This window comes from Gossypium arboreum, chromosome 10, assembly GCF_025698485.1.
Source record: "Gossypium arboreum isolate Shixiya-1 chromosome 10, ASM2569848v2, whole genome shotgun sequence".
NCBI classification, from domain to species: domain Eukaryota; kingdom Viridiplantae; phylum Streptophyta; class Magnoliopsida; order Malvales; family Malvaceae; genus Gossypium; species Gossypium arboreum.
This window is the reverse complement of record NC_069079.1, coordinates 70,586,133-70,658,221: the sequence shown is the minus strand read 5'-3', so window position 1 is coordinate 70,658,221 and position 72,089 is coordinate 70,586,133. Positions and strand designations below refer to the sequence as shown.

General features: G+C 35.1%; 1 protein-coding gene across 8 annotated transcripts; it reads right to left on the bottom strand.

The window, feature by feature from the left end:
- Positions 1 to 37,812: 37,812 nt before the first annotated feature.
- Positions 37,813 to 46,607, bottom strand: LOC108486432 (protein argonaute 10-like). 8 transcript variants are annotated; one of them, XM_053019840.1, is made up of 22 exons: positions 46,519 to 46,607; positions 43,997 to 44,675; positions 43,581 to 43,789; positions 43,196 to 43,345; positions 42,969 to 43,102; positions 42,761 to 42,870; positions 42,571 to 42,677; positions 42,250 to 42,388; positions 42,035 to 42,151; positions 41,410 to 41,517; positions 41,261 to 41,332; positions 40,718 to 40,840; positions 40,457 to 40,616; positions 40,144 to 40,265; positions 39,848 to 39,985; positions 39,607 to 39,749; positions 39,458 to 39,520; positions 39,100 to 39,163; positions 38,865 to 39,000; positions 38,719 to 38,792; positions 38,341 to 38,467; positions 37,813 to 38,242 (listed from the first exon to the last, which is right to left on the bottom strand). In XM_053019840.1, the coding sequence occupies exons 2-22, from the start codon at positions 44,492 to 44,494 to the stop codon at positions 38,052 to 38,054; spliced, it is 2,985 nt and encodes a 994-aa protein (XP_052875800.1). In that variant the 5' UTR covers positions 44,495 to 44,675; positions 46,519 to 46,607; the 3' UTR covers positions 37,813 to 38,051. The 8 variants fall into 8 exon arrangements, with proteins under 8 accessions (XP_052875800.1, XP_017645974.1, XP_052875796.1 ...); XM_017790485.2 differs by lacking the exon at positions 46,519 to 46,607 and adding an exon at positions 45,772 to 46,508; XM_053019836.1 differs by lacking the exon at positions 46,519 to 46,607 and adding an exon at positions 46,161 to 46,508.
- Between the last annotated feature and the right edge of the window lie 25,482 nt (positions 46,608 to 72,089).

Genomic DNA, 72,089 nt, shown 5'->3' with positions numbered 1-72,089 from the left:
GAAATTTTAATGAATAAACTGTACTAATTGGCTAAACCAAAAATTATGAAAATTTTATGGTGGAACGATATGTGAGTCTAATTTCAGGGGAAATTTACGGATCTTAATTTTGAGCTTTGTAGCTCGAATTATAAATAATTAAGTGACTATGACTCGTGTGGATAGTTTGATGTGAACATTTATTAGTAAATTGTGAAATCGTACTTACAAGAATGCTATATACATTAAGGATGTGGAATGGAGAGGAGGAGGAGGAAAATAAATATATGTGGAATACATGGAAACTATGGTATATGAAATATTGATATAATGAAATAAATGATATGTGTTTATAAGAAAACAAAAAGAGAATGTTATGTATCATGACATGTATATATATATATATATTTATATATATATATGACTAGTCTCAATGTAATGCTTGTTGGGTATGAAATTGAATTGAAATGTTTCAGCAAACATGTTATTCTGCATTTGAATCGTGGTATTTTATAAAGATATGATCTAGCTTTAAATATGAATGCTTGATGATTAAGTGGAGATATTTGGTAAGATGATAATGTTGGTATAAATGTATAAGTGGTACTATAATAAACAAGGTAAAATGAGTATGAGGGACACATGTATGATGACATACAAATGCTATGTTTGTGGTTTAATTGAGGATGTTTAATCATTAAATGAATACCATGTTATATGCTTTTGATTTTGTATAAGTGTGTAAGAGATCAAGGTTGACCAAAGCTTGGAAAATAGCCTAGGTATATTCCACAGTGCAGAGACACGACCATGTGTCTCACCTGTATGGAACACGACTTTGGGACACGGCGTGTGGAGCCTTAAAGCATGAAATTTCCAAGATTTTTGTAAGTTCTCGGTTTAGTCCCAAACCCTTTCTAAAGTATGTTTTGGGCTCCGTAGACTCAAATAAGGGACTATGTGTAAGAGAATGAACGCTTTGAAATATGAATAAAATTTTATGGCTCGTATTTTAGTTTAATGTTTGTATGTTTTTCTGGTAACACCTCGTACCTTAGCCCGGCCTCGGATACGGGTAAGGGGTGTTACATCACTTGTAACTGAGACTAGGTCTCATGATCGAGTGGTTGGGGATGATGCATTGTCCCAAGATATGTCAAGAATTCTAGAGAAAGTCGTTGGGCCCAATATTGGTACTGTGGGTCGTGGGTCGGTTACGGAATGACTTCAGTCTAATGGGGCTGAGATTTTTAGGGGTATTGCTGGAGTTGCCCCTAATGTGGTTGAATATTGGATTGAGGCCATAGAGAGGATCATGGATGACCTCGACTGCACCCCCGAGCAAAAACTAAAAGGTGCGGTGTCATTGCTACGAGATGAAGCCTATCTGTGACAGCCCTAATTCGACCCTAGTCAGAATGTGGTTTCGGGACCACAAAATCGAGTCATAAAATTTATTTAAAATTTAGTTGCATATCCTCTATGTGTATTAGTGCATGTGTGAAAATTTGATGTTTTAATTTAGACTTATGAATGTGAATTTTTCTTGAAAGGTCTTAGTTGAGAAACTTAGAAAATATGATAGGCAAATTGTAAGGACCAAATAACTACAAAGTGTGAAAGCTTGGGTTTGCATGTCAAAATACCCAAAATTCAATAAGTGGCCGCCAAGTGGTGATGACCCTCCACTAAATTCAATTAATTATAATATTTGGTTAGAAAATGATTAAAATATTTAAAATAAAATGATTTAATAAGAAAAATAGATGAATAAAGAAGAAATTCAAGGAGAGAGAGTGTGCTCATCTCCTTCTTCCTCCAAAAACCGAAACCAAAGAGAAGAAAAAGGAAAATTCTCATTAAGGCAATTTGGCACTACTTCTTGCTAGTAGGAGGTAAGTTTTGAAGTGTTAGTTAAATCTTCTTATATGTTTAAGTTAATTTGTGAATGTATTTTGACAATATTAAGAAAAATTCAAACTTTTATGATGGTTCGGCACTAAACCGTGTATCAAAGTACTAGAATTAGTAGTTGTTTACATGTATTATTGAATAAATAGACGATAGAATGGGGTTTAAATGGAAGGTTCATTTGATTTATATTTGTCTTTGTATGAAAAGTGGTTCATTGTTAAGGCCGAATAAGTCATGCTAGATTAGTTGAAAAAAATGTTCATGTTATGAGGTAATTGGAATAATTGACCGAAACATGGAAGGAAGGGTGAGATTTATAAATTATGTTTTAGGGTGAAAGGTATAATGAAAGTTGTATTAAGTTTAATGTGCATACTTTAGTCTAACTATTGAGGAGTATTCGGCTAAGATAGTTGAAATGTGGGTGTTGCCGATTTTTAAATTTAGATTATGGGAGTGGCTATAATGGGCATTAAGATGTTGAACTTAAGAAATTAGAAGTATATGAACTTGATAGTATTTAAAAGATAGTACGAATAAATGGGGAGCTTTTGCTAGTTTAGAAGTATACGGTCAAAATGTTTATGAAGTGAAAATATGTGTTGAATGACAAAATGATGACCAAATGTTATTTTGATAATGATAATACATTCGGCTTTGAGATATAATATTAACATTAGTTGAAATTTTGATATTTGGAACAAGGAGGGTTGTAAGAAGAAGTGGAATCATTAAATTTACATATTTATGAATATCTTGCAAGGTAAATTAAACTATTAACTTATTTATTCTAGCTCAAGAATCCAAAGGAGGGGAACCAAGCAAAGGCAAAGCAAAGAATATTGAGTAGTCGATTGGGAATCATTCCATCTGACATAAAGTAAGTGCTTAAGCATTTTTGTAAGGTTGATTAGCTTGTATATGAATAATATTAGTGAATCATAAAAGAATTCCTTTTGTTAGGTATTCTTTTGGAGTGATTTTGTAACACCCCGAACCCGAGACCATCGCCGGTGTCGGACACGAGGGGTTAACAAGCCAAATCCACATATTTCGCCCACCAATTGACATTTCCAGTCAGGCTGGAAAACTGCGTCACTGTCGCCTTAAAAATCATATCTCGAGTTTCAAAACTTGGAAACTGGTTTCATAAATTTTCCCTGAATTTAGACTCTTATATCCATCCATGGATTTATTTCTAGAATTTTTGGTTGGGCCAATTGGTACAGTTTATTAGTTAAAGTCACCCATGTTACAGGGATCGACTGCTCTGACCTCCGCGCGTTACAACTTGAATATCTCTCTGTACAGGGATTTAATACTGGTGCCGTTTGTTTCTAATGAAACTAGACTCAAAATGGAATCTTTACATATAAGGCATGACTCCTAATTCTTTCTGGATAATTTATAGTAAATTTTTAAAGTTGCGACAGGGGACCCAGAAACCGTTCTGGCCCTGTCTCACAATAAGTTTAATATCTCTTAACATGTAACTCCTATGACCGTTTCGTTTCTTCCATATGAAAATAGACTCATCAAGGTTCATTTACATAGCTTATTCACTATTTAATACCATTCCTACAAATTTTGGTGATTTTTCACATTCACGTCACTGCAGCTGGCAGCATCTGTTTTTAAGGTAGGTCTTACCTAGTTTGTAGTCTCCATGAACCAACTAGTCTTGCCATACATAGGTTCACATATGATCATTTTAACCATACCAATGGCTGATCATGTGACCAACATTCCCATTTCCAATCCATAATCACATCATGACACCATATATATATATATACAAACCGCAAATAGTCTAAGTTCAGACTTCACTTTTACGAGCCATTTTAGCATGGCCGTACACATATACATCACAACACAATTGAACCGACAAGGGTAGTCCTATACATGCCATTTCAAAGCTCAACCAAAATTATACCAAAATGGAGGCTTTGATAGTGTAGATGACTTCGACTTTAATGATCCCGAATCCGATTGCTATCGAGCACAATCTATAAAACAGAGAGCCAAAGCAACGGGGTAAGCATTTTTATGCTTAGTAAGTCTCAAGGAATAAAATCAGCTTTAATTAAAGCAATACATTCACATGGCCAAATGCATCATTTCATTAATACACATTCACATAATCATTCTTACTTCACACTTCATCATTATATACTTTCACAAGGTATCAACCAATTCAATAGCTGAAATTCGTTAGTCGATCGAGCGAATGTTGCTCAAACATGTCGACTTTCCAATGCACGTATAAACATACCTTATTCTTTGGGCTTTTCAAGCGTCCGATTGAATTCATTACAGCAACCAACACTCACCTCCAGCCCAAGCTTCTTGAATACAACCGGATATAACCACGCACGAATGCCTTCGGTCTTAGCCCGGATAGAACGACTTCATACGAATGCCTTCGGTCTTAGCCCGGATGTAGCCGCTAGCACAATGGCCTTCGGGTCTTAACCCGGATATAATTTCCAGCAATAACGTCTTCGGGTCTTAGCCCGGATATCATTCAATTGCTCATGCACACATACATCAATAATCATTAGACATTCATATTTCATTTTCGTTACTAAGGCTCAAACGCAAATATAATCACTAGCATAATCGCCTTCGGGACTTAGCCCGGGTATCATTCAAATACTCATACACACATAAATCGATAATCTTTACACATCCATATTTAATTTCACATAATTCAAGTAGGGTCACTTCTTGAGGACTTACCTCGGATGTTGTCGAACGGCTTTTACGGCTATTCGATCACTTTTTCCTTCCCCTTGTCCAATTGTGGCCCTCTAAGCTCTTGAGCTAATTCAAACAAATTTAATTTATTAATACCTCATTATGCTAGCTTATGGCCGAATATGACAAGGAGTTTAAATGGTCATATGGCCACCCTTTAGCTTGAGTACACAATGGTCATGCACATTTTATACTACATCAAGCAATTCATATGGCCGATTATACTTAGTCATACTTGCACCAAATCAACAATAAATTCCAAGATTTCCACATCATAGGTATTCTAGGCCGAATGTACTTGCAATTTCACAAACATTCTTCAACATTTTCTTCTTTAAACAAACATATTCATCACTTACTTCATAACCAAAACATCATGTGCAAACATATATATACATATATGTGCATGGCCGAATTTCAAGGTGTCCATAGCCATCCAAAACACAAATTTTAACTAACATGCAAGAAGCATGAACCATGCTCATGAATGCATCATGGCGAATACATCACAATCATGCCCTTTCAACTTCAATCATGGTTAAACAAAAGAAAACTCAAAGTCTTACTCAAGATGGCTACAAGGAAATTTCAAGAGTAGACAATCCATCATTGCATGCATCATCATCAAGCTTCACACTTAGCATGCAATGGCTTTATCACAATATCAACTTTGACCAAATACCACTTCCATGGCATAACAAGGATTTGAACCATGGCTAACATGAACATCAAGTTGGCAACTAAAACATGCATGAATCTCATGACACAACCTCATACATACCTTAATCTTGGTGCAAGTTTAGCCAAATCTCCTTCTAGATCTCTTCTAAACAAATAAAATGAAGCAAAAATCTCTTCTTCCCCTTAGTTTTGGCTCAAAGAAAGGATGAACAAATTTTTTCTTTCTTCCTTTACAACTCACGGCAATGGGGAGATACCACACTCACACACACATTTTTTTTCATTCTTTTCTTACCCATGCTTATTTGTTTATTATTTCTCCCTAATGCCCAACAAAACATGTTTCATGACATGTTTAGCCCATATTCTTGGTCATGGCCGCCACCACCTATAAAAGGGGAATTTGACATGCAAGTCCATTGTTTTGCATGCATGCTTTAATTAGTCATCACACATTTCCCTATCGTACTTTCAAAGTTCACTACTAAGTCCTTTCTAGTGAAATTCACCTTTATAACACTAAATCAATCATCAAAAAATGTCATACATGAGCATACACATATTATAGGCATCAAAATAAATTTTAAATTATTTTTATGCCTCGGTTTTGTGGTCCCGAAACCACATTCTGACTAGGGTCAATTTTGGGCTGTCACAGATTTTCCTATTTATTAATGTAACCATATGTGCTATTTGAGTTAAGTAAATTGCCTTATCATAATGAGTTGACATATGGCACTATGTGTGCAGAATTAAGTGGCACTAGGTGTGCCGATTTGGATGTTGAAGCATGAGAGAAAATCCAATGCACTATGTGTGCGGTTTACTATGGCACTATGTGTGCGAGTGTAATTAGCACTATGTGTGCAAATACAGTTGATAATATAAAAGGTGCATGAAAGAACTAAGTGATAGAACTATTAACTAAAATATAGAATTTGAGACTTGTGATGTGTATGTATAAATTTACCTAGTGCATCATTGTTCCATGCTGTGAGGAAATAAATCTGAATCAATTGGGTTGTTTTGGTATTTGGTATGATTGTAGGACTTGGCATGAGATGTTTAAATTTTTGTGAAACAGGGCCAGAGCGATTTCTGGATCCCCTGTTCTGACTTTGGAAATTCACCATAAATTTTACAAAGATAATTAAAAGTCATGCTTTATATGTACAGATTCATTATTGAGTCTAGTTTTATTAGAGACAAATGGAATAGGCATTGAAGCCCTGTATAGGGAGATATCTAATTCGTAATGCACAGAGGTCAGAGTAGTCGAACCCTGAAACAGGGGAGACTTTAACTAATAAACTGTACTAATTGGCCCGACCAAAAATTTTACAAAAATTTTACTAGATAGATATATGAGTCTAGTTTCAGGAAAAATTTACAGAATTGGATTTCGAGTTTCAGAACTCAAGATATGATTTTTAAAGCGACTGCGATGTAGTTAGCCAGCTTGTCTAGAAAATTTTAAAACGAATTGTATGAGCCGTTTAAGTAATGAATTAAGCCCGTTAACACCTCGTGTTCGACTCCAACAACGGTCTCAGGTACGGGGTGTTACATTTCATTGGTATCAGAGCTATGGTTTAGTCGGTTCCAGGACTACCATAGCGCGTATGAGTCTAGCTATACATGCCTTAATGTTAGTATTTGATAGTGTGATGACTTCTGACGGTCGAAATTATTGTTTTGATTAGTAAATGGAACCCAATCTAGAGAGAACCTTAGCGGATGACATTGAAAGTGTAACGGCTGCTCCTGTGCAAGGGGCACCGCCTTTGAACCTCAATCATCCGCGAATAATCAAGATGATGGGGCAAAACAAGCCTTCTTTACCATGATGAATGAGTGGGTCGCACAATATGCCCGAACTAACCCGGCTGCTCAACCATTTCCAAATTTAAATAATTCGCCTCAGGTGCCTATAATACCACCAGATACTGATCCTGTAAGGCCGAGTAAACCTCCGTGGATTTGATTAGGAAGCGGGTCGAGGAATTCGAGCCATAGCTACGATGATCTTTGAAAGGGTCGAGTTTTGGCTTGATAACACCATCCGGGTTTTTGATGAGCTGTCTTGCACACCTGATGAGTGTTTAAAGTGTGCCATATCTTTGTTACGAGACTCAACCTACTATTGGTGGAGAACCTTGATTACTATAATCCCGAAGGAACGAGTTACTAGGGATTTCTTCCAGACGGAATTTCAAAAAAAGTATATTAGTCAACGGTTCATCGATCAAAAGCGTAAAGAATTTTTGGAACTTAAGCAAGGCCGTATGACAGTATCTGAATACGAATGTGAGTTTGTAAGACTCAGTCGATATGCTCGGGAGTGTGTAGCTGATGAAATTGCTATGTGTAAAAGATTTGAAGAAGGATTGAATGAAGATTTAAAGCTACTAGTGAGTATTTTAGAGATAAAAGAATTTGTAACACTAGTTGAACGAGCTTGCAAGGCAAAAGAACTTGGAAAGGAGAAAAAGAAGGCTGAATTTGAAGCTAGAGACTTTCGTAAAAGATTGGCGGGTAAAACTTCATTCTCAGCTGTAAAGAAGTTCAGGGAAGATACTAATAAATTGAAGACGACTGCAGGAATTTCTATTAGAGAGCGACCATCAACGGACTCTCGAGCTACTTCGGTTGCTAGTGTGGGTAACAATCGCCAAGAAAAACCTGAATGTCCACAATGTGGAAGACGACACGTAGGTGAATGTTGGGGTAAGTCTACTAACAAGGCCTGTTACAGATACGGTTCGAAGGATCACTTCATTAGAGATTGCACGGAACTTGATGAGAAAAATAAGATGCAAGGTGCAAGACCTAGTTGAACAACGACTAGAGGTAGACCACCGAGAATATCAGGAGGTAGGGGTGGTAGTCAGAGAGGGACTTCTGATACGGCTGTTCGATCTGAGACTCGTGCTCCTGCTAGAGCTTATGCCATCCGCGCACGAGAGGAGGCATCCTCCCCTGATGTTATCACTGGTACTTTCACTCTCTTTGATACTGATGTGATTGCATTGATTGACCCTGGCTCTACTCATTCATATGTATGTGAGACTTTAGCATCCAGAAAGACTCTACCTATTGAGTCTACTGAGTTCGTAATTCGAGTGTCAAATCCCTTGGGTCGATATGTACTTGTTGACAAAGTGTGTAAGAAATGTCCTCTGATAATCCGAGATTCCTGTTTTTCGGCTGATTTGATGCTTTTACCATTTGATGAATTTGATGTTATTCTCGGTATGGATTGGTTGACCGTGCATGATGCAGTGGTGAATTGTAAAAGAAAGACCGTTGATTTGAGGTGTGCAAATAATGAGATAGTCCGAGTTGAGTCTACTGACTTGAACGGAGTGCCAGAAATAATATCCTTGATGATCGCTCAGAGATATATGAGAAAAGGGAGTGAAGCATATCTTGCGTATGTACTTGATCGCAAAGAGTTGGAAAAGAAACTTGAAACGGTACCAGTGGTTCGTGAGTATCCAGATGTTTTTCCTGAGGAGTTACCGGGATTACCACCCGTTCGAGAAGTAGAATTTGGCATCGAACTTGTACCTGGACTATACCAATTTCGATAGCGCCGTACCGTATGGCACCAACCGAATTAAAGGAATTGAAAGCTCAGTTGCAAGAGTTGACAGATAGAGGTTTCGCTCGACCGAGTTTTTTCACCATGGGGTGCACCAGTATTGTTTGTGAAAAAGAAGGATGGAACCATGAGGTTGTGCATCGACTATCGTCAGTTGAATAAAGTGACAATAAAGAATAAATATCCGTTACCGCATATTGATGATTTGTTTGATCAATTGAAGGGAGCCTCAGTGTTTTCAAAGATAGATTTGAGATCGGGTTATTATCAGTTGCGAGTTCGAGACTCAGATATACCTAAAACTGCTTTCAGGACAAGATACGGTCACTACGAGTTTTTAGTGATGCCGTTTGGGCTCACTAATGCCCCTGCGGTATTTATGCATTTGATGAACCGAATTTTCAGGCAGTATTTGGACCGGTTTGTAGTTGTGTTTATAGATGACATCTTGATTTATTCACATGATGAAACTGAACACGCTGAGCACCTGAGATTAGTGTTACAGATTTTACAGGATAAGCAGTTGTATGCTAAGTTCAGTAAATGTGAGTTCTGGTTGAGAGAAGTAAGCTTTTTAGGACATGTAGTATCTGCATCGGGAATTCGAGTTGATCCGAGCAAAATATCAGCCATACTTAATTGGAAACCCCCGAGAAATGTTACTGAAGTTCGAAGCTTTTTGGGGCTTGCTGGTTACTACAGACGGTTTGTACAGGGTTTCTCAATGATAGCCACACCAATAACAAGACTACTTCAGAAAGATGTTAGGTTTGAATGGTCAAAAAAATGTCAGAAAAGTTTCGATCAGTTGAAAACTTATTTGATGAAGCTCGGTGCTTGTGCACTGAATCCGTAAAGAGTTTGTCATTTACAGTGATGCATCTTTGCTTGGGCTGGGTTGCGTGTTGATGCAAGAAGGTCGAGTAGTAGCTTACACGTCGAGACAATTGAAACCACATGAGAAAAACTATCCAACCCATGATCTTGAATTAGCTGCCATTGTTTTCGCTTTGAAAATTTGGCGACACTACTTGTTTGGAGAGAGGTGTCATATATATTCGGATCATAAAAGCCTCAAATACTTGATGACTCAAAGAGATTTGAATCTGCGGCAAAGACGTTCGCTTGAGTTGTTGAAAGATTATGAGCTTGTCATCGACTATCACCCGGGAAAGGCTAACGTGGTTGCCGATGCCTTAAGTCTCAAATCACTGTTTTTTTTGCGAGCAATGAATGTACACCTGTCCGTTTCACCCGATAATGTGTTGGTAGCAGAATTAAAGGCCAAACCATTATTGATTCATCAAATACGTGAATCCCAGAAAGTTGACAATGAATTGGTTGCTAAACGAGTTGAATGTGTTTCAAATGTGGAATCAGAGTTTAAAATCGATGATGACGATTGTTTGAGGTTCAGAAGTCGACTGTGTGTCCCAAGAAATTCAGAACTTATTTCTTTGATTTTAAGCGAGGCTCATAGTAGCCGCATGTCAATCCACGCGGGTAGTACGAAAATGTACAACGATCTGAAACGTCATTTTTGGTGGCCTGGTATGAAATGAGACATTTCTGACTTTGTTTCAAAGTGTTCGATATGTCAACAAGTGAAAGCGGAACATCAAGTGCCTTCAGGGTTACTTCAGCTGATCATGATACCCGGATGGAAATGGGATCGAGTCACGATGGATTTTGTATCTGGGTTGCCATTGTCGTCAAGCAAGAAAGATGCGATCTGGGTTGTTGTTGATAGACTGACAAAATCAGCTCATTTTATTCCTGTACGTACGGATTATTCCCTTGACAAGCTAGCTGAAATGTATGTTTCTCAGATTGTAAGGTTACATGGAGTACCTATTTCTATTGTGTCGAATAGAGATCCGAGATTCACATCGCGATTTTGGTTGAAATTGCAAGAAGCATTGGGTACCAGGTTGCATTTTAGCACCGCTTTTCATCTCTAGACCGATGGTCAATCCGAACGGGTAATTCAGATACTCGAGGATATGTTGAGATGTTGCATCCTTGAGTTTAGTGGTTCATGGGAGCGGTATTTACCTTTGATTGAATTCGCTTACAATAATAGTTTTCAATCAAGCATTAAGATGGCACCTTACGAGGCTTTGTACGATCGTAAATGCCGTACACCGTTGTTTTGGACTGAACTTAGTGAAAGTAAAATCTTCGGGATTGATTTGATTAGGGATGCTGAGTAGAAAGTTCAAGTGATTCGTGAAAGTTTGAAAGCCGCTTCGGATCGTCAGAAGTCGTATGCAGATTTAAAAAGAAAGGACATTGAATATCAAGTTGGAGACAAAGTGTTTCTTAAAGTCTCACCTTGGAAAAAGGTGCTGAGATTTGGCCGTAAGGGCAAATTGAGTCCGAGGTTCATCGGGCCATATGAAATATCTGAACGAATTGGGCCAGTTGCATACCGATTTATTTTACCTCCGGAACTTGAAAAGATTCACAATGTTTTTCATGTCTTGATGCTTCGACGTTATAGATCTGATCCATCGCATATAATTAATTTATCTGAGGTGGAGATTCAATCTGATTTGAGTTATGAAGAAGAACCAGTTTGTATTTTGGCCCGTGAGGTAAAAGAACTACGAAATAAGAAAATCTCATTAGTGAAAATACTGTGGCGTAAACGTGGGGTCGAAGAAGCTACTTGGGAGCTTGAGGATTCGGTGAAAGAACGTTATCCAAATTTATTCGCTGGTAAGATTTTCGGGAACGAAAATTTTTAAGTGAGGGAGAGTTGTGACAGACCTAATTCGACCCTAGTCGGAATGTGGTTTCGGGACCACAAAATCGAGTCATAAAATTTATTTAAAATTTAGTTGCATATCCTCTATGTGTATTAGTGCATGTGTGAAAATTTGATGTTTTAATTTAGACTTATGAATGTGAATTTTTCTTGAAAGGTCTTAGTTGAGAAACTTAGAAAATATGATAGGCAAATTGTAAGGACCAAATAACTACAAAGTGTGAAAGCTTGGGTTTGCATGTCAAAATACCCAAAAACTCAATAAGTGGCCGGCCAAGTGGTGATGACCCTCCACTAAATTCAATTAATTATAATATTTGGTTACAAAATGATTAAAATATTTAAAATAAAATGATTTAATAAGAAAAATAGATGAATAAAGAAGAAATTCAAGGAGAGAGAGTGTGTTCATCTCCTTCTTCCTCCAAAAATCGAAACCAAAGAGAAGAAAAAGGAAAATTCTCATTAAGGCAATTCGGCACTACTTCTTGCTAGTAGGAGGTAAGTTTTGAAGTGTTAGTTAAATCTTCTTATATGTTTAAGTTAATTTGTGAATGTATTTTGACAATATTAAGAAAAATTCAAACTTTTATGATGGTTGGGCACTAAACCGTGTATCAAAGTACTAGAATTAGTAGTTGTTTACATGTATTATTGAATAAATAGACGATAGAATGGGGTTTAAATGGAAGGTTCATTTGATTTATTTTTGTCTCTGTATGAAAAGTGGTTCATTGTTAAGGCCGAATAAGTCATGCTAGATTAGTTGAAAAAAATGTTCATGTTATGAGGTAATTGGAATAATTGACCAAAACATGGAAGGAAGGGTGAGATTTATAAATTATGTTTTAGGGTGAAAGGTATAATGAAAGTTGTATTAAGTTTAATGTGCATACTTTAGTCTAAGTGTTGAGGAGTATTCGGCTAAGATAGTTGAAATGTGGGTGTTGCCGATTTTTAAATTTAGATTATGGGAGTGGCTATAATGGGCATTAAGATGTTGAACTTAAGAAATTAGAAGTATATGAACTTGATAGTATTTAAAAGATAGTACGAATAAATGGGGAGCTTTTGCTAGTTTAGAAGTATACGGTCAAAATGTTTATGAAGTGAAAATATGTGTTGAATGACAAAATGATGACCAAATGTTATTTTGATAATGATAATACATTCGGCTTTGAGATATAATATTAACATTAGTTGAAATTTTGATATTTGGAACAAGGAGGGTTGTAAGAAGAAGTGGAATCATTAAATTTACATATTTATGAATATCTTGCAAGGTAAATTAAACTATTAACTTATTTATTCTAGCTCAAGAATCCAAAGGAGGGGAACCAAGCAAAGGCAAAGCAAAGAATATTGAGTAGTCTATTGGGAATCATTCCATCCGACATAAAGTAAGTCCTTAAGCATTTTTGTAAGGTTGATTAGCTTGTATATGAATAATATTAGTGAATCATAAAAGAATTCCTTCTGTTAGGTATTCTTTTGGAGTGATTTTCCTATTTATTAATGTAACCATATGTGCTATTTGAGTTAAGTAAATTGCCTTATCATAATGAGTTGACATATGGCACTATGTGTGCGGAATTAAGTGGCACTAGGTGTGCCGATTTGGACGTTGAAACATGAGAGAAAATCCAATGCACTATGTGTGCGTTTACTATGGCACTATTTGTGCGAGTGTAATTAGCACTATGTGTGAAAATACGGTTGATAATATAAAAGGTACATGAAAGAACTAAGTGATAGAACTATTAACTAAAATATCGAATTTGAGACTTGTGATGTGTATGTATAAATTTACCTAGTGCATCATTGTTCCCTGCTGTGAGGAAATGAATCTGAATCAATTGGGTTGTTTTGGTATTTGGTATGATTGTAGGACTTGGCATGAGATGTTTAAATTTTTTTGAAACAGGGCCAGAGCGATTTCTGGATCCCCTATTCTGACTTTGGAAATTCACCATAAATTTGACAAAGATAATTAAAAGTCATGCTTTATATGTACAGATTCATTATGGAGTCTAGTTTTAATAGAGACAAACGGCATAGGCATTGAAGCCTGTGCAGGAGATATCTAATTAAGTAAAGCACGAGGGTCGAGTAGTCGAACCCTGAAATAGGGGAGACTTTAACTAATAAACTGTACTAATTGGCCTGACCAAAAACTTTACAAAAATTTTACTAGATAGATATATGAGTCTAGTTTCAGGAAAAATTTACGGAATTGGATTTCGAGTTTCGAAACTCGAGATATGATTTTTAAAGCGATCGCGATGCGCTTAGCCACTTTGTCTAGAAAATTTTAAAACGAATTGTATGAGCCGTTTAAGTAATGAATTAAGCCCGTTAACACCTCGTGTTCGACTCCGGCAATGGTCTCGGGTATGGGGTGTTACACTATCAGTGATGGCTTACAGTTAAAGAGGGTACCCAGCCCGACCGATTGACTTGGGAATTTTTCAAGACTGCATTCCAAGGAAAATATGTGGGTGCCAGTGGATACCCGTTGGGGACAGTTTCTAAAGTTGACTCCAGGGGATAAATTAGTGGTTGAATATGAGGTTGAATTTTTGCATCTTAGTCGCTATGCGCGAGGCATGGTGGCGACTACGTATGAGAGGTGTGTTCGATTCGAGGACGGCCTCAGAAATAGTCTACGGGTCTTGTTATCTCCACAGAGGGAGTGAGATTTTGCTGCATTAGTGGATAAGGCGAAGATTGTCGAGGATATGAAGTGCGCTGTGCGCCAGAACTGTGAAAAGGAAAGAGGTAGGAACAAAAGGGATTCGGAGCCCTTAAGTTTATTTCTGAGGCCTAAGAAAAAGGCCAGAGTTGATGGGCCAGTCAGAGTTGGGGCCCCTGTTGCTGTTACTGGGCCGTAGCCCTGTGCAGAATGTGGAAGACGCCATCAAAGCGAGTGTTGGAAAAGGATTGGGGCATGTTTGATGTGTGGTTCATTTGAGCATCGTATTAGAGATTGTCCATGGAGGCCCGAGCAGATGCAAGCTACAAGTCGGGGTACTGTTCAGCCACCGAGACGTGTTCAGTAGCCATCGAGAGGTCGTGGTCAGGCTAGAGGTGAAAATGGTATGGGCCTGGTCGTGGAGCACCGAGTAGAGGTACTGGTCATACTGAGGCGAGGCAGCCAGCTCTAGTTTATGCCGCACACTGCCGAGAGGACGGAGATGCCCCAGATGTTATTACGGGTACGTTCTTTATCCATAATGTACCTTATATTTGCACTGATTGATGTTAGGTTTACGCTTTTTTATATAGCATGCACTGTGTTTGAGACTTTGGGTATAATGGTTGAAACCACTGTGAGTGAGGTTACTTTGTTGAGTCCATTAAGGCAGTCAGTGAAGGTAAATAAATTGTTCATAGATGTAATTTTGGAGGTTCAAGGAACCATCTTTTTTGCGGATTTAATGGAACTCCCTTTTGGAGAATTCGACTTAATATTGGGTCTGGACTGACTGGTTAAGCATCAAGTGAATTTGGATTGTGCTACTAAGCGAGTGGTACTAAAAACTGTGGAGGGTGATGAGGTAGTGGTAATTGGGGAGCGTCGGAATTATTTGTCAAATGTGATTTCTGCACTAAGGGCTGAGAAGTTGGTTCGTAAGGGTTGTGAGGTGAATCTAGCCTACACCAGTGTTTCTAATTCTGAGGTTTCGTATGTTAAAGATATCAGAACAATTAAGAACTTTCCAGATTTTTTTCCCGATGAACTACATGGGTGACCTCCAAACCGTGAAGTTGAGTTTGGGATTGAGCTCCTGCCGGGTTTAGCTCTAGTGTCCATCGCCCCTTATAAAATGGCACTGAAGGAGCTTTTGGAGTTAAAAGCTCAGATTCAAGAGTTATTGGATTGAGGGTTCATCCACCCTAGTGTGTCTCTATGGGGAGCATCGATTTTATTTGTGAAAAAGAATGATGGATCCATGCTTATGTGCATCGACTACCGGCAACTGAATAAATTGACTATTAAGAATAAGTACCTCCTAATGACGATTGATAATCTATTCGACCAGTTTCGAGGAGCTTATGTAACACCCCGAACCCGAGACCGTCGCCGGAGTCGAACACGAGGTGTTAACAGACTTCAAACCACTTATTGAGAATTTCCTAGACAAGCTGCCAATCTGTGTACTAGTCGCTTCAAAAATCATATCTTGAGTTTTACAACTCGAAAATCAGTTTCGTAATTTTTTCCTGAAACTAGACTCATATGTCCATCTACAGATTTTTTTCTAGAATTTTTGGTCGAGCAAATTAGTACATTTTATTAGTTAAAGTCTCCCCTGTTGCAGGGATCGACTACACTGACCTTTGTGCGTTACGAATTGGATATCTCCCTTTACAGGGCTTCAATACTGATGCTGTTTGTTTCTATAGAAACTAGACTCAGAGAGGAATCTACACATATATGGCATGACTCCTAATTATCTCTGGTTAATTTACAATGATTTTCAAAAGTCAGAACAGGGGATCCAGAAACCGTTCTGGCCCTGTTTCACGAGAACTTTAATATCTCTTAAAATACAGCTCATATGGTCGTTTTGTTTCATCCATATGGAAATAAACCCATCAAGCTTCAAGTACGTAATTTTTTTAGCTATTAATTCCACTTCTACTATTTTTAGTGATTTTTCGATCTCATATCACTGCTGCTGTCCGCAACAGTTACTGCAGTAGACTATGCCAATTTCATGAATCCTTCCTTAGCCTTACTACTCATCCATCATACGTGACACAAATTATGGCCACCTTATCAAAATTAAGGTTTCTAAGACTCGTGGCTATAGATTCTAGCATCCCACTCAAACGACCACATAGGCCATTTTCACATGGCTTAAAGTTTACAACCCAAAATTTAACAAAACAAAATAGCTCATACATGCCAAATGTTCTCCTAAGTCGACTAAGAAGACAATACCAAAGATTGCTCGCGGTGTGATGACTTCGTTGATGATTCTGAACACCCAAAAGGAGACGAGCCCAAGGAACCTAAAATGGGTGACAAGAAAACACCGAGTGAGTTTATAACTCAAGAAGTCATAAGCATTCCACAACCATCCATTAATACAATTATCATAAAATGAAATAATGAAACAAGGCCAAATGTTCCACCATACCGAACTATACCATAGTTCCTTAGATCTTCGGATCAATCTCATACCAAGTCATACATTTACATTTCATATACTGTTCAATAGGATATTAGAAGCAATTTCCATACATCATTTCATTTCCGCAACAATCATGCAATCAAATGAACTTTCATCTATTCCACGATACCTTATTTACGGAATGCAATTGAAATCATCACATAGATTTAAATCTTACCAACTCCACCCGAGCATGAACATAGCATCTATTAGCCATGAACTCAAGGTACTTACTCTTTCCGCTGTCCATACTCATCTCGATAAAGTCACGCCTCCATATAAATGTTCAATCGGAGATATGTGTAGAGTTCGCACACATAGTGCTTAATACTCAATCACGCACACTTAGTGCCATATGATTCAAGCCCGCACACATAGTGCCATATAGTCCAAACTCGCACACTTAGTGCCGTACATTACAAGCTCACACACTCGAGGCCAATCTCAATCACCGTCACAGATCTATTTCTCGCACACTTAGTGCCAAGCAAACTTCCTACACATTTCACTATCGCTTTTACGTTCAACATTATCATCTTTTCATACACATACATTTGTATATATTTCATCTCATTAAACACAATTGCATAGATATTACAATCATTTAAGCAATATCAAATATATACTTAATGACTTACCTTGTGTTGGGTAAAATAGTCCAAGTCGGCTACTCGATGACCTTCGCCTTTCCCTTGCTTGATTCTCCTTCTTTAACTCCTTGAGCTTAATCAATAAATCAACTAGTTTAACCATCTCGCTAAACATTCATAATTCAATTACACATGCATATGTATGTTTGTATATTCGCAACCATCCTCACTTATTACCCATTTAGTCAACAATCTAAGCCAAGATAAGGCTTCAATATGGTTGCCTCTAACCGAATACATGCTCACCAATTTCCCTTCATGTGGCGAATATGCATGTCCATGTTGAGGCCATTTATGCACTTATTACCACACAAAAACAGCATACATTTTACTAACTAATACCTTTCCATATTGTAACTCAATACACATCTATCATTTCCTTCATAACCAAAACATCATCATAAGTAAGTATATACCTTAAGATAGTATATACGTCATACCAATACATCATGCTCAAACATATATACATATATGTATGCTAGAGCCGAATCTCAAGTTGATTGTAACTAAACATGAACATGATTTGAAACACAAATCTTACTCTCCATGCAAAGAGCATAAATCACACTTGGGGTGCACCATGGCGAATACATCACAACACCATAATTTTGGTCATGATTACACAAAGAACTTAGTATATCATTCAAAAATGCTCAAAGAAAATCTAAGAGTCCTCAATCCACCACCACATGTATCATCATCAAGCTTCATATTTAACATGCAATGGCATTAACTCAAAATCCACCTTGGCCAAATACCATCCCCATGATATAACAAAGATTTGAACCATGGGCTAATAAGAACATCAAGTTAACAACCAAAAACATGCATGAATCTCATGGCACAACATCAAACATACCTTAATCTTGATGCAAATATAGCCAAACCTCTTCCTAATCCTCTTCCAACCCAAGCATGAAGCAAAATTCCTCCCTTCCCTCTAGTATTTTCGGTCAAGAGAGAATGAAATGGATGAGCAAAATTTTTTCTTTTCTTTTCTTCCATGTACGGCAATGGGGGTTTCACTCAAACACACACATTTTTTTTTCTTTACTACCCATGCTTATTTGTTTATTGTTTCCCCTAATGCACCAACAAAACATGTTTCATGACATGTTTAGCCCATACTCCTTGTCATGGCCGGCCATCACTTGTAAAAGGGGTATTTGACATGCAAGGCCATTGTTTTGCATGCATGCTTTAATTAGTCATCATACATTTCCCATCATACTTTCAAAGTTTTCTACTAGGTCCTTTCTAGTGAAATTCACATTTATAACTCTAAATTAAAGCATCAAAATGTCACACATGAGTTAACACATATTATAGGCATCAAAATAAATATCAAATTATTTTTATGCCTCGGTTTTGTGGTCCCGAAACCACATTCCGACTAGGGTCATTTTAAGGCTGTCACAGCTTATATCTTCTCTAACATTGATCTCCGATAAGGGTACCATCAACTGAGAGTCAAAGAGGCTGATGTTTACAAGACAGTGTTTAGGACTCGTTATGGTCATTACGAGTTCCTAGTGATGTCGTTTGGACTGACGAATGCACCAGTGGCTTTTACGGATCTAATTAACTGAGTGTTCCAACCCTATCTGGATCGGTTCATAGTGGTTTTTCTAGATGACATATCGGTGTATTTGAGAACTGAGGATGAACACAATGCACAGCTCCGAGTTGTTCCGTAGATTCTAAGGGAGAAATAATTATATTCTAAGTTTAGCAAGTGTGAATTCTAGTTACGAGAGGTAACATTTCTGGGTCATGTGGTATTTGCTGAAGGGATTAGGGTTGATCCTCGAAAAATTGAAGTTGTTCTAGATTGGAAGCCACCTAAGACGGCATTTGAGGTTCGTAGTTTTCTGGGACTGGCAGGATATTATAGACGGTTTGTTGAGGAGTTTTCATGGATTACTGCACTCTGACTAAGTTATTGCGTAAGCGTTTAACTGGACTGATGCTCAGCAAGAAAGTTTTAAGAAACTTAAGAAAGTTCTGACTGAGGCCCCTATCTTGATACAGCCAGAGTCTGGGAAAGAGTTTACTGTCTACAGTAATGCATCACACGTTGGTTTGGGATGTGTGTTGATGAAAAAGGGTAAGGTGGTGGCATATGCGTCTCGCTAACTTAAGACTCACGAGGCGAATTATCTGATGCATGACTTGTAGTTGGCTCCCGTGGTATTTGCACTGAAAATTTGGAAGCATTACCTGTACGGTGAAAATTGTATCATTTATACGGATCACATGAGCCTCAAGTACTTCTTCACTCAGAAGGAGCTATGTCTTAGGCAACGTAGATGGATTAAGCTGCTAAATGACTACGACTATTTGATTGAATATTAACTTGGTAAGACCAATGTGGTGGCTGACGCACTAAGCCGTAAGGCTATGACGGATCTGAGAGCGATGTTTGCTCGTCTCAGCTTATTTGATGATGGTAGTCTGTTGGCCAAACTTCAGGTTAAACCGAAATGGATTAAGCAAATTAAGGGTAAACAGTTGGTGGATAAGCCACTGGGTCCTCGATTCCGACAGATTGAAAGTGGGGAAACTTCAGATTTTGGACTGAATAGCAAAGGGGTACTATGTTTCCGTGGGAGAGTCTGTATACCGAGGGATACTGATTTGAGGCAGTCTATACTGCGAGAGGTGCATAGTAGTCCTTATACTATGCATCCCGGTGGGAATAAAATGTACCGAGACCTTCGTGAGTTATATTGGTGGCCAGGTCTCAAGCGTGAAGTTACTGACTCTGTGAGTAAATGTCTGACTTGCCAGCAGGTTAAGGCTAAACATCAGTTACCTTCAGGGTTGCTTCAGCCAGTTAAAATTCCAATTTGGAAGTGGAAAAGAGTAGCTATGGACTTTGTTAGAGGGTTGCCCCTAACGTCTACTAAGAAGGATTCAGTATGGGTCATCATTGATCGATTGACCAAATCTACCCATTTCATACCAATTCATACTAATTACTTGTAACACCCCGAACCCGAGACCATCGCCGGTGTCGGACACGAGGGGTTAACAAGCCAAATCCACATATTTCGCCCACCAATTGACATTTCCAGTCAGGCTGGAAAACTGCGTCACCGTCGCCTTAAAAATCATATCTCGAGTTTCAAAACTTGGAAACTGGTTTCGTAAATTTTCCCTGAATTTAGACTCATATATCCATCCATGGATTTATTTCTAGAATTTTTGGTCGGGCCAATTGGTACAGTTTATTAGTTAAAGTCACCCATGTTACAGGGATCGACTGCTCTGACCTCCGCGCGTTACAACTTGAATATCTCTCTGTACAGGGCTTTAATACTGGTGCCGTTTGTTTCTAATGAAACTAAACTCAAAATGGAATCTGTAAATATAAGGAATGACTCCTAATTCTTTCTGGATAATTTATAGTAAATTTTTAAAGTTGCGACAGGGGACCCAGAAACCGTTCTGGCCCTGTCTCACGAAAGCTTTAATATCTCTTAACATGTGACTCCTATGACCGTTTTGTTTCTTCCATATGAAAGTAGACTCATCAAGGTTCATTTACATAGCTTATTCACTATTTAATACCATTCCTACAAATTTTGGTGATTTTTCACATTCACGTCACTGCAGCTGGCAGCATCTATTTTTAAGGTAGGTCTTACCTATTTTGTAGTCTCCATGAACCAACTAGTCTTGCCATACATAGGTTCACATATGATCATTTTAACCATACCAATGGCTGATCATGTGACCAACACTCCCATTTCCAATCCATAATCACATCATGACACCATATATATATATACAAACCGCAAATAGTCTAAGTTCAGACTTCACTTTTACGAGCCATTTTCGCATGGCCGTACACATATACATCACAACATATTTAAACCAACAAGGGTAGTCCTATACATGCCATTTCAAAGCTCAACCAAAATTATACCAAAATGGAGGCTTTGATAGTGTAGATGACTTCGACTTTAATGATCCCGAATCCGATTGCTATCGAGCAAAATCTATAAAACAGAGAGCCAAAGCAACAGGTAAGCATTTTTATGCTTAGTAAGTCTCAAGGAATAAAATCAGCTTTAATTAAAGCAATACATTCACATGGCCAAATGCATCATTTCATTAATACACATTCACATAATCATTCTTACTTCACACTTCATCATTATATACTTTCACAAGGTATCAACCAATTCAATAGCTGAAATTAGTTAGTCGATCGAGCGAATGTTGCTCAAACATGTCGAGTTTCCAATGCACGTATAAACATACCTTATTCTTTGGGCTTTTCGAGCGTACCGATTGAATTCATTACAGCAACCAACACTCACCTCCAGCCCAAGCTTCTTCGGAATACAACTGGATATAACCACGTGCACGAATGCCTTCGGGTCTTAGCCCGGATATAATTTCCAGCAATAACGTCTTCGGGTCTTAGCCCGGATATCATTCAATTGCTCATGCACACATACATCAATAATCATTAGACATTCATATTTCATTTTCGTTACTAAGGCTCAAACGCAAATATAATCACTAGCATAATCACCTTCGGGACTTAGCCCGGGTATCATTCAAATACTCATACACACAAAAATCGATAATCATTACACATCCATATTTCATTTCACATAATTCAAGTAGGGTCACTTCTTGAGGACTTACCTCGGATGTTGTCGAACGGCTTTTACGGCTATTCGATCACTTTTTCCTTCCCCTTGTCCAATTGTGGCCCTCTAAGCTCTTGAGCTTCATCTTGGTGCAAGTTTAGCCAAATCTCCTTCTAGATCTCTTCTAAACAAATAAAATGAAGCAAAAATCTCTTCTTCCCCCTTAGTTTTGGCTCAAAGAAAGGATGAACAAATTTTTTTCTTTCTTCCTTTACAACTCACGGCAATGGGGGAGATACCACACTCACACACACATTTTTTTTTTCATTCTTTTCTTACCCATGCTTATTTGTTTATTATTTCTCCCTAATGCCCAACAAAACATGTTTCATGACATGTTTAGCCCATATTCTTGGTCATGGCCGGCCACCACCTATAAAAAGGGGAATTTGACATGCAAGTCCATTGTTTTGCATGCATGCTTTAATTAGTCATCACACATTTCCCTATCGTACTTTCAAAGTTCACTACTAAGTCCTTTCTAGTGAAATTCACCTTTATAACACTAAATCAATCATCAAAAAATGTCATACATGAGCATACACATATTATAGGCATCAAAATAAATTTTAAATTATTTTTATGCCTCGGTTTTGTGGTCCCGAAACCACATTCCGACTAGGGTCAATTTTGGGCTGTCACATTACTCGTTGCAGAAGCTGGCTAAACTATATGTGGCAGATATAATGAGACTGCATGGGGTACCTGTTTCCATAATATCTGATAGGGATCCACGCTCCACATCTCGATTTTGGAAGAAGCTACATCAAGCACTAGGTACAAGGTTGGACTTCAACACTGCGTTCCATCTTCAGACAGATGGTCAGTCTGAGAGGGTGATTCGGATACTGGAGGACATGTTAAGGAGTTGTGTGATAGGTTTTTGAGGCAGTTGGGAGGACTACTTTCCATTAGCAGAGTTTGTGTATAATAATAGCTACTAGTCTAGCATACAGATGGCACCTTATGAGGCATTATATGGTCGTAGGAGTCGTACTCCTTTGTGTTGGACGGAGTTGGGCGAGCGGCGAATTCTGGGCCCTGAATTAGTTTCTGATATTGGGGATAAAGTTAGATTAATTTGGGATCGACTGAAGGCGGCATCAGATAGATAGAATTGATATGTGAATTTGAAGCGGAAGGAGATTCAGTATTCTGTGGAGGACTTCATTTTTCTCAAGATCTCGCCATGGAAGAAGATACTGAGATTTGGACGGAAGGGCAAGTTGAGCCCAAGGTTTACTGGGCCTTACCGCATACTAAAACGTGTGGGACCGGTAGCCTATCAACTTGAGTTACCTCCAGAGTTAGACCAGATTCACAATGTGTTTCATGTCTCCATGCTGAGGCTTTACCGCTCTGATCCAACACATATAATCTTGACTGAGAGGATTGAGGTTAGACCGAATCTACTATCAAGGAAGAGCCAGTTCATATTCTAGAGCGTGATGCAAAAGTGTTAAGGAAGAAGTCTATACAACTAGTTAAGGTACTTCGACATAATCACAACTCAGAGGAGGCCACGTGGGAACCCGAGGAGGTGATGCGACAACAATACCCTAATCTATTTTGAACAGGTAAATTTCAAGGCCAAAATTTTCTTTTAAGGGTAGAGTTGTAACGCCCCAAATTATAAGTAATTATTTTTGTATGTTGTGTTGCGTAAATGCATACTTGCTTCAGTGGTTAAGTGTCCTTAGAAGTGTTGGAGAAGTCCTCAGTTCAAGCCTTGGATTGTGCAAAAATTTTATTTTTACTTGAATAAACCCTGTAGCTAGTCAATAGGCTTCTTAAATAAATATGGATAAAACATGACAAAAAAAAGGGTTTGTTGGTCTAGGGGTAAGTGGCGTGAGGAGTGTTCCTTGGGGTCTGAGGTTCGAGGCTTGGCGATGAAAAAGGAATGTTTTATTTTACGGTGAGTACATGGGAGTGCCCTAGCTTGACCGAAACTCTAAGGAGTTTGAAGAGAGTTCAAATTAGTGGGTGGAGAGATTGGAGGAGAGGTTAAGGAGTGGATCATAGGATTTGGTGGACGGTTGGAGAAAATTTGGCTTTGGGCTTAGAGGGAAAAGAAGTGTTGTGCCGAGTGCGGCTTTGAGCACTCAAGAAAATCAGTTTTGGAGGAAAGAATTTAGCTCTGGGGATGGTATACTCATTCCCTTTTTCGATTTCTACCAAATGGTTCTTTTTGGCTTATTTACATTTCCTTGTTGAGGCCAAATATTGCTTGACCATTCGGGTATTTTTCTATGCTTTGTGATTTTGTGCTCTTTTTTCGACCATTTTCCTCTTATTAACTTACTTCTTTTCCTTTTCTTTCTCAATTGGTCTCCCTCTCTTGACCGATTGCTTCTAACTCCTTTTCCCCGCTCAACACTTTCAGTTTTGACAAGTTCCTCTCTGGGTTTCCTTGTTCTTTTTGCGACCTTCTTGATCGATTATTCCACCTTTTCCCCCTCACAGCCGGTTGTTGTCCTTAGGTTGATTACCTTGTCTCCACTCCCCTTCATTTCTTTTCTCTTCTCTCTCTCAATTCTTTCTCTTTTCACTTGGTGCGTTGGCCGAATATTAATTGGTAAGTCCCTGTTTTACTTCTCCACTTTCGGCTTTTCTCCTCTTTCTGTTATTGCCGATTCTCATCTTCTCATTCTCATTTATGGTGCTCTTTCAGTTTTTAGAACTTCTCGAGGAGTGAAAGAGTTTAAAAGTGTTCAGAAGCGCTCGAAACCTTTCTCTCGTCACTCGATTAAAGGTAGCTTGACCCTTATTTATCACATGTTGAACTTTGGTACATGACTTGTGTTATAGGGTGTTGGCCGATTGCCTTATTTTTCCCTATCTTTGGTTTTGTGTTTACAATAAGCCTGCATATGTTGATTCAAGCCATGTGTATATGCAATTATCATTAATGGACTTTATTGGTAATGTAGCTTTTTGACAAGGAGGGTGTAATCAACCTTCGTCAATGGTTTAAGCGGGCTAAACCACACTATTTCAATCAAGGCAAGTATCAAATCTTATTTTGGGTTAAGTGTGTAAAAGAGGATGATTAACCCTATTATCAAGCAGCTAATGGAAAGCCTTGTATGAATGTAGGTTTTGGTGCTCGTGGACTTTTAGCACTTTTCACAAACAAGATGTGTAAAACACTACCCCTATTCATAAATTAGCAAAAGCTGAAAAACGTGACCATTGAAGCTACACGAACGTGTACTCACTCATGTGGTCACCCGAATACATAGACGTGGGCATTTTATTGTAGAGGACACCATGAGCGATTTTATGGGCTTAGGCCATTTTGGGCCACATTGGGCCGAATGGGCCGTGTGGGCCCTACGAACTTGTGGGCCCACACGGACGTGTGGAGAATATTGGGCCAGGCTGTGCATTCCATACGGCCAAGGCCATTTTTGCGCTTTGTAGGCCACACGGGCATGTGCGCCTATATGGGCCCATTTACACTATTTGACTGTTAAGGTTGCACGGGTCGTCTGAGATGACTGTGGACCTATTATTGGGTCGGTAAGTGTACCTAGACCCCAAAGTGATAAAAGACTATTATGCCCCCATAAGGTAAAATGACTATTATGCCCTTATGAGATGTATGACTGTAATCGAGCATGCCATTTTATATATTTTGTATACATGCATGATATTATGATACAATGCATGACATATTGCATGGGGATGGGTTATATTGATTGGATAAAGTGTACTGTACTAGCAGCTCTGCTGCAAACACTGTTTAGTGCCACAACTAGTGCTAATTTTGGAGTGTAGGGATGGGTGGGTTGATTTTATCCCCACATGGAGTGTAGGGCTGGACGGACTAGAGTGTAGAGGCTGGTTGGGCAGGATTTCTAATTGCATATATGTATGGTTACTGTCACTGAAATGGGCTATGGTCTGCACTGACACTGATACTGTAATGGGCTTAGGCCCTAACTAAAACTGAACTATTACTAAAACGGGCTCAGGCCCAGACTGTATTTGCCTATTGTATGACTGACCGTTTGTTCATTAAGGGATTACACACTGTATTTGCCTATTTTATGTATACATGTGCTGCAAATTTTGTAATGGAGCTTTGGTTAGGCTTGAAATACAGAGTAATTTGCACAAGTTTCATTTTCCAGGCCTAGGGACAAAATCAAAATTTATGGAAAAGTTAGGGGCAACATGGTAATTTTTTTGAGGACGTAAATTGTGTCCATTTAAATATGAAAAGTATGAAATTGATGGTTAAATTCATTTATATAGATCCGTACAACACTAATTCGAGGTCAGATCGAGAAAAAGAAAAGGTTTCGATTAGTAGACTTTTTGCCGAACAAGTGTCGAGGTAAGTTCGTGTAACTTAATCTGGCATGTAATTATGTTAATTGAATGTTGTTTTCGTATGTAATGTGACTTTTATTGATGTACATTACTTGAATGCTATCATGAGAAATTTGATTCATGCTTGAAAATGGTGAATAAGGGTTGAGTCCCGATTGAATGTTGAGTTTCGATGATTATATGCACTTTCCCAAAATTAATAAGGTCCTGCATTTGTTGCTGACGGGATTTAGCCTGAACGGGTAATCCCGATATAATACCTCTCGAACATACGTTATGATTAGTGTTTAGCCTGGACTTGTAACCTAATTGAACACTTTGAGCATACGTTATATAAAGGATATAGTCTGGATTGGTAATCCTGTTGTACGACATGTGGCTTGAGAGTGTGTTCCTTGGTTAAGTACCCTAAGGGGTAACATCGATAAGAATTGATGGATTAATGAATCGTACACCTCGAGTGTACTACTTGAGCATCCATCGGAATTCAATGATTCAACGGACATATAACTCTAGATATGGCACGAAAATCTTAAGATAATATGATAATGTCTTGAAAGAATATTGCTTCATGAACTCATCTATGTTACTTGATTGATATGGATATTTTGGTAATTAACATTTTTTATTGAATGTATGTGATTAGGCAATTTAGTCAAATGGATGGAAACATAACATTGTATGCCTAGATTTTAAATAAACAAGATTGATAAGTTTAGTTTCTGTTATACGAACTTACTAAGCATGTATTGCTTACTCCATTTTATTTTTCCCCTATTTTCTAGTGCTCGAAAGATCCTGAAGGTTGGAAGATCATCGGAGCGTCGTCACACTATCAACTATCATTTTCGGTACATATAGTGAAATCATTTTGGTATAATGGCGTGTATAAGACAACATGACCATTGGTAGCTAGATAATAATTTTTTGTAACCTAGCCAACGGAATGGCTAGTAATGGTTCATTTTGATATTTCTAAGTAGGCTATTATGACATATATACATGTGTTAAGTTGAGTGCATGTGATCAAATGTTGTCATTGCCTAAGTTAATTCAAGGTAAGTTTATAAACACTTGTGCTTGCAATGATATGTCATGTTAAATGGTGAATTTTCCTATTTTGAATGCTTGGAATGGTTGGTACTGGTTGTGTGTTTCATGTGCAGGTCTTGGGTGAAATTTTGCGTACGAAATGAAGCTAGAAATGGCTTTATTTTGTCCACATAGGCAGACACACGGGCATGTGTCTAGACAGTGTGTGACACACGGCCTGGTAACATGGGCATGTGGTTAGGCCGTGTGTCCCCTGCACCTTAATTTTGAGAAAAGAATGCTCAAAAATGGGCACACGGGCAGAGACACGAGCGTGTGTCTCAGCTGTGTGTGCCACACGGGCATGTGTCTTGGCCGTGTGAAATCTGCACCTATTTATGAATTGCATTAATTAACCACACGGCCTAGCACAGGGGCGTATGGCATGGCCGTGTGTCCAAGTCAGAGAGTTGCACGAGGCTGAACACAGCCTTTAACACGGACGTGCCCCAGGGTCACACGAGCGTATCCCTTGGACTACATGGGCGTGTGAGCCCTGCACCTTGGAAAAAAATTTTAAGTTCATGAAAAATTCTTATAAGTCCCGATTAAGTCTCGACTCAATTCTAATGCTTGTATTAGGCCTCGAGGGCCCGATCTAGGGATGTTATGGATAACCTCTGTCAATAAATAGTAATTTTTATGGTTTAATATAAAAAGGTTCTGAATGTTTTGCTAATGTTTTGAAACCTTGTTTCAGCGATGGGTACGGGTTAGAGGTGTTACATTTAGTGGTATCAGAACTACGATTTAGCCGATTCTCGAATTGGATGTAATGAACACGAGTTTAGCTATACATGTCATTATATAAATTGTGATAGTGTGATGACTCCTGATCATTTTTAATGTGTTTTTCATATAGTAATCTCATCCAACCGAGCTAGAACTGAATTCGAGGAAGCTGAGAGCAATGCTTCAACGTCGGTTCAAAGAGTTGCGCTTGTGTCTAATAGTGAAAGGCCCGTGTCTGAGGGCCGAAGTGAGGAGGCAAAACAAGCCTTATTTCAAATGATGAATAAATGGTTTGCCCAGTACTTAGAACAAACCCAATTTTACAACGACCTTCCCCACCTGCTCCCCAACCGATTTCTGAATTACCACTAGGTGCCAAACCTGTTAGAATTGGTAAGCCTCCAATAGATAAAATCCGAAAACACGGGGTGAAAGAATTTAGAGTTACAGCAGATGATGATCCAGAAATGGTTGAGTTTTGGCTAGAGAACACTATCTGGGTTTTTGATGAATTGTCTTGTACACCTGCTGAATGTCTGAAATGTGCAGTATCCTTACTGAAAGATACAGCTTATCATTGCTGGAATACCATAACTTCAGTGGTACCTAGAGAGAATGTCACATGGGAATTTTTCCAAGCTGAATTCAGGAAGAAGTATGTTAGCCGGAGATTTACAGATCAAAAAAATGAAAGAATTTCTCAAGCTTAAACAAGGAAACTTGACCATATCCAAATGTGAACGAGAATTTGTTCGATTCAGTAAGTATGCTAGAGAATGGGTTTTAACCGAGGTAGAAATGTGTAAATGCTTTGAAGAGGGCTTAAATGAAAACATCAAATTGCTGATTAGAATTCTCGAAATAAGGGAATTTGCAGCGCTAGCCGACCGAGCACACAAAGCTGAGGAATTGAGTAAAAAAAAGAAACAAGCCGAAAGTGAGGCTAGTGTTTCTAGAAAAAGAACTATGTGTAACTCACAATCATTTGCTTCTAAAAAACTAAAGAAGTATTATGATCGTGTGACCACCTCTACGGGATATTCTGGAAGAGAGAGGGGCCCTCAACGTTCTAACCCGAGGTCTTTATCTCCATCTGTGACCAGTGTGGGTAGTGTTAGTAATCCCAAACCAAAATGTAAACATTGTAACAAATTCCATCATGGGGAATGTCGGTCTAGAAGTGGAGCTTGTTTTGGAGGTGGTTTACTCGACCATTTTCTCAGAAATTGTCCAGAAATAGTTGAACAAGAAATAGAACCAACCCCAAAGTCAAGTAATCCTGTCTCGAGGGGCAAACCGCCCTGCCATCCTGGCAATGTTGCTGGTAGTCAAGGTACTACTAAGGATATAACAGTTAGATCTATGGCACGAGCACCTGCAAGGACATATGCTATTCGTGCTAGAGATGATGCTTCTGCATCAGACGTCATTATTGGTACATTTTCGCTACTGCATTGATTGATCCTGGTTCCACACATTCATACATATGCACAAACCTAGTGTCTGTTAAAAATTTACCTGTTGAATACACTAAATTTGTGGTTAAAGTTTCAAACCCCATGGGCTAATGTGTTATGGTGGATAAAGTTTGTAGGAACTGTCCGTTGATGGTAAAAGGTTATTGCTTTCCGACTACCTTGATGATGCCTATCTTGCATATATGATGGATATTAAAGTATCTGAGTCAAAGATTCAGTCAGTCCCGGTAGTATGTAAATTTCCTGACGTATTCCTAGAACAATTACCTAGTTTACCACCGGAAAGAGAGGTGTAATTCTCTATAGATCTTGTTCCGGGAACAACACCAATATCAATAGCACCTTATAGAATGGCTTCTACTGAATTGAAAGAACTGAAAAAACAGTTGCAAGAGTTTATTGACAGAGGTTTTGCTTGACCTAGTTTCTCACGTTGGGGTGCCCCGTTTCTATTTTAAAGAAGAAGGATGGATCATTAAGGTTGTGTATTGATTACAGCCAGCTCAACAAACTTACAATAAAGAACAAGTATTCATTGCCTCAAATCAATGACTTGTTTGACCAGTTAAAGTGTGCTACTATATTTTCAAAGATTGATCTCCGTTTTGGTTATTATCAACTACGGGTAAAGGAATCAGATGTGCCAAAGACAGCTTAGAACCAGGTATGGACACTATGAGTTTCTTGTGATGCCATTCAGCTTGACAAATGAACCTGCAGTGTTTATGGATTTGATGAACAGAAATTTTAGCCCATATTTAGACAACTTTGTGGTGATATTTATAGATGATATTTTGGTTTATTCTCGAGATGAAAATGAACATGCTGAACATTTAAGAATAGTGTTGCAAACCCTACGAGAGAAACAACTGTACACCAAATTCAGTAAATGTGAATTTTGGCTGCGGAAAGTTAGTTTCCTTGGGCATATTGTGTCTGCTAAAGGTGTTAGGGTAGACCCGAATAAAATTTTAGCCATTGTAAATTGGAATGTGTCTGAAGTCTGAGGTTTTCTGGGACAAGCTGGTTATTATCGGAGATTTGTAAAAATATTTTCAATGATAGCTTCTCTGATGACTCGTTTGTTACAGGAAGATGTGAAATTTGAATGGACTGAGAAATGCCAGCAGAGCTTTGACAGATTAAAAGCTTTATTGACAAAAGCTCCAGTGTTAGTTCAGCCAAAATAGGGTAAGGAATTTATAGTTTACAGTGATGCATCATTGAATGGTTTAGCTTGTGTATTGATGCAAGATGGTAAGGTAATAGCATATTCTTCTTGACAGCTAAAGCCACATAAAAAGAACTACCCAACACATGATCTTGAATTGGCAACCATAGTGTTTGCATTGAAAATTTGGCGGCATTACTTGTCTGGAGAAAATGTCACATATTCACTAATCATAAAACTCTGAAATATCTGATGTCACAGAAAGATTTGAATTTGAGACAGTGCAGATGGCTTGAGTTATTGAAAGATTATGATCTTGTTATTGACTACCATCAGGGAAAAGCCAATGTAATGGCAGATGCTTTGAGCAAAAAATCCTTGTATACTTTACGAGCAATGAACACTCGATTTTCGATGTCTGATGATGGTTCAATTATAGCCGAGTTAAAAGTTAGACCAATGCTTTTACAGGAAATTTCTGAAGCTCAGAAAAATGATAGGAAGTTGCAAGCAAAACGGGTATAGAGTGAATGATTCTTGACTCAGAATTTCAGATCGGGATTGATGGTTGTTTATTATTCAGATATAGAGTATGTGTACCGAAAGGTTCAGAACTAGTATAGAAGATTTTGAATGAAGCTCATAATAGTAACATGTTTATACATCCTGGTAGTAATAAAATGTATAATGATCTGAAAAAGATGTACTGGTGGCCAGGAATAAAACAAGATATTTTTGAGTTCGTATCTAAGTGTTTGATCTGTCAATAAGTAAAAGCTGAACATCAGTTGCCTTCTGGACTATTACAGTCAGTCATGATACCGAAATGGAAATGGGAAAGAATTACCATGGATTTTGTAATGGGATTACCCCTGTCCCCAAGGAAGAAAGATGTCATTTGTTTAATTGTTGATCGGTTGACAAAGTCGGCACACTTTATTCTGATGCGTATGGATTATTCCTTGGATAGAATGGCTGAATTATATGTTTCTGAGATTGTCAGATTTCATGGAGTTCCTGTCTCCATTATTTCAGATAGAGATCTTCAGTTTATTTCTCGATTCTCAAGCAAATTGGAAGAGGCTCTGGGAACTCAGTTACACTTTAGTACTGCATTTCATCCGCAGACTGATGGTCAATCTGAACGGGTAATACAGATCTTGGAAGATATGCTTCGATGTTGTACACTTAAGGTTGAAGGTAACTGGGAAAGGTATTTACCTTTGGTTGAATTTGCTTATAATAACAGTTATCAATCTAATATTAAAATGGCATCGTATGAAGCCTTGTATGGATGCAAATGTAGAACTTTATTGTATTGGACAAAACTCAGTGAGAAAAAATTACACAGAGTTAACTTGGTCCGAGAGACCGAGGAAAAAGTGAAGGTAATTCGAGACAGCTTGAAAGCAGCCTCTGATCGTCAAAAGTCCTACGCTGATTTGAAACGAAAAGAAATAAAATTTCAAGTCGGTGATAAAGTATTCTTGAAGATGTCGCCTTGGAAGAAATTTTTTCGATTTGGACGCAAAGAAAAACTGAGTCCACGGTTCATTGGACCATATGAGGTTACTGAAAGAATTGGACCGGTTGCATATCGGTTAGCTTTACCACCAGAGCTTGATCGGATTCATAATGTGTTTCATGTGTCTATGCTATGGTGGTATCGATCCGACCCTTCACATGTTATATCTCCGATAAAGGTAGAGATTTAGCCTGATATGACATATGGTGAAGAACTAATCAAAATTTTAGCTCGGGAAACAAAAGAGTTAAGAAATAAAAAGGTAGCTTTAGTAAAAGTTCTTTGGCAATGACACGGTATTGAAGAAGCTACCTGGGAGCCAGAGGATACTATGAAGAAGCAATACCCAAATCTTTTTACTGGTAAGATTTTTGAGGACAAAAATCCCTAAAGGGGAGAGTTGTCACAGCCCATTTTTCAGTGAAATCGGAACAGTGGTTTCGGGACCATAAATCCGACCCAAAAATATAATTTATTTTTATTTCATTATCTGGTCCGTATTATAATAAGCATGTCATGTGAAAATTTTGAAATAAAAATTTTATCTATTAAGTGCTTAATTACGAGGACTAAATAGCATAAAATGCGAAAGTTGAATTCTAGCAGCTATAAGGATCAAATAGTTATGGAATTCAAAACTTAAGGTCCTTATATGGTAATTAGACCATTAAGAAAAGTATGTAGATTTTTCTTGTTGACTCATCCATGGAATTATAGAAAAATGGCAATAACTAAATTGGAAATACCAAAATACTTAATTGATTAAAAGATGAAAAGAAATATATCATCTTATTTTCATCATCCTCAACCTAAAATTTTATGGAAACCCTAGGAGAGAAAAGGGAAACTTTCAAGGCTTAATTGGGTAAGCTCTATTGTCCCGTTTTTAGTAATTTTGGTATTTTTGAAATCGGGATAGCTTAATCTCTCTATTTGAGGGATTAATTTGAAAAGTTATCAAGGTATGAAAATGGGGCATGGATGTATTATACTGGAAATTAGAAATTTATGGTAGAAAATGAAAGATTATTGATAGATAAACAACTTTTAGATTTTTGATAAAAACTTGAATTAGGAACTAAAATGTAAACTTGTGAAATTGAAGGAAAAATTCTGAAATTTTATGTGTACATGTGCTGTAAATTTTGTAATGGAGCTTTGGTTAGGCTTGGAATACAGAGTAATTTGCACAAGTTTCATTTTCCGGGCCTAGGGACAAAATCAAAATTTATGGAAAAGTTAGGGTTAGGGGCAAAACGGTAAATTTTCCTATGACGTAAATTGAGTTCATTTAAATATGAAATGTGTGGAATTGAAGGTTAAATTATTTTATATAGATCCGGACAACACTAATTTGATGTTAGATCGAGGAAAAGAAAAGGTTTCAGATTAGTAGACTTTTTATGCGAACAAGTGTCGAGGTAAGTTCGTGTAACTTAATCCAGCATGTAATTATGTTAATTGAATGTTGTGTTTGTATGTAATGTGACTTATATTGATGTAAATTACTTGAATGCTATCATGAGAAATTTGATTCATGCTTGAAAATGGTGAATAAGGGTTGAGTCCCGTTTGAATGTTGAGTTCCGATGATTATATGTACTTTCCCGAAACTAATAAGGTCCTGCATTTGTTGCAAACGGGATTTAGCCCAGGCGGGTAATCTCGATATAATACCTCTCAAACATACGTTATGATTAGGGTTTAACCTGGACTGGTAACCCTAATTGAACTCTTTGAGCATAAGCTATATAAAGGATTTAGCCTGGACTGGTAATCCTATTATACGACATGTGGCTCAAGAGTGTGTTCCTTGGTTAAGTACCCTAAGGGGTAACATCGATAAGAATTTACGGATTAATGAATCGTACACCTCGAGTGTACTACTTGAGCATCCATCGGAATTCAATGATTCAACGGACATATAACTCTAGATATGGCATGAAAATCTTGAGATAATATGATAATGTCTTGAAAGAATATTGCTTGATGAACTCATATGTTACTTGATTGATATGGATATTTTGGTAACTAAAATGTTTGATTGAATGTATGTGATTAGGCAATTTAGTCAAATGGATGGAAACATAACATTGTATGCCTAGATTTTAAATAAACAAGATTGGTAAGTTTAGTTTTCGTTATACGAACTTACTAAGTATGTAATGCTTACTCCGTTTTATTTTTCCCCTGTTTTCTAGTGCTCGGAAGCTCGTGAAGGTTGGAAGATCATCAGAGCATCATCACACTATTAACTAGCATTTTCGGTACATATAGTGAAATCATTTTGGTATAATGGCATGTATAGGAAAACTTGACCATTGGTAGCTTGATAATGTTATTTTGTAACCTAGCCATTGGAATGGCTAGTAATGGTTCATTTTGGTATTTCTAAGTAGGCTATTATGACATATATACACATGTTAAGTTGAGTACATGTGATCAAATGTTGTCATTGCCTAAGTTAAATCAAGGTAAGTCTATAAACACTTGTGCTTGCAATGATATGTCATGTTAAATGTTGAAATTGCTTATTTTGAATGCTTGGAGTGGTTGGTATTGGTTGTGTGTTTCAAGTGCAGGTCTTGGGTGAAATTTTGAGTGAGAAATGAAGCTAGAAATGGCTTCATTTTGTCTACACGGGCAAACACACGGGCATATGTCTAGGCCGTGTTTCATGTGGTTACGCTGTGTGTTCCCTACACCTTAATTTTGAGAAACAGAATGCTCAGAATTGGGTACACCGGTAGAGACACGGGCGTGTGTCTCAGCCGTGTGTGCCACACTGCCTAAAACACAGACGGGTGTCTTGGCCGTGTGAAACCTGCACCTATTTTTGAATTGAATTAATTAACCACACGGCCTAGCACACGGGCGTGTGGCATAGCCGTGTGTGCAAGTCAGAGAGTTACACGGGGTCGAAAACGGCCTCTAACACGGGCGTGTCCCAGGGTTACACGAGCGTGTCCCTTAGACTATACGAGCTTGTGAACCCTGCACCTTGGAAAAATTTTGTAAGTTCGCGAAAAATTCTTAGAGGTCCTGATTAAGTCCCGACTCGATTCTAATGCTCGTATTGGGCCTCGAGGGCCCAATCTAGGGACGTTATGGATGACCTCGGTAAATGAATAGTAATTTATGTGGTTTAATGGAAAAATGTTTTGAATGTTCTGGTAATGCTCTAAAACCCTGTTCTAGTGACAGGTATAGGTTAAGGGTGTTCCAATTTTCCATTTGATATCAAATCCACGAATATTCTAATCTTGTTTCTCTTCTGATTCAATTGTGTTCTTTTCATGATTTATTCAATTGTGATTGAGATTATGAATAACATGAGTGGCTAAATCCTTTAGTGAAGATTAACGAGTGGATGGGGGATATGATTAACAGAGGATTTAGGGTTTTCTCAATAGGGTTAGTCGGTATAGTTACATGTTCTTAAACCACTAGGCTTGACAACCCTAGGAAGTTATCATAGGCTAGACGAGGTCGAGAGATAAGTGAAACCGAGTAAATCGTCATTTATCCTGGTTGAGAAAGTGAAGTTGAGAGATAAACGAGTATCAATCAATCGTTTAATTAGTTAGAGGCTGAGAGATAATAATTGGTTAATTGATAGCTAATCCACCCTAAAATCCTAATCCAAAGTTAATTACAAACCCTAAAGCGAGTTAATCTTCCTGATTTGTTTATTCATTTTAGTCATTTGCTATTTTCTTTCTTGTTTATTCATTTAGTTATTTAATTTCTCTCAATTATCTATTTTATGGTTTATCATAATATAGGAATTAATTAGTACTATTTAAACTTATTATGGTAAAAAAAAATTCATATATTTATTCCATTCTCCCTTGAGTACGATCCTTGGAATACTTCCAAGTGTTTCGTAGCACTAATTATATTACAATTTGGCTTGTGCACTTGCGGACACCGCCGTTCTAAATTCTTATATATTTTTTGTGTTATATTTTACTATAAACATAACTCGTTTATAGGCGGTTAGTCACACGCCTATGCGTGAAAGTTGGCTATTACCATTCTAGCAATGCGTGAGCTTCACGCGTAGTGTCTCTGGTGGTCAAAACTTGCATATCAACTATGGAGAATGCGGTGCACCTCCTTGTGTTGGTGGTGAACCCCAAAAATCAGGTCAAACAAGTGACCCACAAAAAATCCAAATCGTTCACATGTAAAACAATGAAACGCGAACCCACTAAATTAAGTCGAGAGGCTCTGATACCATGTACAAAATACTAAAAGATAAATAGCAAAGCACAATGAAAAAGAGAATGAAGTTCTATATTTCATACACCATCAAACGATATATATATATTTATGCATATAAGGATCTACTCTATAGGGAAAGTAAAAAAAAGAATAAAATTAAATCCCTAGTAATCAGCTATATCCATAGTAATTAGCTAATTACATATTTGCATATTCCTTAACAATTATCAATTGAACTCAAGCTTTTAATACATTATAAGATACGACTCACGCACACATAGTTTGTCACTTGCTTAGGATTAAAGTAAGTCACATTATAAATGTTACAAGTGAATAAATCTACAAACGAATCTAGGATTTATTTCACTTGGGTCTTATTCCATATACTGTCAATCTAGTTAATGACATGTATGCATCTATCTTTTGGGAGCCATCAGCTCCGTTACCTAAGACAAAATATGTAATTGTTATCCTACGAAGTTATTGTGCAGCAAAGGTTTGTTTGTAAGGTTCACTCAAGTTTGGGATATGGTACTTGATTCCATTTGCCGGTCAATAGGAGGCGGGGCCAAGCTTAGATTTTGGATTGATAATTGGTTACTTCTCTTGGCCCTTTATGTAGATATCGAGATCCTGATTGTAGCAAACCAAGTCGAACACTAAAACAAATTGGATGGTTGAAACCACCTGTGGGTTGGATTAAATTGTATTCAGATGGAGCAGTAGTTTCTGGTGGTTTTTGCACTTCTGCAGGGGGTTTGCCACGCGACTGCAACGTCTGTTGGTTGGTTGGTTTTTATAGAAGCCTGGGATCTTGTGAAGTGGCTAAGGCTGAGGGACTCCAATTAGCTTGGGATAGGGGCTTTAGGAAAATTATTGTGGAGAATGACAATGTTGCAGTTATTTATCAGCATAATTCATCTGATATTCGAATCTCATACTTGAATCATTCTTAAATCAAATTTATTCTGCTTAAATCCAAATACATTCCATTATAAATCAGACTGTTGTTTGTAATAGCATAGTATTAACATTCAGACAAGATTAAATTGAGAATAAGATGATTAAGGATTCTAAATTAACATTTCTTTACATAAAGATAATAACCTAGTTTTAACATTCTGACATCTGTGGATCATTCCTCCCACGTTTCACATTTTTATCTCAAACTAAACTTTGGAAGACTTTGCAATGATTTCATTTAAACTGTACAAGGAAATTTTAATCATCTGAAAAAAGCTAGTCTATTCATGGTTGCAAATCTCCGACTCCACTCATCCATTCTAACAGTAGAACATCACTCTCTTCACATTCTCCTTCAAGGCTGGCAATGGCCGCACCCCCGATTCTCCCACTACCCTCGTACCTTTATTTTGACCATTACTGCAGCTGTTCGACCCATTCTCTTGCATCTCTGGTTCCATGTAGAACCGTGCACGGAATGCAGCTAAATGTGCATAATATGCAGGAGGAACTGCCAAAAGAACCCACAATATCATCAGTTTGAGTTGCTACTGCCAAAACAGGCTTCAGTACGAAGATAAATTAATAACATAAAAAAATGCCACTTACCGACTGAGACTGAGCGCGTACACCTTGCATATGTGTAACAAAGGTTGTTTGTTAGAGACTGTATACCGTCTGCTGTAAAATTGTTTTCATCCCAAAGAACATGGTAGTGCGCTGGCCGGCTTGTTCCCTGCCATCATTAGACAAACACTTACACATACGATACACAAGACAGCTTAAACATGTTTAAATTACAAGCGAATTAAATAACCACAAATTTCTAATGCATTTCTGGTTATTATGTATAAGTACCTATGAGCATCAGTGATGTCGTATCAATCACCATACAGATATAAACAACAATAAGGCAACACTCGTTAAGGATATTTCAGGAAAAAAGGTTCCCAAGATTAAAAGGAACGAAGAATGTTAATGTTCAACCTGAATACCAGCATGACTGCAAAGGTAAAAATCAAATTCCGTTGGATGACAGATTTTCGAATCAACAACAGTGCCTGTGAGAACAAAATGCAATGCCATTAGAACAACTAATGATGCTCATCCATGACTCTTGAATATCCTTTTACCTGGTAAAATGTTTCCACTCTTATCTGTGCTGCTTCGGTCCCTGTGACTGTTAGCAAAGAGGCGAGTGTGGTGTCGTTTTTGTACAACAATGAAAGTCACCGGTGGTTGATAGTTCGGTTCTAGAGAAGCACAAGCCTACAAATAAATTGTTTATCAGAACCATAATTGTCTTAAAATTCGTTTCAATTGATTTAGAAAGACTTATCAACAAATAAAATATATTCTCACACTCACCTTCCGGATTGCATCTAGTTCATAAAGCAGAACTTGATAAAATTGCCCTTCACTGACACCATCCCTGCTCCAAAAATTCACCATTTAATACAGTACATGAAAGGTTCCCGACAGATCAAACACACCCAGATTTTAAATGCAAGACTACAACTGCATGCAAGGCTTTTGTAGTGGTAAGCCAAGAACCAACAGACAAAATTTCCCAGGAAAAAATGCATAAAAACCATGACAACTCTTCTTGTCCCACTAAATCGTTGGGATAAGACACCTATTGCAAGTTGAATTTTAACCAAGGTGTGGTACCTGGAAATGGAAAATAATAGTATAAACTTTTACCAACGAAATCTGCATCACAAACCTGTAAAATATAATCCTCAGTGGCTTCTGCCCTGTTGCCTTCCTAAAGGATACCAGAAGATCCCTTCACAAGAAATCATAATTAGAGATGAAAATACATACAACTTAATGGTTAAATGCACTTGTTTAGAGGAATTGACAACAGTTTACCTGATCATGCCACCACTAACTGTGCCACGTACAGGGTCCTGCCATGTTTTGTACAAGTCCTGTATAAGTTCCTGTCTATGAGCTTGAGCACATACTAGTCCAGCATATTTTGTCACTTCAGGCCAGTCTTGTGAAGCTACTACCTACAGAACCAGTATACTTGAGAAAGCCGAATCTAATTTTCAGAAAGGTCGATGAAAAACCAAGCTCAAAGAACCTAAACTAAGAGATGGAATTATACAGCTGCTATTGAGGGGCTGGAGTCTTCTCCATTTTCGGGGTGAGTCACATCTGCACCAAATATTATCGTTGGTATATCACTAACTAGTGGTATTCTGCAACTAATAGCATCCAAAAGAACTGTGTTTCTGCCACCCGTCTGCATCAATGATGAGGGATAGCCATTGATTAAGGACTTACAAATATATATAGTTAACAAGAATAGAGAAGCATATAGTAACCATAATGGTCTAAAGTTTGAAATCAAGTCATTCAGGAATATAGATTTATATGTATAACTGGGAGAAGTAATTTAACCTTAACATTGATCTTCAGGGCAACATTAGCCAAGTACTGTTTACTGATCTTGAAGACATGTTTTGTGAGACAGCATTGTGATATCAAGCCTAGATCAGTTTCACAAATTCGCTTCAGATCACCTGAAAAGTAGAATGATGTCAGAATTCGGTACTCCAATACCATGTTGAGATAATTCTTCCAGTTTCCGATCCTTCATTTTGGAAGCAAAGGAGGGTAGGATTTTCAGGAATCATCTTAAGCACATATATGAACAAAGGAACAAAGCATAAATCTAAGAATTAGAATGGCAAACCATCATAACATGACATACCATAAAGTGATCCATTGTTGTCAGGTAATATAGCTAATAGAAGCTCTAATTCTTTTCCCTTGGTTTTATTCATGGATGCATTATAAACATGCTTCAAGGCTTTTTCCACTAGCTCAGGCCTGGCACTATAGATTGGAATAACAGGCTCTGGATTGAACTCCTATATAACAGCAATGGCTTATAAAATTTTACTTGAAATTATGGGGGAAAAACAACATTTTGATCTTAAATGCCCAAAGATTATAAGATAAAGAAAATTACCATGCCAGAAACTTGGCACATTTGAGCAAGTTCAATGCAAAACCCACGAGCAACACTCTCTTGCACACTTCGTGAGAAGTTAATACATGCCCATCGGCTAACAGTCATCCCATTGATCATTTTCTATACATCATTAAAACAAGAGGCCAAATTATCAGCAACACAGGCTACAAAAAGAATCTATAAACTTAGGCTTTGCTTGATAAAATGGAAAGAGAAGTGGAAAATTGGAGGGGTAGAATAATGGAAAGATGGGGAAAAAAAATTCCATATTTGTGTGCTTGGTAGGGAAATAAAACATTTGAAAAATGTATAATAGACCCTCTAATTTTATCTACCCTCCCCCCTTTTCCACCCAATCAACCAAGCACAATTTTCCACCCAAATTTTATAATTTGAAAAATGTATAATAGGCCCTTTGAAAATTTAATAACTTCAATATTTTTCTCCCCTTTTCTCTATTAAAAGGGAATGAGGAAGGTAGGAAAAAGGAGAACTTGCCAGAAAAATGAATAATATTGAAAACGTAAGTATGCATCTTACCTTGTTCATCATATTCCACTGCCCAACTTGAGGCAGACAATCCTTTTCTTTTCCAGTTTCATGATATTTCAGCTGCAAGAAGCCAATGAAATGGTAAAAATGAATAAGAAATCCTTTTTCCTTAGGTTAGCAGTTTGAAGATATATTACCCAAGGGGCAGGAAGGATTCGTGCCTCGACTGAAGCAAGCTTTTCACTGATTTTGACCCCAAACTCCTTTGCGTAAGGATCTTGGTCGTAAGCATTATGTTGAACCGTCTGCTTGTGTTCAACATGCAGCCAATACATTTAGTTATTACAAAACCAAAATAATACTAAATTACTTCCAACATCAAAAACCAAAATATTTGCTCTGCATGCTAGTATCTTATCCATTTCAAGAGATTCCTTTCTCTAAAAGTCTGCAACTTTATGTATAAAGTTCAGTATTTGCATCAATTTCACCCTCATATGAACTTGATTTTCAAACTATAAATGGAATTTTTGACATGTATAGAATATTATAGCAACTTTGTACACTGTCCCACAAGTTATGTGCTATAGGAAATCTGCAGATCCTTTTATTCATCAATCATCTGAAAGATGTAGGTATGATAGTAGTCACGCTTCAATTCTTAATTGCAATAGAGCAGTAGCCATGTATTTTAAAGTTTCTTTCATTCCTTCCGTGGGTTATGAATAAACAAAGGTCATAAATCCGATAATGTAAAGTTTGCCCAAATACTGGATGGGGGTACTTTTTATATAACATGCAGGACTGCAGTATCATACGTACCTGCAAAATGTCATGCTCCCGATCCCTTGGTCTTTGGCATGTGACTTTCAAGAGAGCAGTAATTTGCCTTTCATTCAATCTTTTTGTGTATCGCTGTCCCTCAACAATTTTGCAAGCCTGGCAAAGCAAAGAATTCGGATTTCCCATGAGAACTTGACAAAAACAAAAGAAAATGTTGAAAATGAAAAATTACAAAATTTTCTGTGACATCTCACCTCCATAGGTAAATAGTTTGCCTTTCTTTGGTTTCCTACTTGAAGACAAGGTAGATGTGTATGCTGAATTGTAAAGCCATACATCTCTTGGAAGTATTCAACAATAGACTTCATGGTTGAATTATCATCAACAGGAAACCTGAAAAGGGAACCATAAATAAGTTCGAAATATAACTAATTATACATCCCCAAAAAGAAAGAATAAGGTCAGTGGAACTTCTTTATTTCACTCTCATTCAAGCATCAGTATATACTTAACATCAATGATTTTTTATCAACCAAATTCAAGCAGAAACCAGGAAATAGAGAGCTGAAACTTACACTAACTCTCTAGTAGGCTGAGAAGTCAATCCTGAAACACGGTATTTTCTACGTACATTCCCTCTATGGGTTACCTCGACTTTCACTCCTCTGAGTGCCTTTTTAATCTGCCAGAGATTTCAAAATAAATTATGATTAAATAAAATGACAAGAATGAAACCAGGCTGCAGCTGCAGTAAAAAGAAGAGACCTTCACACGATCAGAATCAGACAATGGCCTTGACAATAAATCCTTGCCTACTAGCTGAGCAACAAACTCTATAACAGGGAGTGGCTCAATGAAGGCAGCCGAAGCCATATCTATTACAAAGGTAAAATAGAGGTTAAAAAGGAAGATGAGAAAGTCAATCCAAGTTAACTGCCAAATGATTTTGTAAATTTTACCATAATTAACATACCAATATTCAGAGACAAGCCCATCTGTGTCGGCCTAATACTCTGGTAAAAACCGCACCATGACTCCAAACCGTCACCAAGCCTTTGCGGTGCTCTAATATCAGGTGAAAAGAAGGATCTCCCAATAGGACAATACCTTCCAAGAATCAGCAGAGTGAGATCCACAGAAGAAAAATTATCATAGCTAGAATCATTCTATGTTAAACACAAACACTTTTCCGACTTGTACCTCTTTGTTGATAACTCTCGTAACACAATGTCAAGTATCTGCAGTGCTTCTTGTGGAGCATCAGCGCGCTTACCAGCTAGAAATTGGCCTAAATGATGCATGTTTGCTCGTGCAACAAACTTAACTACCACTTTATATTCTCTTTCTCTCCTGTAAAATCATATATGTCATAGGAGATCAACTCAAAAGGAGGTAATGCATACTGTATACTACTTTAGTTCTTTCAGTAAATTGATAGAATAATAATAATAAGGAAATAGATACGGAAATGGTGAAATAATTTAATCTCATATTATTTAATTTCATGAACTTTGGTGGAGAAAATAAAACACAAATTGCACAACAAAAGGAAGTAGAAAATCCACGAAAGACAATATCTACTCACTTGGGGCCATTGATGCCATCGTCTTCATCTACAAGCTTGACACTAAACTCCTTCCACGAAAATGGAAATTCACCAGCTGTGTACAGACTCTTTCGGCCATCATAAGCAGGTAATCTCATTCCTAGCTCTGATTCTTTGTACAATTTCACAAGCTCTGCCATTATAGCTCTGTTCATCGATCGGGATGTCACTTCAGGAGTTATAGTAACCTGCAATGAAGCAGAATACAGGTTTGCAAGAGGTAAACAGCAACGAGAACAGAGTTTAAATACCATACATACCAATAAAATAAAAGAACATGAACAAATTATATAATTACAAACTAAATAACTAAAGTAGTAACCATACATGAAAAAAATGAACCAATGATAATGTAAATAAAAAAAGAGGCAAAACAAGAACAAAAATGAGCTTACATCATACTGGTTTAAGTCCTTGTCTGGTAACTCAGCAAAGAAATGGTTAGCCTTTACAATACACTTGGTTCCAACTTGACCAAAACCAGGCCTAGATGCAAAATTCAAAGACTTGCTTGAAGTAGGAAACCCCATTTCCTTTCCAGGCAAATTATGATCATTCTGAATAGACCCATTTGAAGTAGCAGCCAAAATATCAGCAGAACCAGGATTCACTGGCTTCTGTGCTACCGTGCAGTGCCTCGAACTCGGTCTCATACAAACATCGCCTTGATCAGATTTTCTACCACCTCTTCCTCTTCTTCTTCCTTTGTTCTTCGTTGGAGGTGAGGTGTGGTTACGGGATTGTTTTGTGTTGTGTGGTTCATGACCTGCTGCTGGACCTTTTCCATTTTGTGCAGTCTTTGGCGTTCTTTGAATCGGGTTCATAGTGTTTTGCAAGTGATTCTTTATCACAAGGTGTTGCTCTGAGTTATCTTTCATTTGCCTTATAGGCATACTGGTAAGCTTTCTCTGAACTTACTCGGCGAAACTGATGCAAGACAAGAACAAAAGGCTTGTACAAAAGAGAAACAAAGTCTGAATTTCTTTCAGGGATCGGCACACGCATAAAGTACTGGTTTCTCTTCTATTCTTGTACTACTTTCCCTCACCTACAAGTAATAATTACACTTTCTGCCTGAAAATATAAACAAATAAGGAAAATGTATGTCAGTGGAAAAACATCTTCAGAAGGGTAAAATACAAATGTTGATCTATGTTAAACACACTTGCGTGAATGTCCCAAGTAAAAATGTATCAGAATATTATTATTTTAAGGACTATATCTTAACATCATGTCATGTCTGAACATATACCAAAATATATGTCAAAATGTATTGAACATAAGTATTTTAAAGAACAAATTAAGAGTAAAAACTAAAAGGACAAGGGCAAAAACTCCAGACTTTTTTGCTCCTGGCAAGCTTTACCGTTCTTTTGCAACACTAGAACCCCAAATCTTTCACCTTTTTTTTCAGCATTTAACTCCCTAAAACTACAGACTCCTAAATTTAGAACTGAAAAAAATATATAGACTTGGAGAAATAGAACTATAAAAACCATTCTGCAAACCTATGCGTGAATTAAAACCACAATTGTTCCAATTTTTGCTTCTGAAATATTGCTAAAAAAAAAAAAAGACTAAGCAAAGTAGAGAGAACCAAAGGCACAAAGCCCCAAACCTGCAAGACTGTAACTTAAAAAATTGGTAAGCAAAGACAAAACTGAATATCAACTCCAAAATCAAACCTTCTTGAGAAACCTCTATTGTGAAACCAATGACCATTTAATAATAATAATTTAATAGCAGCCCAAAACAAAAACAAATAGAACTACCCACAAGACAAAAATCTATTCCCCTAAAGCTTGTCCCTACCAAAAACTGAAAACTTTATTAGGAAAAAAAAAATCAGATTAGAAATGAATGAATATAAGCCCAATCAGATAAAAACATAGGAACAGCATTGAAGAAAGTTCATTTATTTTATTTATTTCAATGTAAACAACATAATTTGAAACCGTAAGGTACATAGAAAGAATAAAAGCCATCTAGAAAAAAACAAAAAAACAAGAACATGGATACAAAGAGAGGGAATAAACATTGAAAAGGGCAGAGAAATCACTATCTCGTGGATATTCCAGAAAATGAAAACACAAAAAATTTAATGCTTAATAGTAAAATGAACCCATTAAATGGAATCATAAATGTTACTAGTATATATTCGAAAACTCACCAACCAAGTGGAAACCAATATGCAAAGCACTTAACTTTGAAGGCAAAACAAAGAAGAGAAAGAGGAAGAGGTTAGAAAAGATGGGTTGAAGCCAAGGAAGGTGAAAGACAGATTGAAAGAGAAAGCAGAAAAGGGAGATAAAAGATGGTTTTTTTCTAGGAATGATGGAGAGACAAGGGAGAAAAATAAGAGCAAAGAAAAAAATTTTAAAAAAATAAGTAGGGAAGGGGGGGAGTGAAAGAGAGATGATGATGATGATGAATCTTTATACACGCATGCAAAGTGCTTTTGGTGTTTTCTTTATCACGTGTAAAAGCCTTTGTAAGCCCCCCCCCTATCTGTTTCTCTCTCTGTGGATTGCTTTTAAAAAAACATGGCTTTGGCCTTACCTTAGCATTAGCCTCTCCTTCTCCTCTCCCCCCCTCTCTCTCTCTCTCTCTCTCCGCTTTATGCTTTGTTCTTGGCTCTGAACTGATGGCGCAGCCTCGGGGACGTACCAGGACACCTTTTTTTAAGACTAATAAAGCTAAAAGTAAAAAAAAGAGAAGCCTGTCTTTCAATGTATAGACATTAGACATGGATAAATAATTAAATATATAGTCAGAGAGAGTGTATGAGTGGGACTGACTACGGAGATGGTGAAGGTAGTTGGATTGAAAGGAAGGAAGGGGGATTTGGCAAATACCCCGAAAACAACTGAGGATTTAATTACAGCAATCATATAGACAGTAGGAGAATAATTCGAACCTCCAGTTGCTGCCCTATAACTTTTTATTTTTGGTAGAGTGTTGGATGAAATTGAGTAAAAAAATTTTGAGTTAATGGAGCTTGGAGTTAATGAGTTTTATTTTATTGTTTTAATTTAATATTGTTTAGTATAACTAATTTAATATTATAGTACATTAATTTGAAATTATATATATTTAAAAATTTTAAAGTAAAATAATAAAAATAAAATATTTTAATATGATAAATTTGAATTAATAATTAAGTTGAAAAATTATTATTTTAGAAAATTTTAAAAGGGCAACTTTTTTATATATTTTTAGAAGTTTTATATATTTTTTAAATATATATTTTGAATTTTTAAAATTATTTTGAATTTTTTGTAATTTTTGTTAAGAGAGACTAATTTACTTATTTTTAAAGTTGACAGGGACTAAAAGGGTATTTACACCAATCTATTATTTGAATTATTTAAATTATTCGAATTGTGAAATTTAACTCGACTAAAACTCGAAACTCGAATTGAGTTATTGGAGTTAACTCTAATTATTCGAATAACTCAATTTAATTAACTCAAAATTAAAAAAAATTAATTTTATCGAATCAAATCAAATTTTACTCAGTTTGAATTTGTTACAATCGTATTTGCATAGTGTATACTTATATAAATTTATGTAATTTAATAATTTGACCCTTAAATTTTGTGACAGGACATTTTTAAACAATAAAAAAATATGTGGCAGCTTCGTATCTTAACACATCGCAAGTTATTATAAAAATTAAAAATTATAAAATTATTTTACAGTAAGAGTGAACTTGGTAGGTATTTGTCTTACTTTTTAATAATTTTATATAGTTTTATTTTTCGAAATATATCAAATTTTATATTATTATTTTGTAATTAAAATATATTAAATAAAAAATAAATTTTTATAAAAGTATATATATAATTAATAAGTAGTTGGGTGCAATGATAAAGCACATTGCACTCTCAATGAGAGAATGTAGCTTGAACCTTGAATATATATATATATATATATATATATATATTTATTTATTTATTTAGGTTCATTCTAAACTTAATTTTATATATTTTAAATTTTTTATAAAATATCAACTTTTATATTATTATATTTTGAAATTAAAATTTATTAAAATATTATCTCGTGTCCATAATGATCATGGACAAACGAATATCCAAATATGAATTTGAATGTCACTTTATCCGATTCATTCTAAATTTATTTTTTAGAAATTTTATTCATTTTATCTTTATAAAAATTGATTATATGAATATCGAAATATATAGAATCAAATACTAACAAATCAATACATTATAAAACCTAAATGAATTAAAAATCATAACATAATAATATATAAATAGTAACAAGTTAAAGTTATGAAATTACTAAAACATGTCTGGAATAATATCGGACAAAATGATATTCAGGAGCATTTGAATCTAAACTTCCCAGGGGCGAAGCTAGGGGCTGACATGGGCCCCGATCTCTCCTAAAATGTAAATTTGTTCTTTTGACCCTTAAAATTTTTTAAAAAATTTTAAATTAGTAAAGGTAAAATTGCACTTTAACCCCTAAAATTATAAAAAATTCAATTTAATCCTTTACAAATTATAAAGATATAAATTATAAAAAATTAAAATTTTATCCAGCCCCAACAATTTGTTCTAGCTTCGCCTTGAAACTTCTTATTGTTTATATTCATTTTGGTTGTGAAATAATTTTTATATATTTATTTTAAATATTTTATTTCAAAATAATATTATAAAAAGATGATGTTTTTATAACAATTAAAAATTATATAAATTTTAAAAAAATTAAGTATATAATGCATATAGATTATGTCTAGATTCATTCTTAATGTAAAATAAATTTATTTTTTTAGTGCTTTGTCACGTATGATTTTCAATGTCGCACCGTTAGAATTTAACAACACTATATAAAGGTAAGAAAAGTATCTAAAAAACAATTTAGATATCAAACATATTTAATTTAGCAAGCAAAATATATACTAAACCTTGTATAAATTCTAATGCATACTTATATTAATGTATAGAAGTGATAAACGACTGGATTTGGCAGCTTTAGATTCAACTCTCTTTGTATTTAGATGGTTTGAGCTAGAATTATTTGAGTTTAAATTGATTTGGATTCAAATTTTCATAAATTTAAAATTTCTTGACTTTAATTTTACTAATATGATTTTAAATTAATTTATTAATAATATTATTAGTGGTACCAGGTTTAGTAATTTGTGGAACTTATAAATTAATTTACTATAATTGAACTGTTTATTTTTTGTATGTAGTATAATTGAATTGTTGTATTATTAAATTAATATATTATATTAAAAGATATTTTATGCAAGCATTAAATTTAAAATTTGGATATTGATTTATTATTAATGTTTTTATTTATTATAAATATATATTTAAAAATTATTTATATTCATAATTAACATTTTTTAAAATTTATTTCATTGTATAATTTGCTTAAATGAAAACTTAAATGAAAAATGTGCTCCTATGATACTTTTTCAACTTAAGTGTAAAGTGGTATTTAAACTTTGATTCTTCAAAGGTTACCCTCAAATATCAAAATATCAAAGAAATGTGTGACACATGATATTTTTATTTAAATAAAAATTTTAATTTTAAGATTAAATGAAATTAAATATTTTTATAATTTCTCACCTATCCATGGTAAAAAAATTTCAAAGCAAATCAGAATATGACACGTGCCATTTTAAAATAAATTAAATATTTATTTTCATTCTGTCTCTTGTTCCAGGTATGTAAAGTTCCATCCACTGATTTGAACCATTTCTCCCATCTTTCACAATTGCAGTGACGTACATTTTCCTAATATCTTCTCTTTTACTTTTTTTATACTACGCATGAGGATTGACATGTAATTATACATTTATTTCTCTTTTTTCCCTCCCAACTCCAACCCAGAAAAAGAAAGCTGCTAACGTGTCATCATTTGGAACAGAGACTTGTACAGTATTGCTATGTTTCTTCTTTCTGTATATATTTATAGATTATAGATATGGTTAGCAAACGAGTGTAAAAGCTGGGCAATTTTATCCAAATCACTAAAAAAAAAATTACGCCTTTAAAAACAATTATCTAAATAATTTAAAATAAACAGTAAAATTAAATTATGGAGATTAGATGGGGACATTTCTATTTAAATAATAATTTTAGAATTTTGCACACTAATGGTCTGTATTTTTTAATCGTATCATATTGATATATATTTATATTAATATTTAAAAATAAATTTAGATCTTGACACACTAATAGTCGGCACTCATTTATCTCATTAAAAAAATATTTTGGATATATCTAATTAAACCCGAAGCCAGAGACCACTGTATTTCTTTTTACTATAATTCTGAGAGATCATAGGTTAACCTGACAACTGAACTAGAAAAAGAGTAAATATTCACCCATGAAAATTTGAGTTTAATTTTATTTGATTGTTCAATTTTTGTTGATCTGAATCTAATATGAATATGATAAAAAATAAAATAAAGATTCGTTATAACAAAACCAAGATAAGACATTATCTAGAAATAGAAATCGTGTTTAATTCCTTTTATATATATATCCAATAGATCCAAACAAGATATACAAGTTTCTAATAGATGATAAAACCTCAAAACAAAGAATCTCAAGATTCAATTATTCATTAACTACATGTATATCTTAAGATTAAGAATAAAATTTTTTTAGTCTTTTTTTTTTCGCAAGAAGTTGGAGGAGAAGAAACTCTCATGTCCAATTCTATAGTAGAGACGGAATTCATAAACAACCATCAACTATAACCCCAAAAGAACCCGATTTAGTAAACATTATAGAGGAAGAATGAAGGGATATCTTATTGAGGTAATCAAATTTGTTTCGTAGATATGCTCCGAATCTTTTGATTGCTCGTCAATTTTAAGTCTATTTAAAATTAAATATTTTAAATACTATTTAATTGTTTCTAAATTTATAAATATATTACAAGTTATTTTTAAATAAAAGAAATAATAATTTAGCAATATTTATTTGACTTATTATAAAAGATGAAAAATATTAAAGTAATTTTATGAAAAAAATCTAATTTAATTGTGCATATTAAATTTAAATTAATTTTAAATTTAATAATAATGTGAATGATGCAATCATAATTAACAACATGATAAATAGTTCAATATTATTTTAAAATATAAAATTTATAATCAAACTTGGGAAATAAAAAAGATGAGAAAATGAGGAAGGGTTAATATTGTAATATTCTCTCCCCTTTTGTTGGGTCAGCGTGGGCCTTTGTTGGTTGACACCTGACATGCCCAAAATATCTTTTTTTTTAACAAATAAAGGAGTGTCGATCGTCTGTGTGCTAGCACTCAATAAATATTTTTTATCTAATAAAGGGGTGCCACCTATCAATGAGTCTAACACCCCAAATTTTTTTTAAATACTGATATAATTATATGCTAGATGATACGGTTTGAAAAAAATATATGTGTGTCAGTCATCTAGTATCCAAAACCCCAAAAAATATTTTTTTAACAGAAAAATAGTAGTGTCGACTATCTAATTCCCATAACATAATTTTACTATTTATTTTAGGATATTTAAGTTGATTGTTTTTTAACTAAGATCATTTACGTCAACAATTATTTTTTGGGTCATTTAGATAAAATAGCCATAATGGTAAAGGATGTCGAATTTCTTAATAATAACAAATGGAACATGGTGCATCGGCTAAAACAGGAGCTAAAATGAATCAAGTTCAATTTGTGTAATCTTTTGCCTAATGTGTTTTGTGGTATTTTATATCTATTTTAATGTTGTTTTGGGGTGAAATACCCATATATGCTAATTTTTAATTAAAATTATTGAATTAGGTCGAATTTTTTGAAATTTATGGTTGATTTTAAGGAGAGTGTGTAAAATGTGTCCAGCTTGACCCGTTTTCAGTGAATTTTGCAGGAAAAGGCTTTTAGCTAGATATACTTTTCTGCTCAGTTCGCAAAGCACGTCCAGTTGGACTTGTTTTTTCTATTTTCTCTCATCGATTGGTTTTAGGGTTTTTTTCTAGATTTTTTAATTTTTAACTTTTTTTATATATTCTTTAAGAATTTTTTATAATTTTTATATTTGTTAAAAATATAAAAGTTGGAATTTATATAAATATTTTGAATTTTAAAATTATTTTGAAATTTTAAAATTACTCATGTAATTTTTAAAAATTTTATGAGAAAAATTAATTTGTTCATTTTCAAAATTGATAGGAACCAAAAGGGTATTTATACCAATCTATTATTCGAACTGTAAAATTTAACTCGATTCAAACTTGAAACTCGAATTACTTATTCGAGTTAACTAGAATAACTCAAAATCCGATTTTTTTTTAAATTTTTTTGAATAAAATTGAGTTTTGCTGACCCTAGAGGAACAAGTAAATATGCTAAAAAAATGTGCATATTTTCTGAAAATATTATCCTGAGATATCTGACCAATTTCGGGGTGAGGGGCAATTTTGCAAGGGGGTTAACAATGGGAGAGTTTGGGACTCAAAATTCCGTCCAATTGGACGTGCTTTGCTAACTTAGTAGGAAAGTACGTCCAATTGGAAGTATTTTTTTGCAAAATCTTTTGAAAACGTGTCCAATACACACTCTCTCTAAAATCGCCATATTCCACTAAATTTCGAAAAAAATAGGCCTAATCCAATAAATTTGGTTAAAAATCAGCATATATGGGTAATTCACCCATTGTTTTGTCGCCGCATAGTTTTTTTTGTATTATTTTTTTATTTGAACCAACGCTGTTCAATTTTAATATAAAGGTTAGGGTAAATTATAAAATTAGTCACTCAACTATTAACGTGTTTCTGTTTTGGTCATTAAACTTAAAATTTTTAATTTTGTTAATAACATTTTAGATTGTCTCTTTTTTGGTTACTCTTTATTAAATAGTTAACTTAAGTGATGATGTGATTTTTTTAGTGGTATAATAACACATTTAGTCCTCAATAATTACACATTCTATCAATTTGATTTTCATTCTAAATAATTCAATAAATTTAACCCTTCATGTTTACAAATTCTATCAATTTGATCCTCGAACGCATATAATTAAATATAAATATAATTAAATGACTATTATATATTTGAAAAGTACAAAATATAATATTATTTTATATATTTATAAAAATAATACTAGCAATTCTATCACAAGTGTATTGATGTGGAAACCACTATTTAGAACACAAATGTGTATTTAAAATAACATACAATAAGTAATAAAATGTATGGTTTGAAATTAGTAATAATAACACATGAAATATGTACGGTATTAAAATAAAAAATAGATTAAATTTTAAATAAAATGAAATTTAAACACATAAATATTTCAGATAACTACGACGGAGATACCTGATCTTCGCTTCGATTTTTTTTTTGAACAATTGTCGCTAACAACCTTGGCTAGCTTTCTACAAAATAGGATAGGAGTAATTAAATACATCAATCCTAAATTGGTGTCGAGATAATGTGTGACACCAACTCAATCAACGACATTATTAATATAAAAATTCTATCACACACGTTTGCACTTGAAAACCAATATATTTAGAATGCATGAATGCATTTATAAATAACATACAATAAATAATGAAATATAATATTTGAAACTAATAACAATAACGCATATCAATATGCATGAAATTAAAATTAAAAAGTTGTTTAAATTGTAAGTAAAAGAAAATTTAAATAGGTAAACATATCATATTAAAAATATTAAATGAATTTCACTTGTTTATAATAGCATTGTTTTTTTTTCTTGAGTTGATATCGAGTTGAGTTGTGACACTAACTCACTAACTCAACCAACAACATTATCAATAAGATTATGACATACCAACGATGTGGGTGAAAATAATTATATAATATATTTATTAAGAATTAAAATAAAAAAATAAATGTTATTTTAGTTGAAACGACAGAGTTGAGAGAATATATGTTTGTTGTTTGGGGTTCAAATCTCATCATAAGCATGATTTTTTTTTTTAATTTTATATAAAAGATAAAAATACTCTTAAGTTGATATTTATTACTTTATTAAAATAAGGGCATTTTGGTAACTCATTAACTGAGTTAGGACCCACTTATAGGTGACACCAACTCTGCCAAAAAATTTATATATAAAAACTCAATCAGAATGTTTATATATAGTATTCACTTAATAAAATGGTATATTAGTTATTTTCTAACCCTGTTGGTAAAAAATAGTAATCATTTAATAAAAGGGTATATTAGTCATTTCTTAATCAAGTTGATACTTGGTTAACCCGTGACAGCAACTCAGACGAGAGTTTTATTAATAGTAAGTACAGATAGTATACATACATAAATTTGGTGAGAAAAATATTTTATGTTAAAAGTTAACGTTTTTAACTTTACTCAAGAATTATTATTGGTGTAAAAGTAAAGAATTTGTTTATAACTTCATTAAACACGAGTTCAATCCTTGCACATGTTAATTTCAATTATTTTATTTAAAAACTATATAAAAGTATGAAAAGACAGAAAGGCCATCGAAATAATAATAATAGTCATGTAATAAAATGATATATTAGTTATTTTCTAACCGTGTTGGTACCCAGTTAACCCGTGATACCAACTCAATCAGGGATTCTATTAATAGTATTATATTTGTTTATATCTAATTATAATTATAAGGCTTAAATATGCATTTAGCCCCCGAACTTGACATCTTCTCCCAAGTTGATACTTATGAATTTTTTTGTCCCAAGTTGGTATCAAATTTTTATTCAGGAATTTAGTCTTCATATATTTGAAATTTAGTCTTCGTACAATTGAAATTATAGAGTAAATATTTGAAGGTGAAAGTATACTCCATGTCTCTATAGTCTTCGTACATTTGAAATTTAGTTTTTCTACGTTTATTTTAGGAATTTAGTCTCTCTATTTATCGAATTTAAAAATTCAAGCCCAAATTTTAAGACTATTAAAATTTTCTGTTAAATTAGTTGGTGTGACCTTTTGAAATTAAAAAAAAAAAAAAACTAGCCATGTAACAAAAAAAGGCATTTGCAATGGACTTGAATTTAACAAATGATTTTGTTACTGTTTATAACTCTTAAAAGTTATATCAACATTTTAATCAAGTATTTGGACTAATCAATAACATTGTAAAAGTTGAGGTACCAAATTATATATAAAAAAAAAGGTTGAAGTATAAGGATTAGATCTTAAATTCGAGTGTAGCACATATACCGAAATTAGAATTTCACCATTGTTGTATAATCTTAAAATTGAGGGTAACATACGGATTAAAATTAAAAATTTACCATTCCTCTAAATAATGAAAAAAAGAAGAAAACGAAGAAGAAGAAGATAACCCATTTTATATAGGTGATGATAACATAGAAACCAAAATTCAAACTTCACCATTTTTTATATAATGCAAAAGGAGGAATTTTTACCCTAATAATATAATAAAAAATAAAATATCAAAATGGTATGTTGCTAAGATTAAGTACCAAAATGGTACATTTGAATTGGTGGAGGGTGGTGCATAGGCGACACCACCTTCATTTTTTGACACTTTACAAAAAAAATATTATTTTATGTAGTGGAGAGTGTCAGGTAGGCGGCACTAGTTGTGCCTATCTGATAGGCGGCACACCCAGTATATTTCTCCCCCAGTCCCCCATCCGACTCATATCAGTTTGGAAAAAAAATTAGCAGAACAAGAGAGGGAGAAGAGAAGAAAGAAAGAAGAGAGAAGAAAGAAAAGAAAAGGTAATTTTTTACTGTTATTTTCAAATATAATAGATTATGATAAGAAAAAAATTTTGTTAGTATTATATAGTTTGTTTAGTGTTATTTTTATATTTTGTTTTAAAGTTATTTTGTTTATTGTGATTTGTTAGTAAGTTTTGTGTTTAGATTATTGAGAATGTTATCTTGTAAAATTTTTAATATATTTGATATTGTTAGAAATGACAATAAATTTGATTTGTTATAAATAGACTATTATCATTCATTAAATTTTTTATCTAAGTATTTTTATGTCGTTCGAAATTGTTTTGAGATTTTTTGTTAATTTTTTAACAGATTGAGTATTGAAGATGGATAATCAGTTTTTCATATGTGTTTATTTCGATGGGATCATCTTGACAACAATCGTTGGATGTATATTTGAAACACGGCAACAAATAGCAATGAGATTTAATAGAAATGTCTCGTTGGATGATATGAAGGGAAGTGTTAACGCAAAAATTATTAGACGTTGTGGAAGAAGGATCTCGAAACTTTTCTACAAGTTTCCAGTTTCGACAGATCCCATCAAATTCACTGAAATGGAACTTGTAGACGAAAAAGACGTGAAGACAATGATCGCTCTTTACTATGGGAATCGAAGTGACAAAAATGCACTAATTCACTTATTTGCTGAGTAAGCCGGTATGGAGCAAAATGAAGATCTCACTGCATATTGTGAAGAATATGGAGATCAAACGAACACATCTTTTCGACAGTGGTTGGGTACCATGGAGCCGTGGCAATGGGCTCAAAGTTTTGACGAGGGCTTTCATTATGGTCAAATGACCACAAAATTGGTGGAGGGGATCAACGCTATGTTGTTGAAAACATGACATCTTCCGATTTCATCTATCTTCTCAGCTACAATCTACAGGTTGGCTACCTTAATGTCAAGAATGGGTTAACAACAAGTCAACCAGATGAAGGCGGAACACGTGTTTGTCAAAGATGCCAAGGATGCAATGGTTGCAAATCGTCAGATGACGAAGTCAATGAATGTAGAAATATATTCATGATGTCTTGAAATATATCGAGTTATGGAGACCATCGATCGTAGACCCAGTATACCACATAAGTCCTACAGAGTTAATCTCCAGAACAGATGGTGCGATTGTAGGAGGTTCCAAACACTTCATTATCCATGTGCGCATGTCTTGGTAGCGAGTTCTAAAGTCTTACTCAATGTTGAACAATTTGTCGATGATGTGTACACACTCGAGCTCACATTGCATATCTGGGAGAATGAGTTTCCCGTCCTTCCTGACCTGTCTACGTGGGAAGTGGACTTTCGAGCTTGTCCCAGATAAAGCGTTGCGTAGGAATCTGAGAGGTCGTTCGCAATCATCCAAAATCTGTAATACAATGGACATTAGGGAGAAATCTAACGGTAAGCATTGTGAATTATGCAGATTAGCTGATCATAACCGGAGCAAATGCCCGCAACAAAACTATCATGTTGGACAATCGTCACGATCGGGTAGGAATTGAGTTTATGTAATTTATATAAAAAAAATTATATTACAAAGTTTGTTCCAATTAGATTAATGTTGTAATGCATTTAATTTATATAAAAAAAAAATTATATTACAATGTTTGTTCCAATTAGATTATGGTTGTAATGTATTTAATTTATATAACATAATTTATATTACAAAGTTTGTTCCAATTAGATTATGGTTGTAATGTATTTAATTTATATAACATAATTTATATTACAAAGCTAAGTTTGTTACAAATTTTAGTGTTGTAATGTTGTAATGTTACAATTAATCTAATTTATGACCATAAATTTTGTTCTAATTTTTAAAGTTCCAATTAATCTAATTAAATATATACAAAGATTATCTTTTTCTTGATTTATATATTTTTAGAATAAAAAAGTACAAACTTTGTAATATCAAAATCGCAAGAAACCCCTAAAATTGATAGTTTGATGGAGTAGTCTTTGGGGTATATTTTTCTGCGAGGGTCAACATTCACATTGTAGGTGATTGCGGCGATCAACATCCTCTTCAGTCGCAGGTAGGGGTGTGCGAAATATGGAAGAAAAATCATATGCCTCGAACGCCATCGATGAACTTAAGCCGGAAAGGGTGTCATATTGCGGTGGATACGACCCAAGAGAAGTGGAGTATTGCAATAGATACAGGCCGGAAGGAGTGCTATGCTACAGTGGATACGGGCCGGGAGGAGTACTGTACTGTGGTTGGTACAACCCAAAGATATCAAACCCCGAATGGTATCCGTATCCTGACGAGCCTAGGAAATAGTCATTGATCGACAAATCTGAATGATAAGAACTATTAGCCGAATGTGTATGCGATCGCTCAAACTCAGCCTCCGGTTGTGGCTTGGGCTCGGGCTAGGGCTCGAAATCTTGCTCTAGCTCTGGCTCGGCCTCTATATCAGCCACTGCTATGCTTCAGGTCGCTGCATGGTCCAGAAGATTACAGTCGGCTGCCTACAAAGTAAATACAACTTTCCCGTAGTAGAGTACCATTGTATGTACTTTAATGATAGTTGCAAATCGAAAGAAATATCCATATGAGGTCTCCGCGCCATTTGATTATCCTACATTGCAATATATTTCTAGTGTACAACCCTTAAAATATTTCCATGTTTTCCTCTTTTCATGATCAAGTGAATCTTCCCCACCTGCATTGGCAGATCCGGGATATACTGGATGCAACCAAACTGCCAGAGAACTCAATCTCTGTTATACCATTCGACTGTCTAGAAATTGATAATTGGTGCGTTAATACACCACAAGTGAGAATGAATGTGGGTAGACGAGGGTATAACAGTCGAAATTTCTGGTCTCCGATAAACATCCAAATAAACTACACGATTAATAACATGGTTAAAATTTAACACGGTTTGAGTAAGATATAAAAAGTAATTACATGTCACGAATATTGGAATAGCTTGCCCCTTTCCGGGCATGTTGTTCAATCATCAGACGATATATCGAGACAGTGTACGACCTCCCGATACCCGATAAAAAATCCATCTATGAAAAAAATTTCAAGTAAATATAGTATCGTTAGAATCGTATCATTATAAAGAAATTGTCAAGTAATAACAAGTTAAATTTTATCGCTTGTTCATTAGTGGAAATGACGCTTAACCGATGCCAAAAATGGCATCCGATAAAGAGCCCATGACTGCAGCAATACAAGGCATCCGCCTATGTCTACGGCATTAGGCTTTGTCATCTGAAAAAGCTCACGATACAATATAGCCAGAACTGTGAAACCCCAACTATACGAGCGAACATTCTACAAATCAGCTAATAAGGGTAAATATATCAAATGAACCTTGTTGTCGTTCGCATCGGACATCAATGCACCCCTTATAATATGCATAATGTATGCTCGAGCTACGCACATCAACTCATGCTCAGTGCCATTAACTGATAAATGTTCAAAATTGGCTTTCAACCATGAAAATTTCAAACCCATAAAATTGGACTCATCATCGACGGACGAGACTCCTAGTAGGCTATAACAAAGGGCAGCCGGTTCAGCTATTGCACTTACGCCCGTTATGGCACTCCCGTCGATTAGGAGGCCAAGTTGCAATGCAACATCCTCTAGAGTGACAGTGCACTCCCTACACAGCAAATGGAAAGTGTGGGTCTCCGGGCACCAACGCTCGACCAAGCGGATATTAAGTCGTACTGCAAATCAAACATCCGGATCAATGCTGCTGATCCGAATCTAGCTAACTCCAAATATGGCATCAGTCGTGCATCCGGAGAATATCCTAAACCATTCACCCGACCCCTTAATGAGCGGAACGGGCCCTGACAGTGATAAATTACAGAAAATAGTTATAATAACATAATTTATTTCTGTAAATTATGTAGATATTTTTTAAGGGAACCCGTGATTAACAAATAATAATATATTACCATATTATTAACTATGTTTGATATGTGACCATCGTTTTTAATCAATAGAGCTATTGCAATATCTCGCAATTTCAAAACAAATTTCGGTTATTAATTTCAAAGTTTGATAGATTTTAAATAATTTTCAAAATACCTAAATTTTATATTTTACTTTTATTACAAAAAATACCAAACAGTTTTTTCCACATCAAAATATTAAAATACTAAAAATAATATGCCAATAAAAATATAAAAAGCATAATAAATACATAATAAATACAATTATTATTATTATTATTATTATTTTAAAATGATAATAAGTAAATTTTATATTAACATACTAAAAATAACATGCCAATAGCAAAAACATAACAAAAATATAACATAAACATAACATAAACGAGACATAATAAATACAAATATTTTTATTATTACTTTAAAATGATAATAAGTGAACATTTTGATTTAAAATATAATATATATAATAACACGTCAACTTAATTATTGTCAAAAATATAATATTTTTTTTCATAGAAGTTCAAAAGAAATTTCATTTTAATAGTTATAAAAACATAAAATAAAATTTAAAAACATAAGCTCTTATTCTCAATTATAAAATCTTAAAAATTAGAACATATAAACTAATTCCTAATTTATCTCATAAATTCCAAATTTCATATCAATGGTCTCATCTTTTACCTACATAAAAATATTAAAATAATCAAAATAATAACATGCCAAATAAATTTCATAAAAATATATCTAATCAACCTAAAACAGACATAACAAATAAATTACATAAAATAATAAAACATTCATTGTATATAACACAAATAGGCTTTTTACTTCAATAAACATTAAATTAAAAATAAATTATGAATGAATAAAATATAAAATAAATACAAACATACCTTAATAGCTTTTTTATCCAAATAATACATTAAAAATAAATTTAAAAATTAAATCCAATTAAATCAACAATAATAACAACAAAAACAAATTAAATTAACATTAATCCATTAATTTATAACAGAAAAACCTTTTCTTTTCTATTTTTCTTCTCTTTCTCCTTCCCTCTTTCTATTCTCCTTCTATTTTTTCTTTCTTTTTCCCTTCCCTTCTATTCCCGCCCTCCCCTTCTCTTTCTTCTTCTTCTCTTCTTTTCTTCTCCTTCACCTACTAGAAGAAGATGAAATTAAGGACCATTATAAGGTCCCCAAACACATAACAAACAAACTAAGTCAGCATGTAGCCGTCCCATCACTGCCAAAGTGGTGCTACCTCTGACAGCCCCTCCACCGGTGCCGCCTGAGCCAGATCCTTCACCAGTGCTGCCTCTTCCCTAGGTGCATTCCGTCATGTCACCATTATTCTATTTTTTTTACCGTATTCCATCAGAAAATGCAGCACCACCCTCCACCCATCTGGATGTACCATTTTAGTACTTAATTTTAGCAACATACTATTTTCGTATTTTTTTATTATTCCAATAAAAAACTCGCAAAAGGATGAAGAAGAAAAAAGAAAAAACAACCCATGTGTCAACCAATGAAGGTCCAAATGTATAGGTATATAGATTATAAATAGTAACAAAATGTAAATAGCAAAATAATAATCGTACATTAAATTCTTGGACAGAATGATGTATAGACCAAATAAAGTAAGTTATCCTAATATCTCTAAATGTTATTTTAAAAAACAATAAGATTTATGTCAAAATATGTTAAAAATTGTTAAAATAGGTATCCAATTGTTACCATTTAGTAACTTTTAAGATTTTTTTTTATTAACTTAGGTATCTAAAATTTTATTTTGTTACCATTTTATGATGTCATCCCGAAGGACCTGTATACCGTTTGCACAGTGTCACCCTGAAAGACCAATAAATAATTGTTGTTACGGTGTCACCTCGAAGAACTAGTAGATATCTAATCACGATATCACCAAACTCCCTTGAATCTCATAGCAATCTGCCTATCCCTCTATTACGTCAATTTTTCCTATTTCCATCTACCCCATCAAAGTAACTCCCTCCAGACTTTGCATTTTATAAACATACATTTCACACAAGTCATTGTACTTATTACTATAACATACAGTACACCATTTATCAATATGTCAATGCACAACCATATTTGGCATCTAAAGAACATACTTGCAAACATCCATATATTTTCACAACTTTATACATGCATGGTATATTTATTCACCGTGATCATACACATCTATGTATTTAGATTGAACTCATAACAGACATTTGAGTAGAACATTCCAAAACATCAACAATAAACACCCAAGTGGAGTACAAAAACTCACATTAAATATTTCATCCTCATCAACTTAACTTGTCCAAATGCCAGAGCCTTATTCGTCATAGCAACTAAGCACAACAACCAGATATACCGGTTAAACCAAGGTATTCAAACCTTAAAACCTTAAACTATTATTATATAGAAGTTTTTCAGAATTTTTTACTTCTTTTTTTCTCTAATTTACGAGTACAAAGTGACTTAGGAGCTTACCAGCTTACTGGATTCTTTATTTTCCAGACTCGAGTCTCACTTTTACCTCCCCATACAGAGCTTTTCTTAACTTCTTGTTCTTCAAAGAAACTGAAAAAGACGATACAAATGAGAAGAAAATTATAAATAAATTTGAGAAAAATTCTTTTACAGAAAGATCCCTCCTCACACATACACATATATATCCCTAGTTTGTACAATCATCAAAGTCTAAAATAACTGCCTATCGCTAATAATTTTGTCTCTTACTAAGGAATCAACTAGTTTCAACATAATTGAAACTGAACTAATTATCAATCAGCCACAAGGATTTCCAAGTTTTCCAGTAGAGCCTGTCGACTTTCTATTTTATTTAATTAACTCCCAACTCTCCCTTTTACTTCGGGACTTAATGAAAATCGAGTGTGACATTTTTCATGGGTTTCAATTCGCATCCAATGACATTCTCCCCCGCCTATTCTTACAATGCCCTCATTGCGTTCGCAGAATGACACTAGTCTAACTTGTCTTGGAACTACCACGATGCCTTGGCTAATCTCCAATCATTCTCTCTGTTGGGTAGTTTCGCTTCTTGAAACATTTGCCTCAGCTTATGTCTCTATCATAGTCTAACCCAAACCATTTCTTTTTTTTTTGGACATCTTGATCGTAGGAGCCCACTTCTCTTACTTGCTTCCATTGTGACTTGCCTCGATCAGGATCCCTTTGATTCTTACAAATAGGCTTTGGCACACCTACATTGAACATCAGGTTAACATTGAATATTACTGCTAATTTTGATTTGTAAGATCTTCAACTTCCCTGTTTCAAAACTCTAAAAGAACCATTGTGTCTTTGCCAAGACAACGGTAAGTCATAATGTAAAATACTATATAAGTGTTTGAGATGTACCTCGTTCGTAGCATTTACACGATCTGACTACCCAGTTTGCATCACTACTTTTTCCCCAACGTTTGATACACAACCCACTTCTCTTATAGGTGACAGCCCACTGATAACTCAACAAGTTTCACATTGGTTTGCAACACTTCTAGCATTTCTATAAAGGTCTTTGTAGCACTCCAGTCTATCAAGCCAATGTTCTTACCACAATAAACATCTTTGATTAGTTGAATTGCTAACAATACCTTAGTACCACCTTTTTAATCCTGACTCATTAGCACAACGCATTATCGTTGACGAGTACTGAAGATACATATGAAATTGGAAAAAGGAGCAAAAAAACCATTGATCTTGTTAAGATAATTCAAGCTAATGAGAAAGTCACAATAATCTAAGTGAATTACCTCAAATTCTTCATTGTCTTTCCACTCACTGATTTGTAGCTCAACTCCTTGTGTTACTCTCACAATTGGGACCTATTTAGAATTAACAATATTGATCTTCTTATTCAATTTGCTAACTAAGAGACCAAGTTTACCCTTAACTTTTTCTAATATAAAGAAATTAGATGCCTCCGTATTAATAAGAGCACTCATTATTTGCCCAGCGATGTCGATGTCCACAAACATCAAACCTTTCTGTTTATGATCCCTATTTGCTTTTGCAGAATTGAATATCACTGATCCAAGCTTCAATACCCTTTCATCATTAAGCTCTACCTTTTCTTCTTTACTAATTGTGAATATCTTGGATCACTTTAAACAATCCTATATCCTATGTGGACCACAACATAAAAAGTACTTCACTGGCTTCTTTTCATCCTCTTTTCTATATTATGGTTTCTCATTATCACCATGCTTACCATTTTTACCGTTTTCATTTCTATCATGTTATTCCCCTACCATTACCTGTCTCTTTGGGCTGGAAGACTAGAACTTGTCTTTCCCTGGACCAAGCTTAACAAAGGACTCTATCTCGGACATGGCTAAAGTAAATTAAGTGATATATTGTTGGTACAACTCATATTTTGCCCACAACTTCAACCAATCTTCAAACTAGTTGAATGCTTCTTTCATACTCAAGTAAAAGATTTGAAGCATCAATTTACTGAAGTCTTTGACATACTCTTAAATAGTAAATTGTTGCCTAAAGTGGTGTAACTTAACCCAAGCCTCATTCTTGGCATGCTATTTCAACTCCTTTTAGAAATTCTCCTAAGTTTCAGTTGCAGTACCACCTCGTCTCTTATCTATGGACCTACGATGCCACCATAAGAGCAACATCAGTAAAAAAAGTTGCAGCAATATTTACCTTAGTGGCATCATTCTCAATGCCTATTGCACGAAAGTATTATTTCGTCCCTAGAAAAAATTGTCCACATCCCTCACAGACCTCATCCTTTTAAACTCTTTCGACTTAGAGCATCTATTTTAGCTGCTTATGAATTGAACTAGCCTTCCTTTACCCATAGCAGCTTTGCACACAATGAGCTCCTCAATTCTTGACACAATGGCTTCAATTTCCTCCTTCAAAGCCATGATATTAACTTTGAGAGCATCATTCCTCTTAGTTAACTTCTCTGTCTAATTATCTATAGTAGTATTGAGGTTCCCTTTCATCACATCTAAATTGGAACTGAGAGCCTCTACCACATATGCTCTGAGTTGTTCTTTTATTAAGTCCAACTTATCTGTGCATCCCTCAACTACTTCAAATGTTTTATTCACTCTACCTATCCTCGAGATTGGTCACTCGACCTTCTAAAGCCGACAGAATATACCTCGATTTGCTAGTTTTTTGTCCCTTCTATGGGTTTCCCTAGGTTTAATCTACTCGTCTATTCCTTTCGTCATCTCAACTGGTGTCTTCGAACCTAGGCTTGGATACTAATTGTCATAGGGCTAAAAATTTAGCCGGCCAAACCGCTCGACCTTAGGCGATTCTTTTACTTCAAATCCGCCTAAGTTAGCCTAACTCCTGAAAGTGAGAATTTACAAAGGAAAGTCTCTAAGGTATTGAAATAAAACGAAAGCAAACTCTTAAACGAAGAAGGAAAAATTGAACAGAAAAGCCACAAGAGAACTAAGCACACCAAGTGTTTGAGTAAATTCTCTCAAAGTATATTTAATAACTATGAATGGAATGATTACAAATGAAGGAGAATGCTTCTATTTATAGTTGCGCTCCCCCAAATTCAATGACACAATTCAAATTATATTAACGATCAAGATTAAAACTTATTAGCAAGATGAGAGTCCTAAATGATTTAAACTCTATTCAATCTTATCCCTTAGGATTACATGTAACGCCCTCAAGCCGATTCGATTCATCGGATCCAAATCTCGAGAGTCACATCATAATATAGGCTTGTACTTAACCTATTCATATAAAATTTCAACAGATAAATCTTAATTAGCTCTACCTAACAAATTTTCATCTAAGCGTATATTAAAATCATATGAACAAGACTTATAACACCCCTAACCCATATCCGTTGCCGAAACAGGGTTTTAGAGCATCATTGGAGTTGACAGATTAAGTACAAACATTTCATATCGTTTCTTATTTATATCAGAAATTAATCATAAACAATTATATTATCCCTTATATGAGCCCTCGATGCCCAAAATATGCAATAGAAATAAGTTGTTTATCTATTGATGGATACACAGGTAGTACACTTAAAGTGTACAAACTGTAATCCGTCAATTCATATTCGGGAGTTCTCCTTAGAGCACATAATCGGGAAGCCCTCTCTCGAGCCATATAACATGAAGCTCATGTGACCTGTATAACGGGAAGCTTATCCGGGCTATATAATGGGAAGCTCATGCGAGCCATAATAGGGAAGCTCATGCGAGTCAATAACTGGTAGCTTCGAAGAGTCATTAAATAGGAAGCTCCGGATAGCCATGTATTGGGAAGTTCAAGCGAGTCATATCGAGAAGCTCCGGAGAGCCATCAATCGAGAAGCTCATAAAGAGCCTTTAATCAGGAACCTCACGAAGAGCCATATATCGGGATGCTCATAAGAATTGCGATGTGTCCATAACACATGTAGAATCACAACTTATTGGGATGCTCCGAAGAGCTATTAACGGGAAGCTCGCAGGAGCCATATAATGGGAAGCTCAAGAGGGCCAAATATCGAGATGCTCATGAGAGCTTATAATGGGACGCTCTTTCAAGCTGTAGTGTGCCTATAATATATACAGGACCACATCCAATTCGAGAATCTTGTATCCATCGAATTTATTTATTCAAACGAGACTTAACATTTATCGGGCTTTGTCAAACTTGTAATCAATTTTATGTACATGGAAATTACACAATTAATATATATATATATATATATATATATATATATAACATTCAATTCAAACATATAAATGTTACACAATTTAATTACACGAACTTACATTGACAAGTGTTTGTTGATTTGTTGTTTACTAGTCCGACACTTTCTCTTTTCCTCGATCTAATTCCGTATTTTGTCTATCCAGATCTATACGAGTAAATTTAACTCAATTTAATACAATTCATATTCAATTCAATCTAATTCACATCTTAGGCAAAATTACTATTTTGGCCTTTTACTTTTATTTAATTACGATTTCGTCCCTAGGCTCGGAAAATAAAATTCATGCAATCTAACCCTTATTCCAAGCCTAATAAATTTTTACATGTAACATTAACAACCCATGATTTTATAAAATTTAAAATTTAAAATTTTTTCATGGATTTTACATATTTACAATTTAGTCCCTAAATCATAATTTCATCAAAATTCACTTTACAAAAGTTGTTTATCTATCAACAACCTTTCATTTTCTACCATAAATTTCATAATTCAAACATACTCATTCATGGAAAAACCCTAGTACTTTGATAACTTTGCAAATTAATCCTCGAGATAGCTAAATTAAGCTATTACGATATCTAAAATATAAAAATTACTAAAAACGAAATAAGAAAACATACCTAATTGAGTAAAATAAGCTTGCTAGAACTCAATACCCATAGCTAGGGTTTCCATGGATTTTCATTTGGGAAAGGTGATAATATGATGATATTTTCTTTTATTTTATCATTTATCATCTTTCCAATTTTGCCCTTTTCTTTATTTAATTTTCCATGGATGAATCATCATACTTATCTACTAACCCCTCTTAATGGTATATTTGTTATATAAGGACATCCAATTTTGAATTCCATAACTTTTTGATACCTTAACTACTAGAACTCAACTTTTACATTTTATGCAATTTGGTCCTTTGTCAAATTAGACGTGTAATCGGTAAAATTTTCTTAATGAAATTTTTATACGACATTCCTAACATAATGCAGACCGTGCAATAATATTAAAATGATTTTCCTTATGAAATCGGATTTGTGGTCCCGAAACCACTGTTTTAATTTCACTAAAAACGGGTTGTTACAAGACTTTTCAATCGGCAAGAATTTACAAGTACATATATCCCACTTATTCTACCTATAAATGATATTACTGGCAACATTTATATTACTAACACATTCTATACACGCCGTAAGGCTTATAAACAGTTTTCGTAACCTATCCATAATATTTCTATTACGCTTGAACATGCCACTCCCCTTCTTTGTATGCATAACAAACCATATCGTCACTCATTTGGCGTAGCCCTGACGTTATCTCTCTTGGCACAGTCTCAAATCAGCTTACCTATGACATAAAACACAAAGGTAAGTTTATGAGAACTTAGTGAGTAAACTCTCATTTACTTGAATCTCATCTGAGAACTCTCTTATCAAACCCTTTACCTCTTATTCTTTGACTTACCTCTGGTAGATACATCCATTAGATTCTATTCATTTCACTGTTGGTGTCATATTTCGTTCCAAGATCATAACTTGCATTACCCATCATTGTTACCTTGATCACATTCTCCATTTTGTTTTTTCGTGATTTCTTAATCATTCCTGTTACAAAGGGCATTACAGACATAATACCTTTGCTTCGCCACTCACGCTGGCGCATTCTAGTCTCGTTTTTCTTACCATGTTACTATATTGAATTTACCATAACACTTTTTACAGAGCATTTCTTTCAGAGTTCACCATACTTATTGTTCCTTTAGAAGACTTTGTACGTTGTTTATTAGAGTTTTCCATAGGTTCTTTTCTTTTCGTTCAGATTCCACTATAGAGGCATTCCTTTTTAGAGATAACTACGAGGGTTTCCTTATCTAAAGATTACCACAAAAGCGTCTTTTTCATTAAGTATTCGCCACAAAGGTTTTCCTTTCAGAGCCTTGCCACAAAGGTATCCCATAAGAAGTTCACCATGAAGGCTTACCCTTCAAGAGTTTTACCACAAATACATTCTTTACATCCAGTACTCGCCACAAAGGTATTCCTATCTAGAGTTGTGCCACAAAGGCATTCTTTAATATTCAATACTCGCCACTAAGGCTTTCCCGTCTAGAATTTTTCCACAGAGGCTTTCCTTTGACAGATTGGCATAAAGACTTTTCCTTACCTGGTGATTTAGACGATAGGGATTTGCCTAGACTCACACTTAGTAAGGTTTGCCCCTCATTGTCCTAGGACACACAAGGGACCACATTAGGTAACAACCTTTCTTAAATTCTTCTATATGATGCCATAACCCATCAGTTATGATATTACATGATATGATCTTCTTTAGTGTCATAGCTATGGATTTTTTTTTTAGAGATTTGTGTTTTTAGTTTTGACAAACCCTTTTAGAAGACTCTGGAGACAAACACAGACTCATCATGCATCGACTCACTCATGACAAATGTAACATCCCTTACTCGTATCCATCACCAAGATAGGGTCCGAGGCATTACCGAACTCAAACATAAACATTCATACAAAACTGGGCCATAAAATTTTAACCAAATTAAAACCATTTATTAACATACATATCGTCCCTTATATGGGCCCACGAGGCCCAAAACATACATTGGGTGTGGTTCGGGACTAAATCGAGAACTTTTGAAACTTATACAACACTTAAATAATTTTCTTATTTTGGAAGGTTACACGCTCGTGTGGCTTGGGACACGTCTGTGTCCTCAACTCGTGTAACTCTTTGTTTATGACGTCATCAACTAAATAGGATCACATGACCAAGTCACACGTCCGTGTGCTTAGGCCGTGTGGTGAATTAAATTTCAAAAAAATCTGGTGTAGACTTTACACAGCCAGGGCACACGCTCATGTCCTGAGGCTGTGTCCTTCACACGGCTGAGACATACGGCCATGTCTCTACCCGTGTGTTTACTACTGGCTATTCTGTTTTACCTAATTAGGGTGTAGGAGACACACGGTCGGATCACACACCTATGGGGCAGACTGTGTGTCACACACGGCTTAGACACATGCCCATGTGTCTATCCGTGTGGACAACTATAAGGCTATTTTCCAAGCCCTTTGCCACCCTTAGACACTCACATACTTAAACATATTTCATGGCACACAACATGTAACATTTTGACAATCAATCATTCCTAATGAAGACTAATTCATGCCCATGTAATGTCACTATTTCACATACTCAAATTAACAAGCTTACTTAATGCATTCCACACCAATTTCATATCCAATCAACATTATTAATCTACTCTCAATTCACACACTTAACCATGATCATAGCAATACCAATTTGTCATCATTCATTCATCATACTTGTATGCCATATAACACCATTCATCATCATCAAGTCTTTGACACATGCATGCATAAATAATTAGGTTTACAACTCAATAATCAATATGAACCATATCTAATGGCCATATACAAAATGAATCATCAAATCATTATAACCCAACACACTTGGCCAAATTAATATGACACATAGACAAAAAAATCAGGTCCCCTATACATGCTATACTCAAATACTTGAATTCACTATACCCAAAAGATTAGTTTGATAGTGTGAATCGAGCTCCGACGTCCTTCAATTCCCGAGCTAGCTTGACGATACTATAAGAAAATGGAAAAGAAAGGAGAGTAAGCATAAAGCTTAGTAAGTTTGCATGTAAATAATTAACAATATTAATCATGCATTATTATACACATAACATAATATATTTTGTCACAATGTCATTAAGTGTCATAGATACATCCTAAATCATGTCATTTACATAATGTACAAATAAACTCATAATTATGATTTATTCATTCACTTCTTACCGAGGTCTCATCGATTCATAATCTCAATATTTATGGCCTTTGTGTACATACCTGTACCCTTCCAACTTGATCATACCTTGTCATTTCTTTGACATAATCTTTGAATTACCTGTTGAACCACTTGGAATACTAAGGGATATTCAGGGAAAATCTCAACTCATAGTATGATAGCAATACCATATCCTAGATATGATCTTACATGGGATCACATATCGATGCCAATGCCATGTCCCAGACATGGTCTTATGTGAGATCACACACAACCCTAATGTCATGACATTTGTATCCTAACTATTCCTAAGGTTCAACCGGGATTTTGAAGCACCAAACTTTTGTTGAATCATCATCGAGTCATCAATAACCAAATTCATAGAGACAATATACATTTCATGCAATATCAAAGCAATAGATACATGATAACATAATATTGAATTATTTGCATACGAACTTACCTCGGTACCAAAATATGGTTAACTATTCGATTTAGTCCACAACTTTATTTTTTCCTCGGTTTAGGTCCAAACTCTATTTTTCTTGATCTATAATAGCAAATTTCACTTATTTAATACCCAAATTATTAATTCAATCCATAACTCATACTTTGACAAAATTACCTTTTTACCCCTAACTTTTCACATATTTACAACTTAGTCCCTAGGCTCGTAAAATGAAATGTACTTATTTTTTTGTTACCCAAGCCTAGATGAAACTATATCATACTTATAACAACCCACATTTTCTTTCAAATCAAATTTTTACCACCTATTTTACAACTTTTACAAAAAGGTTCTTTTTAGGTGTTTTCATGAAAAACCACTTAGTAAAAGATGTTTATCACACATCAAACCTTTATATTCCTCCATTAAACATCAAAATACACGTATGTCACACATGGGTAAGTTTTTGAACGTGAACCTTAACTCAAAATAATGTTAGAAATAGCTAGATCGGTTGATGACAACTTCAAAAATGTAAAGAATATTAAAAATAGGGTTATGATTTACTTACAATCAAGCTTGGAAGTTGAACAAAACCCTAGCTATGGCTCCTTGAGATTTTCGTCTGAGGTAGGAGAAGATGGACAAGATTTTTGCTTTATTTTTCCCTTTTTATTCTTTTATTAATCAAATAACAAAAATGCCCTTAAGGCCTTTCTTTTAAAATTTTCCTATTCATGCCCATTTTTGTCCATAAATATAGAAATTGGACAAATTTATATTTAACCACCTCTAATTAATAATCCATGGCAATTTCATGCTTAAAGCTTCTAGAACTCACATTTTGCAACTTTTTCAATTTAGTTCTAAAAGTTAAATTGGACACTTATCAATAAATTTTTTTCATGAAATTTTCACACAAGCATGCAATCATATCATAGACCTCATAATAATCATAAAATAATTATTTCTACTTCAGATTTATGGTCTCAAAACCACTATTCCGACTAAGCCCAAAATCGAGATGTTACGACAAATATTCTTATGCTTACCAGACACACATGCGCTTCCTATTAGACTTGTTCTTACTTTCAAACATAAGTACACCATAATCATACAGATTCATAAGTCTTACATTTCTTATCAGATTTGTCTCATCATACTTTACTAGTTTCAATCTCATGCTTTGGTCACTTAGCATAGAAGTTTTTAGATAAGCATAATGCACATGCAAGAGTCAATCTAGGGACTCACTTGACAGAGATTTTTAATAGCTTAAACTCTAGATCTAGCGTTTGGCAAGATGCTACAACAACCACTTAATATGGAGAAATCGCTGGTAAAATCTAGGATTTTAACCCCAACATGAAGAAATCCCCTTCTTGTTCCTCTAGCCTCAAAACAGTCATATTTAGGAAAGGGAATAAGGGCCTTCTTATTTTATCCAGTTTATCTATTAACGTAACCTATGACCTTTTTAAAACTTGACAAGTGTTACTTCTTTATAGAATGATCTTGTCAAAGTCTACAACTCCGAGAAATCTAGCTGAGTATTTCTCTTTCTCTTTTAACTATTCTAGTTCGCTTCTGGTTAGTTCATAACCAGCTTACTTTGTAACTTAATTGATACGGGACCATAGTACGGGGGGTACCATACTATCGGAGTAACTCATATCCTAGAAATCATATTACTTAGCCACAATTCTCATTCTTCTAACCTTAGTAATTTGATATGGGACCTTCATTCTCTTATATTCATTTTGGAGTTCACCCGCACTATATGCCAAAACA

Bases quoted from the DNA above. Each gene is read 5' to 3' on its own strand.
- LOC108486432 (XM_053019840.1), bottom strand. From the start codon at position 44,494: ATGCCTATAAGGCAAATGAAAGATAACTCAGAGCAACACCTTGTGATA. The intron at 42,871-42,968 runs GTATGTTAATTA...CCTTTGTAATAG, and splicing joins GGGCTTGTCTCTGAATATTG to ATATGGCTTCGGCTGCCTTC. The intron at 41,518-42,034 runs GTACGTATGATA...GAACACAAGCAG, and splicing joins GGGAGCATGACATTTTGCAG to ACGGTTCAACATAATGCTTA.